At 42.2% G+C, this 72089-nt stretch overlaps 1 long non-coding RNA gene across 1 annotated transcript; it reads left to right on the forward strand.

The window, feature by feature from the left end:
• Positions 1–15739: 15739 nt before the first annotated feature.
• Positions 15740–42969, forward strand: LOC137320477 (uncharacterized). Its single transcript, XR_010962542.1, has 3 exons — positions 15740–15783; positions 40194–40461; positions 41041–42969. It is a non-coding gene; the product is annotated as an uncharacterized lncRNA (long non-coding RNA).
• Positions 42970–72089: the final 29120 nt, after the last annotated feature.

Raw genomic sequence — 72089 nt, forward strand, 5'->3', positions numbered from 1 at the left:
ATGAATGGCTAGTTAATCAGTTCTTGGTTGCGTTGGTTGAAGGACAGGACACCAGGAGAGCTCTCTGCTTTTCTTCAATAGTATTGTGGGATCTTTAACATTTATCTAAAACACTGGAACAAGCAGACAGGGCTTTGGTTTAACATCATATCTGGTTTAACATCTCAGCTGAAGGACAGCACCTGTGACACTGCAGCACTCCCTCAATACTGCACTGAAATGACAGCCTAGATTTTGTGCTTGAGTTGAGCTTGAAGACACAACTCTCTGACTCAAAGGCGAGAGTGCAACTGACAAATCGGGTAGAGAGTCAGGAGAGCAGGGGCCATCTGTAGGAGCAGCACGGGTATGAGAGAGCCACGCCACGACACAGCTGATTTTGAAAGGATAAAGTACAAGCAAATATTGTCCCTCCCCCTCTCCACTCTTTTACCAGCAAGATCGTTTTTTGAAAGAAAATCGACTGTTGTGTCATGAGCTGATTTGCCGTCTTCAATGGAAAAAAACATACACATTTGCGTGCAATGCATGTGACTTTTTTTTATTCGTTCATGGGATGTGGGCGTCACTGGCAAGGCTAGCATTTATTGCCCATCCTTAATTGCCCTCGAGAAGGTGGTGGTGAGGCGCCTTCTTGAACCGTTGCAGTCCATGTGGTGAAGGTTCTCCCACAGTGCTATTCGGAAGGGAGTTCCAGGATTTTGACCCAGCGACGATGAAGGAACGGTGATATATTTCCATGTCAGGATGGTGTGTGACTTGGAGGGGAACGTGCAGGTGGTGTTGTTCCCATGTGCCTGCTGCCCTTGTCTTCTAGGTGGTAGAGGTCGTGGGTTTGGGAGGTGCTGTCGAAGAAGCCTTGGCGAGTTGCTGCAGTGCATCATGTGGATGGTACACACTGCAGCCATGGTGCACCGATGGTGAAGGGAGTGAATGTTTAGGGTGGTGGATGGGTGCCAATCAAGTGGGCTGCTTTGTCCTGGATGGTGTCAAACCGCTTGAGTGTTGTTGGAGCTGCACTCATCCAGGCAAGCGGAGAGTATTTCATCACACTCTTGACTTGTGCCTTGTAGATGGTGGAAAGGCTGTGGGGAGTCAGGAGGTGAGTCACTCACTACAGAATACCCAGCCTCTGACCTGCTTTTGTAGCCACAGTATTTATGTGGTTGGTCCAGTTGAGTTTCTGGTCAATGTGACCCCCAGGATGTTGATGGTGGGGGATTCGGCGATGGTAATGTCGTTGAATGTCAAGGGGAGGTGGTTAGACTCTCTCTTGTTGGGGATGGTCATTGCCTGGCACTTGTCCGGCACAAATGTTACTTGCCATTTATCAGCCCAAGCCTGGATGTTATCCACTCCTTGCTGCATGCGGGCACAGACTGCTTCATTATCTGAGGGGTTGCAAATGGAACTGATGGGGATATCGGGAGGAGGTCGAGATGGATCATCTATTCGGCACTTCTGGCTGAAGATGGTTGCAAACGCTTCAGCCTTGTCTTTTGCACTCACGTGCTGGACTCCGCCATCATTGAGAATGGGGATGTTTACAGAGCCTCCTCCTCCTATTAGTTGTTTAATTGTCCGCCACCATTCACGACTGGATGTGGCAGGACTGCAGAGCTTTGATCTGATCCGTTGGTTGTGGAATCGCTTAGCTCTGTCTATAGCATGTTGCTTCCGCTGTTTAGCATGCATATAGTCCTGTCTTGTAGCTTCACCAGGTTGGCACCTCATTTTTAGGTACGTTTGGTGCTGCTCCTGGCATGCTCTTCTACACTCCTCATTGAATCAGGGTTGATCCCATGGCTTGTTCGTAATGGTAGAGTGAGGAATATGCCGGGCCATGAGGTTACAGATTGTGTTGGAATACAATTCTGCTGCTGCTGATGGCCCACAGCACCTCATGGATGCCCAGTTTTGAGCTGCTAGATCTGTTCTGAATCTATCCCATTTAGCACGGTGGTAGTGCCGCACAACATGTTGGATGGTGTCCTCAGTGCGAAGACGTGACTTCATCCCCACGAGGACTGTACGGTGGTCACTCCTACCAATACTGTCATGGACAAAGATGCATCTGCGACAGGTAGATTGGAGAGGACGAGGTCAAGTCGGTTTTTCCCTCGTGTTGGTTCACTCACCACCTGCCACAGGCCCAGTCTGGCAGTTACGTCCTTCAGCACTCGGCCAGCTGGGTCAGTGGTGGTGCTACCGAGCCACTCTTGGTGATGGACTTTGAAGTCCCCCACCCAGAGTACATTCTGTGCCCTTGTTACCCTCAGTGCTTCCTCCAATTGGTGCTCAATATGGAGAAGGACTGATTCATCAGCTGAGGGAGGACGGTAGGTGGTAATCAGCAGGAGGTTTCCTTGCCCATGTTTGATCTGATGCCATGAGATTTCATGGGGTCCAGAGTCAATGTTGAGGACTCCCTGGGCCCCTCCTCCTGACTCTATATCACTGTATCGCCACCTCTGATGGGTCTGTCCTGCCGGTGGGACAGGACGAACACAGGGATGGTAATGTAAGTGTCTGGGACATTGGCTGAAAGGCATGATTCTGAGTATGGCTAAGTCAGGCTGTTGCTTGACTAGTCTGTGGGACAGCTCTCCCAATTTCGGCACAGGTCCCCAGATGTTAGTGAGGAGGACTTTGCAGGGTCGACTGGGCTTGTTTTGCCTTTGTTGTGATCAGTGCCTAGTGGACCGATGCCGGGTGGTCCGTCTGGTTTGATTCTTATTATGACTTTTTGTAGCGAGATTGTACAACTGAGTGGCTTGCTAGGCCATTTCAGAGGGCGCTTAAGAATCAACCACATTGCTGTGGGTCTGGAGTCACATATAGGCCAGACCGGGTAAGGTCGGCAGGTTTCCTTCCCTAAAGGACATTAGTGAACCAGATGGGTTTTTACGACAATCTGGTAGTTTCATAGCCACCATTACTGATACTAGTTTTTTTTTATTGCAGATTTTTTATTTAATTAATTGAATTGAAATTCCCCAGCTGCCGTGGCGGGATTTGAACTCATGACTCGGGATTATTAGATATCTTCTGTGTAACATCTTCTTTATGCTGTTAAGTCAGTTAGAAATGTTTTTTAACTTCCCCCCCCCAAAAAAAAATTTGGAATCATATTATTGTAAATATCTATCTTGTGATTGTAAAGCCTCCTGGTAACTATACAGTAAAAGTCATATTGCTGTGTGGTTTCACTCTTTGCCATTTAAAGCCCAGGGTCCTTGTAAATGATTACTATATGTGAAAGTTTGAGTCTGTCAAAGTTCTTGCACTCTTAATGGATCAAGAGGTACCTGGCTTGGCCAAAGGCCATTGGAACACTAATGCATTTGTTATAACCGGTTTTCTTGTGCATATTCACAAAAAAAAATCCTATTACAATCTAATCTTTCAGTATAAAACTACCCAGATTATAGGTTTCTATTCAACAAATGTAAACCATTGATGTTTTTCCTTGGAAATGTACAAGAGGTTTCCTTGATGTTTTTGTTGGTAAGTTCGATGGCCATTGTTGTACTAAGCCATACATACCAGGTAGGTCTGAGGTTCCAAGCCTGATTTGTACTGGTATGGCAGTAGCAGCACTATAGTTTGGTCTCACTGTCCCTGGGCTCAGCTAGAATTCCCACTCCTGATTATTACTTAGTGCCCACTGCTGGAAAGTGCATGTGTATGGAGCATTGGCTAAGGACAGAATCAGGTTTGGCTGTAATGTTGTTTTTGGCAAATAACCAGCAGCACTGTTAAGACTCACACATTAAGAATGGCCATGGGTTAGTGTCAACAGAAGAGGATGGGAGAAAATTGGTGGGACAAAATGTACAAGAGGATAATCAAATTTTCTTCAAAATCTCTGGTGTGTATAAAGCTAGGACCACCAGTGCAGAATCATAATATAGCAATATGATGTTCTTAGCTAAAACTTTATCTTATAAATATGTATTGTACAGCAGTGAAAGAGTAATTTTAAAGGTATATTGTTGTAATTCTTTTGGGAATATTATGAAAAGGTTATTGTTTGATAGTACAATGTATTGATTTCCTTTATGCTGTACAATATGAGAATAAAAACGTGGCTTGGCAAGATGCATAGCAGAATGCTGTTCTGAGATTGGGGCACAGTGTTTGTATTACCAGGGCAACAGTGCAGGTACCCAATGATGCTGCACACTCAACCCAAAGGTTACTTGGGGGTATTCTTACCATATGCTCAAGGAAAACAGTTTCATTTTCCAGCATAGGCAATTGAATCATAGAGCTACCAAAAATATTAAATCCCTTCAACTAATTCTGATGCAGTCGTAATCCACAAGATGTGATATCATGTTATAGATGACAACACAATCAAAATTACAAAAGGGAAAAAAACAAAATAAGCATTTTTAAAATTTTAATTGTGGTCAATAAAGGCGGTCAATAATTCATATAATAAAGCAGCATTATCTGTAAACATTGTGGTGCATATAATAGAGCATCAAATACTGAAAACTGGAGCTATTATGAAAGATAATTTATCTTTATTGTTAATTTATTATATGGGTAGCATTTGTGGAGGTCAATTAAGCTTCACCTGTGAAATCGGTCAATAGGCCTTAATGTTTTGAGTGTGTGCTTTCTCTCTTTTTATTTTGATGATGCTCTTAAGTGTTAACAGCTGTCATTCTCTACCATTCCTCTTTTATACACTGAAACATTCACTAAACATGCAACACAATAGTAAGTGAACTGAACACTACATTCAGGCAACCAAATAGAATGTGGACTAATCTGAAAATAATAATTGTCTGTTACACGGATGTGAAACTTCTATGATGCATATATGCTATGTCTCTAGTCCAGCAACACTTCTATGCCACCTGTTAAAAATCTATTCAAAATCCTCTCGAACTAACCAGAAATGGAAGTTCCTGCCTTTTTAAAGTTGCTCCACTGTCTTCACAAGTATTTTTTTGTCCTCAAAAACCCATTTACTTGCTTCCATTGTTTTTTTAAAGTTCCTGGTGAAATCAGTCTTAAACTACAATTGGCTGTCATCTTTGTGCTGTGAGTTATAAATTAATAATAGGTCTGAAAAGAGCTGACAATTATTAAACAATGCAAAATTAATGTTTAAGAGAGGTTACTTATGAGATGTACCAATGTACAGGTGAACAAGGGAATGGTGTCTCTTGGCTATTCTTGAAAGAGAATGGTGGTACATTTGTGTAATTCACAGGATGATATATGTCTGTTTAGACAAGTAAATGCCCCCTATTACACACACACACACACACACACACACACAATACATTCAGCACTTCATTGCCTTCTGTGAATATGGTGTTATATTTAAGTGGGCAGAAATTAAATATTTACAGGTAGTACATGATAATTCTCATACAAATATGTTTTCTTTGTGAGGGACAGCAAATGCATATTACTTTCAATAAGTTCCAGTGCTCACTTGAAGAATTAAATTGACTCATTCCAGTAGCTATGTCCAGTAAAGTGTTAATATATTTTAATCTTGTTCCCTGTTGTAACTTTTTCTCCACCATGTTGTTTCTTTAGTCACTGATTCCCACTTCATTGTGATGTATTCATGAATTCAAAGGTAGAGTTGCTCAAAATTCAGAACAACGTTGCAAATAATTCAATTTAAAGTTAATGTGTCTCTTGCAGCTAAAGACAAAAATGAAAATCAGAAATACATATACAGACAATTCCCTGAACATATTCACCAAATATTGCTGTGTTTGCATAATATTGTGCTGCTTAGGTAATAAATAGATCCATTCTATTTTAAACAACTAATTCATCTCAACTAAATCAAATTTGAAGCATTTTTTTAACCAGACTCCTAGCCATCCTCACTGCTTTTGATAATTAATAATATTCTATTCATAGTCCAGTTTTATAACTTCTTACATCGCAAAATGCTGCTAATGCCTGGCCGTCATGAAATAAATTTGTGCAGCTGCCATTTAAAAAATGCACTGATTGTGCAGACTAAGTGCTTCAAGAAATGTTCAGTAGGCATAAATAGGCTGGATTTAAAGAACTATCAAAAATCAAACCTACACAAGATCCTGTTTTACATATCCCAACCTTCACATAAACATCATGCTGTATAAATTACACTAAATCAAAGAAGATTGCAGCAATGTTGAAAGAGACTGGCTTTTTATAATGTCTCTGGAAACTACACAGAGCATTTAAATGGAAAAAAAACTATGTGGGACATTGTGCAAAGGCTGAAAGATGTTAATACATATATTTTGTCCTCATTCGAAAATATTTTCCTTCTAAAAAGCCATTCACTTCAGTTGAAGATTCTTTTTGTTATTTTGTTTTCGGTCATCAAAACAAGGTGTTGAAATTCAGCCCAACAGCTCATGCACTTAAATGTTTTTGAAATACACCAAAGTAATCTGGAGGCCTAGAGGATATATCAGGGGCAGCAGTTAGATGCAGTAAATATCCCCATGAGTGAGTGTGCCCTGTTTACTCACTATTTCTGACCCTTATAGCATGCATTTTACTGAATTTTATTTTGGTTAGTTTAATGAAACAGAAGTGACTCCTGGAGAGTTAGGATCTTGAGTTTCAACTAAACACGGTAAGCTTGGGGAAATTTTCAAAATTTGCTGCTCCTTTGCAGGTCTATTTTCTTGCTGTCAAAGGTAAAAGGTGGTAGTTGTTGGTTAGACATGTGAGAGACATTAAAAAAAACTGTGCCTTTGAAGATTTATAAGAAACAAGATTTTTATTTGCCTCTTTGAAGGGCATGGTGTAGGTCAAGATATAATGAGGCAGCCATTGCACTGCAAGAGGACTAGAGTATGGTACTGTAGCAGTTTTGGTACTAGACAAACACTCCTAGCAGTAGTGAATTGCAATTACACTATGGCAAGATATCAACTTAATTTCAATAAATCTAATAATTTCTGGGCTGGCACCAGAAAAAAAAAACATGAAAGCTTCTGATTTTGTTGTTAAAAACCCAACTGTTTCACTTATGTCTTTCAGGGAAAGGAACCTGCCATCCTTACCCAGTCTGGTTTACATATCAGAGGATAAGATTACAACATGAAAGAGCAATTTGAGACGAAACTAGACAGCCATAAATATAGCTTTGGAGGGGGACCATGTGTTGGTAACTTGTTTAGAAATGCATTGTGCCAGACACTGCCAAATGCTTTGGAAATGTGCAAGGTAATGGCAGATAAATCACCAAAGATTTTAAGATCAGAGTTCCAAAGATGTGTAACAGAGACAACGAGATCACCAATAGTAGACAAAAGGAAAATGATGAGGAAAGAGGTTAAAAAGACTATTAGGAAGGCAAAGAGGAAATATAAAATGAAAATATCAAAGAATATAAAAATAAATTGTAAAGTAAACTAACACACGTAAGTAACAAAAGGAAAATTAAGATGGGGATAAGGCCACTAAGGGATGAGCAAACTCATAGGCGATGATACTGAAATGACAGGGATACTAAATTGATATTTTGCCTCAGTTTTCACTGATGAGGCTACCAAAGCGGAAATGACAACAGTAGGAGAAATTGAGAGGCATATTATAACAATCATGGCAGAAATAAAGGAGATACTAGACAAACTAGCCAAACTTAAGTAGGACAAGGATCCGGGTCCAGATGGATTGCACCCACGGATGCTCAAAGAAACTAGGTAGGAGATAGCAGAGGCACTGTATCCATATAGAAAAATTCACTAAAACCAAGAATTGTGCCTGAGGACTGGTGAACAACAAATGTAATTCCTACATTCAGAAAGGGCGATAGAACTAATCCAGGAACTAGAGACCAGTTAGCTTAATGTCCGTGGAAGGAAAGATACTAGAATCTTTGCTAAAAGATCATGTAACAAAACATCTAGGGATGGAGAATATAATAAAAAATAGTCAGCATGGATTTCTAAAAGGAAGGCCATGATTAACCAACCTTATTAAAAAATGTTAAGGAGTAATAGGAAAAGTACACAAGAGCAATGCAGTGGATGTGGTATACCTTGACTTTCAGAAAACCTTCGATAAAGTGCTACATAAGAGACTCGTGCCAAAGTTCAGGGCATGTGGAGTCAGGGGCAAGGTAGAAGAATGGATTGAAAGATGACTACAAAACAGAAAATAGAGGGGAGGAGTTACAGGAAGTTTGGTGGTGCGAATGTAGAACTCGCTGCCACATGGAGTGGTTGAAGCAGATAGTATTGATGCATTTAAGGAGAGGTTAATGAATATATGAGGGAGAAGTGAATAGAAAGATATGGCAGCAGGGTGGGAAGAGATAATTTGAGTGGGAGGAGGCTTGTATGGAGTATAAATGTTGGCATAGACCAGTTGGGTGGAATGGCCTGTTCCTTTGCTGTAGATTCTATGTAATAGAGTAAAGCACTGGGGTTCATTTCTAGAGGGATAGAATTGAAAAGCAGAGAAGTTATGTTAAACTTATATAGAACCTTGGTTGGACCACTCTTGGAAGATTGTGAACAGTTCTGGTCTCCATATTATAAAAAGGATATAGAGGCATTGGAGAAGGTGCAAAAAAGATTTACTGGGATGATACCAGAACTGAGGTGATACCATACCTATCAGGATAGGCTCTTTTTTCTAGAAAAGAGAAGACTGATAGAGGGCGTTAAGATTATGAAAGGGTTTGATAGGGTAGGCATAGAGAATGTTACCACTTGTGGAGGAGACCAGAACTAGGGGCCATAAATATAAGATAGTCACCAATAAATCCAATAGGGATTCAGGAGAAACTTCTTTGCCCAGAGATTGGTTAGAATATGGAACTCGTTACCACCAGGAGTAGTTGAGGCGACTAGCATAGATGCATTTAAGAGGAAGCTAGATAAACACATGAGGGAGAAAGGAATAGAAGGATATGCTGATAGGGTTAGATGAAGTCGGGAGGGAGGAGGCTCGTGTGGAGCATCAATACCGGCATGGACCTGTTGGCCCGAATGGACTGTTTCTGTGCTGTACATTCTATGTAAAGTGGTTGATAATTTGGGATTTAGCAGAAGCTTCCAAAAATTTTATAAAGTACCAATGTAAAGGCAATAGTTCAACAGTTAGAAAGGTAAGCAGTATCCCCTGTCTTTGAGACAGAGTGCATGTTAGCAAATTTTCGAAGAGAAGGAAAAGTGGACTGGGAGCAAGAGAGATTGAAGAGCTGGCATATAATAAGAGTAAGTTCACATGAAAACCTCTTAAGGATGCTGGGAGATATACCATCAAGACTGGAACTCAGATTTTCTGCCATGGTCTGCCTGATTTTGGCACAGTAATTGGCCAGCCAGACGTTGCCCCACTGGAACTCTGCCCCTCTTGTGCTCTGATGTAGTTTTCAATGGGCATAACTAGTAGCATTTGAAACACCCACCTCAAATAGGTAGGTGCTTCATTTAAATAATAATGGGGGCATATCCATGCTACATGCCATTTCCCACTTTTCTGATGTGCAGGATGTCAAACTTCAATCACACCCATGTAACATGGATGCCCAGAGTTGTAGGCAAAAGTATGTAAACTGGAGGTCATGGAAAGAGCAGACCGATTTTTTAACAGTCTTCGTTTCTGTTGTTGTTTCCGCCCCCCCCCCCCCCCCCCCAGCTGGCATTTAGATTCAGTTCAGCCTTTATAAAAATTTTACCTCATTTATCTTTTGCTCCCACCACCATTACTAGCACCAATGTGTTTACCAATAGGAATCCACATATTTGTTGTGTTTAGTAAAAGAGGAAATTCTCCAGATTAGGCTGCATGTGAGATTCTCAGTGACCATCCACACCTGTATCTGACAGAGGTAAACATGCCTTGTTTTAGTAAACGATTAGTGCAAGTGAGGTTCCTCTTCCCAAAGGAACCTGGGACAGCAGACACAGTGACATAACTGAAGTATCTAAATGCCTGATTAATTGTAATATTGGATGTTTCTTCAGAAGCATCCCAATCAGTCTTGTAGGTCAGCCATAGCTCCTTATGTACCAGAGACTGTTTTCACTTCCCCAAACATCTGGGGATGAAACAGAAAACCTTCTTCATTGTAATCCAGCTAGTGGTTTTATCATGTGATCTCACACGATCCTCATCTTATAAAGGCAGCAGAATAACACTACACTGGACTTTGACCAAGACTTTAATTGACAAACAAATTTATTAAACAGTAAAAGAACAAGTGAATAATAGCAGTAATGCAACATGTATTTTTGTAGCAGTTACTAAGCTTAGCTCCTTGAATAGTAGAAAACAGAATTAGTTTCCTACTGCTGCACTAAACTATGATATAATCAATATTCTTATATAATGGTTCATTCTATTTCTCACCATCTATCAGCTATCTGGCTTGACTATCTCTCATCGAAGGCTTCAGACAGACTTTCCAATTTGTGCAAGACAGGCTGAGAAATGTATGCCAAAACATAACCGGGACCGTACAAATTTAAATTAGTGTTAAAGTCAAAAAGAAGCTGTCAATCAAACATAATTCAAAACAATCCTGCAGAGTTTTTGTATTTGAATTGAATGGCTTAATCCCTCCATCATGCACCTGGTTAAGATAAAACAACTATTTGCTGCAAAAATAAACTAGCACATGTGTTTTGTGAGAGAAGCTAGTTTTAACTCCCATGTACCTTGACAGAATTAAAGAAGCCTATTCCATGCTAAATCTCAGATTGATCAACAGCTAGTGTAGTCTGATTGCCCACATCTGCCAAGATTCTATCAACCATTTCTACAGTCTCTGGTATATCTACCTGATATGACCATTGGGAACTGTTTTCTGAAGGACTGCAGCAGCAGAGAGACAGATGCAGAGCTGTGCCATTTGCTGCAGGACACTTGCAAGTACCATGCAACAGAAAGCTGACACATACAGTGACAGTAACAATCAGCTATGGCCTGAACTTTAGCCCCATTTCCTTGCAGGCAAGCTGCAATACTTACAGCAGGGATGGTTCCATGGTCATGACATAGAGACCAACCCTCCTCATAACTACCTCACACAGCTCCTCTTCCACTTCAGCAGCCATCAAATCGGGGATTTGAATGCTGGACTGTTGTGTCCTTTGCTTGCAAACTCATGCCTGCACCTTGAGTTTCCTTTCCCATCATCTTTGCCTGTCTTCTTGTAATCCCCATTCCCTTCAGCCTTGGTAAAGACTGATAATGAATTGAGATGCCATTTGAGGCTCTCTAAAAGCTTTCAGGTTTTTTTGTCCTCCTATTGCGACACTCCCCTTTATTTGACCTACGCATCTGAATCTACCCCTGAAGCTGTGCTAATGAGCTGACCTCAGAAATTTGGTTGCAAACAGCAAAGTTCTATTTGTGTCTGTCTAAAACCCATCAATAGCTATTCATATCTAAACTATGCCAAAGGCAGAAATCTAGGATGGGGCAGATTTTCCTGTTCCTGTGCTTGACGCTATTGGATCAGTTGGGCACAGTGAAGAGAGGAGAATCGATGGGGGAAGGAGCGTACACCTATAAGTGAGCCCGCCTGACTTTTCCACCCATTTAAATTAAAGAGCAGAAAGTCAAGAGGGCTTCAATAGAAGAATGTGCTCCTCCCAATCCGATTTTCCTGTATTTGTGATGCCCAAGCAATCCAATAGCCCCATATAGAGGAACATCTGATGCACCCCCTAAACCTCCCCTTGTTTTTTCTTTAAGAGAGGTAGCAACTGTACCACCAGGAAGAGAGGTGGAAAGCAAGATTCGGAGAAATTATGAGATACTGCTTTGGCGACCATCCAGAAGAATGGAAAGATAGCAGTCAATCCTTCGTATCAATAAGATTGTATTTAATAGCTCTAATAGTAGTTATGAGAAGAGATGAAGCTGCCTTGGGATGCTTCATACTGTTCAAGATGTCAAGTACAATTGCAGAATTTTTATGAGAGGCAGCAGAATGACAGATATAATGGAAGGCAGATGTAGTGGGAGATCTGACAGAGGGAAGAGTGAGATATAAAATCTTCCATGCAATCTAGAATAACGTCAGTTACTTCATTGGCACAGACAGAAGGGTCAGTAGGGTGAAAACAACAATTGAATGAGAGAGAGACAGCAAAGATTCTTGAAGACTGCCCAGCTGGCTGACTTCTAAGGATAGATTTTATGAATTTTCACACATGGCCCAGAACTTCACGCACCATGAGTTCATTTCGGGAATTCAGACACAGAGGTTTACAATCCATAAAAATTAGTGGCTGGAAAATCCTGTGGGGCAGCTAATCCTCTGCACTCTAATTCCTGATATGTTCTGGGTGTGAATTCAGAAAATCTAACCTATACTGCCAAACAAAATGGAACTGATTTACAGAGAGTGATTTGATGCCAGGTATTTGTTGATTGATATGAGACAACGGTCAGACATGGCAAGTGGTGAGGAGTCAGAAGTGGTGTAAAAATTAAAATTGGAGGTGAGTAAAAGGCTCTATCATTTGTTAAATTTGAACATTTTGCATGTTCTGGTTAGGCAGGCTTACAGTATCAGAACTGGAAGTAGCACTGGAGGACAGTGTTGGGACAAGAACATGCTGTCATGGGAAGTTCACTTAGTTGGGTCTATTGGGCAAAAGGCCCTATGGTAGTAGATCCTCCTAACATGGCGGGGCTACAAAGGGTATGTACATGTCTATGTGCACTGTGCTGAGCATAATACAATTATAGAAGCATTACTGTGTCCAGGTGGCAATGACATTCATGTAGCATATACTGCCACGAGTGCACAATAATGTTAATCATAGAATCAGAGGAATTTTAGCACCGAAGCAGGCTTTTTGACCCATTGCATCTATGCCTGTGATGGCTCTTCAACTGCAGCTGTTCACTCTAATTACATTTGCCTGTGCTTTCTCTTTCTCCTCTTATACTCGTCCTTTTCAAATATTTATCCTATTCCCTTTTAACTGATGTTTCAGCCTTTGCCTCAATAGCCACTTGTGGTAAAGCATTCCATTTACTAATAGCTCTCTGTGTGGAAAAGAATTGTCCAGTTTCCCCTTTTGCTCTTCTAGTAATAATTCCCCATCCATGCCTCCTTAATGTGCTCTCCATTAATCTATATTATTTTCTCGTAGATGAAGAATCTAGGTGTCCAGTCTCTGGCAAATCTTAGCAGCACAGGGAACAGTAGCAGAAGTAACTCTCTCTCTTCATACATTTTAGCAGCGCTGAATCATCTAGTTCACAGGATAGGGTGGTACAGGAAGGTTCACTCAGAGAAGGCAACAGTGGTATGATGAGGGGGTGTCACCAAAGGAGTGTTCAGGGAATCTTGGACATATGGAACCTTCAAATCCCCTCCAAACATGTCTGAGGAAGTGGACCCTTTTAAGCAGTGGAAGTTGAGCTGTATAGTAGGTGTGCCTGAATTAATTTGTCCATGGGAGCACTGTGCAGCAATGTATGGACTATAGAACCATAGAAATCTGTTTACTCTAATCTCATTTCCCTACCCATTCTCCGAGCAGAAATCTGAAACAACCTGTGTCCTGGATATTGAGCAGCTTGAGGTCTGATGCTCTGCAAATACCTTTAAGTCAGAGGGCATGATTTTAACTTGGAAAAACGGGTGGGTTGGGGGTGGGTGGGAGTTTTTTTGGGTTGTGACCACAACCCAGTTTCACTTCTGGGTTTAATGTAGACGTGTAAAAGTACAGGCTTCCCATTGGGAACGCAAAGTCTGAAAATTTTGTGACCCAAAGAAACAACTATTTTCAACTCCCACCTACTCCCCACCCACACGTTCTTGGGGGTTAAAATCACTCCCAGAAAGTCATGAGTTCAAGCCCTACTCCAGAGATTTGAGCACTTAATCCAGGCTGATACCAGTGCAGTACAGAGGGAATGCTGCACTATTCAAGGTTCCATCTTTCAGATGAGACGTTAAACCGAGGCCCTGTCTGCCCTCTTAGATGGATGTAAAAGATTCCATGGCATTATTCAAAGAAGAGCAGGAGAGTTCTCTTGGTGTCCTGGCCAATATTTATCGCTCAACCAACACCACCAAAAGAGATTATCTGGTCATTTATCTCTTTGCTGTTTGTGGGACCTTTCTGTGCAGATTGGCTGCCATGTCTGTCTCCATAACAACAGTGGCTACACTTCAAAACTACTTCACTCGCTGTGAAGCACTTTGGGATGGCCTGAGAATGTATACAAATACAAATTCCTTCTTTCTAGAACTGGAGCCTACTGACTATCAGTGAATTGTTGCTGATGGCAATGACAGTATTGCTCAGTGCCATACATGAGGCAGCCACCAGGGTGTCCTTGGCACCTGAAACACTGCTTGAGCACCCCAGTCGAGGCATGCACCTCATTATACTACAGCTCAGCTCTGTTACATGGATTCTGCAGAGGCATCATGAACCAAGCTGCAATGTGTCGCCCATATCTCCAGCAGCCAGCTGAGTCTTCCCTCCTCTTAGAAAAGCTTGATAAACAGTGGCTTGGTGCAAGAGGCATGATGGACCTTTGCATGCGTAATCCTAAATCACTGGTCAAATACCATCTGCATATTAAAGAGTAAAATATTTACTTCATGGCATTCCTGCATAGCGTTTGCATAGCCATACGTATAATTGAATATTCCTTGAACCCCAGGGAACTTTGAAAATTGGTAGAAGAAGTCTTTGGGATTACAAGTCCTGCTCTGTGCCAAAGTTGATGTTCTGGTGATCATTGCCAAACACAGTGCATCAGTCACCTGTTTTATGACATTGTGAATAGGTTTGTGATACCCCTCATTTAGGTTTGGAAGTGGCATGGAAACTGAGAGCTGTCATTACCTCGATTGCCTTACGAAAGGGAGAGCAGCTTGCTGTTCAGTAGATGCACAGGATGATGAACATCTTTCTGGACAGCCTCTGCCTTTGTACGTATAGCTGCTCCACTAGGGGCAGAGCGATCAGTGAAGTCTTAGCTCTCACTCTGCCCTCTGTCTCCTGCGGCTATGCAGGATGGCGCACATTGCAGCTGTAACGTTCACCAACATGTTTGTCTATTCTGAAGATACACTAAGTTCAAATCAGGTCAGAAGCAATGGGTGTCAGTGGAGAATTTATTGCACCAAATGGAAAATGGAAACAGTGCTAAGAGCTTTACTGTTAACAATTAGCATTATTTCATTGTGGCCATTAAAATGGCAGACCATTGGTGCTAATAAATTATATTTTCAGAGTAGAAAACTCAGAATAGCACAAAAACTGTCAACTAATGTGGTTACTGCTTCTTTCCATTTTTTTACCCATTTTAATGCCTACCTCCATGAGCATTAGCATTAGTAAACAAAAAGTTGGTTTTACCTTTTAAAGATGCCTAGCATGTTTATAGGGACATAAAACACTCTACTTTTGTAACGCATTTGTTTTCATTTTGCTTTCCCTCTCTAAATTTCCATATGCTACACATCCCTGCACCAAGCCTCCTCTATCAATACTGTTAGAAAGTGCATGAGAGTGGGCTGGGAAGACTTTCCCGCTCTGTCTGGAAGTGCCTGGCCTTATTCCATGATAGTATGGCTGAAATCCAGAACTCATCATGTGGGCAATCAAAAGCTCAAATCTGCATCCTACCACTTCATGGCACAAAGTGTTTGTTACCTCGTGGCTAATGACATCATCCTGAGCTCTTACCATTGCAACACACCCCCAGCCATCTGTAGTTCTTTATACAATCCCAGTTACAAAACGCCTTTTTAATTTTGGTAAGGATCAGTGAAGACAGTTCCTTAATTTACAGATAATTAAGGTAAGAACTACACTACTTCGAACTTTTTTTTTGCCTAATAAAGCCTGTTGATTTGTTTTTCACATGTTCTGGACACAAGGCTTGTGTGTGCCTGGGACATCTGTGGAAAATGAGGGAACCATTACAAAAAGTTCAATAATTTAATTGTTGCAATTCAACAGCAGGAAACTGTTCTCAGTGTAGACATTTAAAAATATAAATATGCATTTTCATGCGTGCACATATTTATATATGTGTGTGTAAATAATATTCTGACACATATAATGTTGGTGATCGTTTTGGAGGTTAATAAAAATGCTCCAGTATAGATTTCAGGATAATATATGGCTCATGTTATAAAGTCACAATAATTACATGAATATTTTAAGGATGGTATACAGATGCAGACAATCTATAAATAATCACATATCGTTACCATGTGCTTTCTCAGCTACATGTCTTTTTTTCTTTGTCCATTGATATATCTCAGGAGTTTACATGGCTTCCAGTTGGGTTGGGGAGTGTATGTACTGTGATGCACAAGGAATCACAAAATTTATGGGACAGGCTGGATGGACCAGCATTTCTCTTCCCGTCCATCATTTTAGAATCATAGAATCATAGAAAGGTTACAGCACGGAAGGAGGCCATTTGGCCCATCGAGTCCGCGCCAGCTCTATGCAAGACCAATCCAGCTAGTCCCACTCCCCTGCCCTTTCCCCATAGCCCTGAAAATGTTTTCCTTTCAAGTACTTATCCAGTTCCCTTTTGAAGGCCATGATTGAATCTGCCCCCACCACCACCTCGGGCTGGGCATTCCAGATCCTAACCACTCGCTGTGTAAGAAAGTTTTTCCTCATGTCACCTTTGTTTCTTTTGCCAATCAGCTTAAATCTATCTCCTCTGGTTCTTGACCCTTCTGCCATTGGGAACAGTTTCTCTCTAACTACTCTGTCTAGACCCTTTATGATTTTGATCTATCAAGCCTCCTTGCAGCCCTCTCTGTTCCAAGGAGAACAACCCCAGCTTCTCCAGTCTATCCACTTAATTAAAGTCCCACATCCCTGGAATCATTCTATAAATCTCCTCTGCACCCTCTCTAAGGCCTTCACATTTTTCCTAAAGTGCGGTGCCCAGAACTGGACACAATACTCCAGTTGTGGCCGAAACAGTGTTTTATAAAGGCTCATCATGACTTCCATACTTTTGAACTCTATACCTCTATTTATAAAGCCCAGGATCCCGTATGCTTTTTTAACCGCTTTCTCAACCTGCCCTGCTACCTTCAACGATTTGTGCACATATACCCCCAGATCTCTGTGTTCCTGTACCCCTTTCAGAGTTGTGCCCTTTAGTTTATATTGCCTCTCCTCGTTTTTCCTACCAAAATGTATCACTTCGCATTTTTCTGTGTTAAATTCCATCTGCCACGTGTCCGCCCATGCCACCAGCCTGTTTATATCCTCTTGAAGTCTATCACTGTTCTCCTCACTGTTTACTACCCTTCCAAGTTTTGTGTCATCTACAAATTTTGAAATTGTGCCCTGTACACCCAAGTCCAAGTCATTAATATATATCAAGAAAAACAGTGGTCCCAGCACTGACCCCAGAGGAATACCACTCTACACCTCCCTCCAGTCCGAAAAACAACCAGTCACCATTACTCTCTGTTTCCTGTCACTTAGCCAATTCTGTATCCATGTTGCTACTTCCCCCTTTATTCCATGGGCTGCAATCTTGATGATAAGCCTACAGTGTGGCACTTTATCAAACATCTTTTGAAAGTCCATATATACCACATCAACTACTTTGCCCTCATCTACCTTCTCTGATACCTCATCAAAAAACTCTATCAAGTTAACAAATCAGTGCTGACTTTATCTAATCAATCCACACTCATCCAAGTGACTATTAATTCTGTCCCGGATTATCGTTTCTAAAGGTTTCCCCACCACTGAGGTTAAACTGACTGGCTGGTAGTTGCTGGGTTTATCCTTACACTGTTTTTTGAACAAGAGTGTAACATTTCAATTCTCTAGTCCTCTGGCACCACCCCTGTATCTAAAGATGTTTGAAAGATTATGGCCAGTACCTCCGCAATTTCCACCCTTACTTCCCTCAGCAACCTAGGATGCATCCCATCCGGACCGGATGACTTATCTACTTTAAGTACAGCTAGCCTTTCAAGTATCTCTTCTTTATCAATTTTTAGCCAATACAGTATCTCAACAGTATCTTCCTTTACTGAGACTCTGGCAGCATCTTCTTCTTTGGTAAAGACAGTTGCAAAGTACTCATTTAGTACCTCGGCCATGCCCTCTGCCTCCATGAGTAGATATCCTTTATGGTCCCTAATCGGCCCCACCCGTCCTCTTACTACCCATTTACTGTTCACATGCCTGTAGAAGACTTTTGGATTCCCTTTTATGTTGGCCGCCAGTCTATTCTCATACTCTCTCTTTGCCCCTCTTATTTCCTTTTTCACTTCTCCTCTGAGCTTTCTTTCTTCTGCCTGGTTCTCACTTGTGTTATCAACCTGACATCTGTCATATGCCCCTTTTTTCCATTTCATCTTACTCACTATCTCTTTTATCATCCAGGGAGCTCTGGCTTTAGTTGCCCTACCTTTCTGCCTTGTGGGAATGTGCCTAGACTGTACCCGAACCATCTCCTCCTTAAAGGCCACCCACTATTCAATTACAGTTTTGCCTGCCAATCTTTGATTCCAATTTACCCAGGCCAGATCTGTTCTTATCCCATTGAAATCGGCCCTCCTCCAAATGAACATTTTTTGTATGTTTGCATCAACGTTTGTTGCAATTGTGGGATTGGAGTATCCATTTTGAAAAATAAATAAGCTAGCAATTGCAATAATGCCTTAAGTAACATAATTCACTTGGAGAAACATTCATAACCAATTGGCTGTAACTTGGTGCCGCCCTAAGATATGCTTAATGTTACCCCTCCCATGACATCACTTAAAGGTACAATGTGCAGGGTTCATTTTAAAAATGATTAGCAAATCGCTCAAAAGTAAGCAGTGTTCGATCGCCATTCTGCACTTAGTTTGCTCATCACACCCTGAACATGGGTAGGGGCACTAAATTCACCTGGGCAAATCTTGGCTAGGAAGGAGGAAAATCAACCAGGCTTGTTGCATCTGATTGTAATGGAAACAACATATGCGGATGTTGGCTGAGAACAGAATCATGTTCAGCCATAATGTCTCCCTTTGTTAAATAACCTTTTGACAATCACTGTCTCAGTTCAAACTTAGTATTATAGGGCTGATGGTGCTCATGGGACCATCCCACTACACAGATCAGCGACTTCATAAGAGGAGGGGAGAGAGTTGAAGCGGGGAGGAAGGTAGTAACAGTGTTACTCCTCAGACCCTCAAAGTAAAGATTTAGTGGTAAATATTCTGCTTCTGTAGTCTCAGCAGAAATGGACATAAAATCACAGGCTAGTGGTGTGCACTTTTGTGATATGTTCTTTAGGCATGTGTTAGGAGTGCAGAAGCAGAATATTTGCCCTTAAAGATACTATGGGAGCTCTCTGTGCTACAGGAATCAGCCAACTTCTCAACCTATGGGCCTGTAAAACATTATCATTTAGCACTCACAGTTTATTTTTTTTTAAACTGTACAGAATGTTTTAATAACGTTGAAATATTTTAAATGTTTCCTGATGCAGCTTTTAATTTTTTTTCAGGCAAATTGTTAAAATATTTGTTGAAGTATATTCTAACTTCAACTGTATTTAAACAGATTCACAATGTAATAACAGAATTTATAAAAAAAACTCATTGTTGAACAGTCAATTTAATTTATCCCTTTTACCATCCTGGAAACAATAGCACAGTTCTAAGATCTGGGTTGTCATTTTTTAAAGTTTACTTCATATATACTAATAGGTCCCCATGACACTCTCTCGCCTCTTTGCACCTCAGTCGTCTCCTTTTGGACTGTTCCCATGGAAATACTACCTGCATAATGTATACAAAATGGACCGGTCCTGAACTGCAGCTCTTGCTTACAGTCAGTTTTCGACATGCAAAATCCCTGAGCTGGGATACAAGCTGAGCCATCGTGAAAACTCATGTTACATACCTGCTCCCACGAAAAGGTTACAGAGTGGGCAATGGTAGGATTCAAAACCACAACCTGAAAGGGAAAAGCTGCAGGTGTATGCAGTAACCCAGCTCTGCTCCCAGCAGCATGAATAATAAAGATGGCAGCTGAGGTCAAATAGTAGTTTTGTTTTTATACACAAGGAAAAAGCTGGGTATTGAATTCTAATGTAGAATGGAAAAGGAAGCAGATCCTGACGGTACACATTCAGACATATTGCTAGTTGCTTTTCTGTTCAATACTTTTTTATGTAAAGTGTACCACATGGATCATGGTATCAAATGATATTTATACAACTGGAACTGCATAACACAGAAGCTATGAAGTCGCATGATTTTTTTAAGTGTTGTACAATACCTTCTATTGTGCTACTTAGGCAATAGCTTGCCGAATAAAATTTCTTTAAAAAAATGTTTAACAAGAGAGAAATATAGGGGGCTAAATTGGGTGTAGGCGCTACACGGACTCCTAAGCCCCAAAAATGGCGTCTGAAATGTGCACGTACAGTTCTGGCATGACATGTGCAGGACGCCATCTTGGTAAAGGTGTCTGCACATGTGCAGTTAATGAACGTTGGCAGCATGTAAAGTAGGGAGATTATGATGTAGATCATTGTGCAACGTTGACTTAAAGGGACCGCTGCTATATTAGAACTTAATGCTCCAGTCAACGCACTGTTTTAACCTCGTACAGCTGAACAGGTCTTAAACGGCATGGAGGACCCGCCACCAGTGCTATTTAAAGGGATCATGCAGGAGTTACACATTAGTTGCTGGGTTATTGCTTCTGGCTGCTGATACATTTGTACCTGTTTATGGAGGTCTCCTATACTTGAATACTAGGACTAGGGGGCAAAGCCTAAAAATTAGAGCTGGGACTTTCAGGAGTGAAGTTAGGAAACACTTCTTCACGCAAAGGGTGGTAGAAATTTGGAACTCTCTTCTGCAAACAGCAGTTGATGCGAGCTCAATTGTTAATTCTAAATCTGAGATTGATAGATTTTTGTTAACCAAAGGTATTAAGGGATATGGGGCTAAGGCAGGTATATGGAGTTAGATCACAGATCAGCCATGATCTCATTGAATGGCGGAAGAGACTAGCGGAGCTGAATGGCCTACTCCTGTACTTATCTTCCTTTGTTCCTATAATAAAGTTTCAATACTCTACAGGGAATGGGCTGGCTAGCTAACAGGCAACAGCAAGGGTACTGGCGAAGTGGCAGGGGTGGGACAGGAATGCTGTCATCCCAAGAGAGGACAGCAGGTTCATGCTCCATGGAGCACTGCCATTTGTGGCCTCCTGTTATACGCCACCTTCTCCTGCAAGAAAGTGGGAAGTGTGTCAGTGAGTATCCTGCAAGATGTTTGGGTGATGTGGCTGTCATGGTTGAATAGCTAGCAGTGTGTGTGACCTGTGAGCTGTGGGTGTGCAGCTTGCAACAGTGGTAATGTGTAAGGATGAGATGAAGCATCTGATAGGAAGTGTTGAGTACTGATTGAAAGAGTTTGTTGGTAAGTGGGTGACGAGGGGTCTAGTCCGTGAAGCATTGGATGTGATACGATATGCCACTTGACAGTTGAACTCACGCACCTTGACCACTCGTGTCAAATCATTGCACTTCTTCCTGCACTGCATCCATGTTCGTGGTGCTGTGCTCCTGGCATTGACCTTATCCGCTACTGCCTCCCACTGCCTCAGAAGCATATGTCTGGAAGGCTTCTTGCCTCCTGCAGATATAGGATATCCTTCCTTCTGTCCACCTCTTACACCAAGGCCTCTAGTGCACCATCAGAGAACCTTGGTGCACAGTCTCTTGCAGGCCCGGTACAAACCCAGATCGGCAGATTGGTGGGGTCTGGCATGCAGGTTGGAGGATGTGGGATGTAGTTGTGAACAACCTTTATTCAATATTTTAAAATAAATCAACAGTTTTTAAACATAAGGATGGGACCTGCATCTGTGATTTACATGTGCGATTTCTGATCTCCGTTTGGACCTGTATCTTATATTTTGAAAATATAAGTGTCCCACAAACTTTGAGCAGCCAAGATGTTGCTCATTAAAAGTTCCAGAGTTCCCATCATCACCATGCCTCACTATATTACAGCACAGATTCACTTCACCATTGACTTCCACCACTTCCTGCAGCCACAGTGCACCTCTCCTTCAAGAGGTCCAGGCTGCCTTTAAGTGGTGCTAGCCATCGCGATATCTGGGCCTCCTGCTGGTGTGTGCAGCCACTCATCAGCGCAGGCACAGGTAGCGCAGGCTGCACGCGATCCCAGCGCCTGTTTTTGGGAGTTAACCAATTTAACCACCATAGATTGAAGGTAAATTATTTTGGGGTATGTTTTCTATTCAAATATTCTACACCCCATAGACTTTCCTTCTCCTTCAAATCTTCTTATGTTATGAGTACTTATTTATAACTAATATTAGAAGAAATAGGCAAACATTATCTGCCCAGTTAGAGACTTAAGGGGGTAATTTTGACTCTGTGTGCTGGTGTGAAAAGGTGATAGTGAATCAGCAAACCTATTTTACAACTCTCCCGATAAACGGGCTGCTGATTCGCTTTAACCTGTTTTACGCTATTTCACAAAGTCAAAATTACTCCGTTATATTTTTAATCTTTTTTTCCTTCCCTGTGAAGATTCTCCAATTTTTGTCTTGTCTCTTTGCATTACTTTATTGACATCAGCACTGAGGGTCGTCAATCATTGGCTTCATTGGAAATCACATAGACTGGGATCCAAGCTTCATACCAGCAGAGTATCAGACCTGTACTGCTGCAAATATCAGTTCAGATGATAATGGATTTGAGTGTGAGGCTGATAATGTGGTGGCGGGTGCCAGTTCTTTGTGAGGTGAGGCTGAGCCAGTGCACGGCTTCTTAATTAAATTAATGTAAGGAATCTCACAACACCAGGTTATAGTCCAACAGTTTTATTTGAAAATCACATGCTTTCGGAGGCTTTCCCCTTCGTCAGGTGAGTGTCGAGATTCATTGAAAATTACCGCATATATAGTCATAGAACAATGCCTGGTGATTACAGATAATCTTTCCAACTGCCCGTTATCAAGGCCATCAAATTAATTGAATAGTGTTCAGACAGAGAAACCTTAGATACCCCAGACAACTGAATATACAAACGGCCAGAACCAAAGAAACCGAACAAACCTCTCTTTCTTTGGTTCTGGCCGTTTGTATATTCAGTTGTCTTGGGTATCTAAGGTTCTCTGTCTGAACACTATTCAATTAATTTGATGGCCTTGATAACGGGCAGTTGGAAAGATTATCTGTAATCACCAGGCATTGTTCTATGACTATATATGCGGTAATTTTCAATGAATCTCGACACTCACCTGACGAAGGAGTAAGCCTCCGAAAGCTTGTGATTTTCAAATGAAACTGTTGGACTATAACCTGGTGTTATAAGATTCCTTACATTTGTACACCCCAGTCCATCACCGGCATCTCCACATCATAATTAAATTAAGAAACCTTTGTATAATGTGACTGACTGGCACTGGGACTCAATAAAAAAAGTTGTGGCTCGATGACCCTTAACCTTCCTTATAGTGCCAGTGCTAGCTCACAACTATACCCTGCTTTTTCTCTGTACTCCTTAATATTTTTCTTAAGGTGTTCGTCTTCTTCCATTTTAAATTTTGGCTTCAGTAGCTACTTGAAATAATGTATTCTGTGTTCTGATGAACCTTAGCATGAACAAATTTGTTCTAACCTCCCCCTTTATTCTACCAGTACTGATCATAGGCTTATGCCTTCGTGTCACTGATTTGCTTATTCCTGGAAATAATTTTTCATTTCCTTTCTTTTTCCCATTCTTTATTTCCTTTCAATCTCAGGCTCTAATTCTCAAAAAGTCAACACATCCCTTCAAATTTAAATGTGGGATGACAAGCTGCGCAGCTTGTAGGAGCACCAATGCACTGCGCTGTGGAGTGGCTGACCTCAGGCTTGAGGCCTTGGTTCTTTACACAGTGATTTCCCAAACTTGTTATGCAGCCAGAGGGGACCAGAACAGAGATAAGGGGTTTCTCTAAAGGGGAGGGAGAAATCAAAGGGCCTCACAATGTGCATCATGGTGTGTTGAGCCCTCAACATGAACCATGGGGCCATGGGCCCAATCCAGCCTGCGAGTTGACATATAGCATCCTTTGCATGTTGTCACATAAAATCTATATATTTAGGAAGTGGAAGCCCTTTCTGTTGAAGTTGAGAGGATTGACTATAGAAGCTCACAAAACATTATGGATGCCATCTATTGCATCCTGGATGTTGGGAGACCCAGCAACCCCGTAGAACTGGATAGATCTATCTTGCTGCTCCCTTGCTGTAATACCAAACTAGGATGAATGCCCCAGCACTCCTAAAAATAGGATCAGTCAACTAATGAATAAATGGCTGTGTTGCACCCTGGCTCATATTACAGAGATCCCCCATGGCTGCCTGGAATGACCCAGTGCCATAAAAGTTGAGTGCAGTCATCACCTTCATAGTCCCAGAGAGAACAGTGCAGGTAAATGACCATGACTGCAGATCCTCATGCAGTATTTGACACAGCTCTTCTATTACATCTTTTATGAACTGCACTCTTCTAATTCACATCTCCTCACTAAAGTCCTTAAAGGAACCATGTTGCCTGTATATTCTTTGGAGGGAGGATAATATCTGGTGGGGTGCATCTCCCTCAATGCTGCTTGACTCTCCTTTTCTCCACGCTCTCTTGCTCTTTCTCCTCCTCCGCCATGATAACGACATACAAAGGTACCCCCACATGGAATCATACCGGCTCCTGAGAAGCCCTCACTATGGTGAGGGGGGTTGAGGGGTGGGAGGGTCAAAACCTCCCTGTGGTCTTACATATCCACAGATAGTCTAGGTTGAATGCAAAAATTAAAAAAAAACGCTCCAAAATGTTGCTCCCAGCTGTAGTAATCATTTCAAATTTTCAGACGTCTGCAGGCTCATAAACTCATCCCTTCCGCTTGTCTGCGTTTTATCCAGGCATGAGTCCTAATATATGTTAATTAGGTGGCTCAGGACTCAGCAAATGGATTCTGGGAAAGGCCATAAAGTGATTGGAAATTCGGGAAGATCAATTTTGAGGTGGATATGGTCCAATTCGCTGTCCTGAAAAAGATGCCCATTCTTACGCTAAAGACATACTGAAAACAGTATAGAATTTAACGGCCTTTTTATTTCAGAGGAAACTTCCTAACAGTTTTGGAAAAATATTGAAAGAAATAATATGGATCTAAATTAAATGACATTGAAATCAAATTTGTATGGTGATAAGAATGTAATCTCACGGCTGAACAGGAATCTCTGGAACACAAATAGTAACCTGTGGATTCTGCCCAATGTGCATGCTTTGAAAAACCTGCAGAACCAATAATGTTGTAGATCCCTACACTTCATGATGTTATTTACTGCAAAGGTCCAGGTTAGATAGTGGTCTGGATCTATCCCTAATGATCCCAGCAGTCATGTGAAAGTCTGAACACAATACTTGACATACTGGTGCCAGAACAGTACCACATCGGGACAAGTCTGAACATAAATAGCTGCATGAAGGGGAGAGGGTTTTTTAAAAAGTTGTTCTGACAATGGGTTCAAATTAGACTGTAATCAGTTTGAATAGAACCATATTGCAATGCCAAGACTACATGTGCATCTAACCAAAATCTTTCCTGCCATTCCAGTACGGTTAATGCAGCAAGTAGCTGGTAATTTGCATGATCCAAGCAGAAAGATTTACTCTTACTGTTGGACTGAGTAATAAGATGCAGTAGTACTTCTGTGCATTGCTTAATGCTGACTGAATTCTGTCTGGCAGAACAACTAAACCAAAGCACAGACCCAGACAGCAGAATTAGCAAGGCTTTAAAGAACATGTATTAAATATTTATCCCCATCAGCATGCAGACAGTTTCTCAAAGTAAAATGAGAACAGTATGGATTACGCTCTGTGTAGCATTTATGTCAGAATGCCTTTGTCACCTGATATGCTCATACAGTCTAACATGTCTGCTATTGGATATCGACAGTATAATATGGCACACTTTCAGTTAGACAAGGTTTGGTGAGTAGGTAATTCAATTTTTCAAGTAAAGTTTTAGTTACAAAACATACTACGGATGGAAATGTTAAACTGGTTATTCTTGAGGTGATTGCACAATGATGATATCATAACAATTAAGTGTTGATTTGACATTGTCTATTGTTGATTGATGATGAAGTGCAGTTAATACAAATGCAACCTTGATACTAAATGCTCCATTTTGTATTCAAGTGCAACATTTTATATTTTGATTCAGGTTTCCCTCTTGGCTGGATGCTAGTAGGTTTTTTTTGGTGGTAAATTAGCTGTCAATCTGTTCAAGCAATCCCAAGCACTAATGCATTCAATACAGCAGTAAATCTATCCATGGCAAATTTAGACAACAGGCTGAATCCATATCACAGTGATACAAATTAATCAGCTGAATAAGCTGGACATTAGTGAAAATAACACAACTATTTCCTATGAAAACTGTTGTAACAGCTTTAAGCCTGATTTGAATTTTTTAACTTCTATTTTGCACTGTTAGAAGCAGCATGTAAGAGATTAACACCCAAGGTCACACAAAGCATCCTGAAAGCAGGAAGCCATCAGCTCCAAACAGAGGAGTTGTCTGGGAATGAACTCCACAAGGTGTGAATTTGTTATGGCCTATACAATGCTTGTTTGAAGTATTAATTAGGTAATCAACATGTTACTTGCAATCACAAACATTTTATGCTACTGTCAAAGATTATCAACTTTGTATCATTCTGTTCAATTCACCAGCATGGTATATAATCGGGCTGAGAGAAGCTAGGAGAAGCCTCATTCTTCACTAAAACATTTGAAGCAATTGATAGGCCCCAGTCTGAAATAACGAGTTTGATTGATAATTGTTTCTGAGACTTTTTGAGAAGGGAACAAGACATATTTTTTTGGCACCATCTATGATGGGCAGCATGGGGTCAGAGGCCACTTCTTCTACGAAATATATTGGCAGTCAACCGTCAGGTTCAATCAGTGAACAGTCAATGTTATAATCTCACAACCACTAGCTGCAACCCTGAGTGTTTTAAGGCTGATTTAAACTCTGAGTGAGTTTTGGGCGGGTGGGGTGGTGGGGTGAATTAGAAATTCACCCACTGCATCAGAAAAGAGGCGCGGGCTATTTTAACTTCTGGGCCTCATTAACATGTTGCCAGTCCACTTCCTGCCCGGAACTGATGGGAAATGGGCGGGAAGCGGCTGCCAGCCTCTGGAAAATCGTCTGGTCCTTGGCCACCCACTAGCTCTCAGGCAAATGCGGGGAAGGGAATTTTGGGGGTCTTGTGGCTGGGAAAGGATGGAGTCCAGAGCAGGAGAGGCCTAAGCTTTCTTGTCAGACCTCACAAAGGAAAGTGTGAAACTTACCTTTTGTTGCCTCTTCTTCTTCCCGCCTGGCTTCACCTAGCAGGTGGCTTCTCCACGCAGGCTGGTGTTAAAATTGCAGTAGGGGCCCAATGACATCTACTGGTCCAGAAGCCTGAGTGAAAATCACGGTCAGTGGGATCTGGGTGGCTTTCTGGCAGATAAATAACCCAAAGTATTTTACCTGCCCACCCACTCGGTTTATACTGTGCCAGCCTAGCCAATGAGTAAGGCAAGATTAAATTTACAGAAAGTGGACATCTATATAAGTTTTATATTTAGAGGGGAAGCAAGTGGTGTCTTTGTTAATTTTGCATATTTGAGGAGCATATAAATAAATATTTCACTGGGTTATACTATTTACTGTTCACTCATCTATTGTATGCACATAAAGCCACTCGTTATCCAAAGCCTGCACCTTGATTTGGTAAGAGCGTTTATCGAGTTCACTGGTTGGAGAGGAAAATCATGTGGTGGCATGTGATTCATTCCAGTAGCTGCTGAAGAGCAATACATTATTATTTACTCAGATATTGGGTACAACTTTTATTTGACTCCACTCACTTCCTCCAAATAAAAGGTGTCGCTATAGGATCCTGTATGGGTCCTAGCTATACCTGCCTTTTTGTAGGATACATGGAACATTCTTTGTTCGAGTCCTACTCAGGTCCTCTCTCCCACTACTTTTTCCGGTACATTGATGACTGCATCAGTGCCGCTTCCTGCTCTTACCCCGAACTGGAAAATTTCATCAACTTTGCTTTCAATTTCCACCCCCCCCCCCCCCCCCCCACCTTGCCTTCACACGGTCCATCTCCGACTCTTCCCTTCCTCGACTTCTCTATCTTCATTTCTGGAGATAGGCTGTCCACCAACTCCCACACCTACATTGATTACACTTCCTCCCACCCCACTTCCTGTAAGATAAGATCATGGTTGATCTTTGGCCTCAACTCCACTTTCCCGCCCGATCCCCATATCCCTTGATTCCCCTTGAGTCCAAAAATCTATCTCAGTCTTGAATATACTCAATCCGGCGGAGGGTTTCTATTCAGGAGAGCCCTTCTCCGCAAAGATGCAGTAAACATCCCCCTTACCAAATGGTCTTAAAATTTTCGGGCACCCAGTTCATGACTGAGGCCTGGACCTCCAGGAGGGTCTAACTGGTGTTGGTCAGCAGGCTAGTATACCTACTTTTATGTGGCAAGCCAATCTGCCAGTAGATTACCAGACTGGGAATAAAGAATATCCCATCCAGTGTGTCGCCCCCTCTGATATGGGAGACCATGTTTTGGCGGCAGTGGCCCAGATTATTTTGTGGGCCCCGGAGGAACACTCAAAATGATTCGACACTTACCTTTGGTGGGCCTCTTCAATTCCATCACCGTAGGAATTGGTCGAATTGTGCACGGCGCAGGCTCTGACTTAAAATGGTAATCAGGGCCTTATTCACATTATAGGATCCTGATTTCCATATTAAAAGGGACCTATCGCTTGAAACAGGCGGGCATTTTGGACACCTGGTGGTAAGATTCTTCCAAAATGGAGCCAGTCGCATCGCCCATTTTGACGCTGTGACTGCCAGGCAAAGGCAGTGAAAATCAACCCCCTTCAGTCTTACTTCAAATGTGTGAGACCTATTGGATCCACCTCATTCTGAAATTAAATACATCTGTTTTTGTAATCGATACATACAAGTAGGGATTTGAATCAAATTGATCTTCTTGAAATAATGCTCTTTTTAACCAATATTGAACTTCCTAAATGAAGCTGATTTTTATCATGCTAGACTCAACCTACCAATAAACAATCAATCAATAAACTGTCAGGCTATAAGGAGATCTACTGGTATCCTAATGATCTGACAGTAGATATTGCTTGTTACTTAGCTAATGATGCCATGAAAGTTCTTGTATTATCGCGAACACAAGAGAGACTGAGGCAGATAAAGAGAAGGCAGAGGCAGGGAAGAAAGAAGGGCGGAACGATGAGTTACGGCCAAAAAAAGCAACAGCTAGGAGAAATAGAAACAAAAAAATTGAGAAGAACAACAAAATTGAAACAGAGAATGGTAAAGAAAATCAATATTTTTGCATTTGCAATAGCACACTGAGAAAAGTAGGGCTACAGTCTAATTTTTCCTAAACTCCATCAGTGTTCGCATTCTTGTGTATTCAGTAAAGTGTACAGGCAGACCAACCCCACAATACAGGGAGAAAAAGGTAAGGGAGTCTGATAATGATATTTTTTAAAAATTCATTCTCGGGATATGGGCGTCGCTAGCGAGGCCAGCAATAGCCAAGTGGGATAAGGGTGAGGCTACAGTTTCTGTGTGAGGGTGAAATGTTGGCCTATTAATCAGTGTCTCATCACTGCCAACTTTGTGGGACAACATGAATGTGCTTTCTGGATTCTGGATCGTCTAAGCGTTTTGGAGTGGGAAGAGGGAGGGGTATGTGTTCAAACCTCTTGCTGTATAGCGGATAAAAGTGAAGAGAATGCATCCATATGTTCCGTGGTGGTCTGGGGAGCTCAGTGCACCTAACTGGATCGTGAGAATTAGTCTTTTGCTTTATGAAGTTTTTGAGGCTGCAACCTTAAGATTCAAATACTAATTCATTCGGATTTCTCTGATAACAATTTTCTGAACTACGTGCAGTCACTTAGCGGTTAAAACCTGGGGAAATGGTAATCTTTGAACCTTTATAAAACACTAGTTCGGCCACCATTGGAGTTTTGTGTCCAGTTCTGGGCATTGCTCTTCAGGAAAGATGTGAAGGCCTTAGTGAGGGTGCAGAAGAGATTTACTAGAATGGTTCCAGGGATGAGGGACTTCAGTTAAGTGGATAGACTGGAGAAGCTGGAGTTGTTGTCCTTGGAACAGAGAAGGTTGCGAGGAGATTTGATAGAGGTATTCAAAATCATGAAGGGTCTAGACAAAGTAGATAGAGAGAAACTGTTTCCATTGGCGGAAGGGTCAAGAACCAGAGGGCATAGATTTAAGGCGATTGGCAAAAGAACCAAAGGTGACATGCGAAAAACTTTTTTACCCAGCAAGTGGTTAGGATCTGGAATGCACTGCCTGAGGGGGTGGTGGAGGCAGATTCAATCCTGGCCTTCAAAAGGGAACTGGATAAGTAGGGAAAAAATTGCAGGGCTACAGGGATAGGGAGGAGGAGTGGGACTAGCTGGATTGCTCTTGCATAGAGCTGGTGTGGACTTGATGGGCCGAATAGCCTCCTTCTGTGCTGTAACCTTTTTATGATTCTATGATCTACAAAAAAACTCCACTGAAATCTGGGGGAATTTTAATCAAATCTACAGAAAGCAGCAGAAAATTCTCAACAACAGAACCCAATAAACACACATTCCGTTTTAAAGAAAGTACAGTAACATAATGCAGATATTCAGTCTTGGCTAATTTTTAAAAAATTAAATGTTACAATTAGATGAATTCTCTGAAAGTAAAAATATCGATTTCTATGAGCCACAAAAAAATCCTGCCTGCAATTCCTTTTGACCCTGGTTATAACCTTTCTGTATATAGTTCCATAATAAATTATACCATGGGCTCAATTTTAGGGGCAAATTGCAGGTGCATTGGGGCCGGGAGGCTCTGAAAATTGCGGAAATCCCGTTCGGGTTCGGAGCCCGGCTCCAACCCGCCGACTTCCGAGTTTCCCAAGGATGCACCTGTGTGCGCTCAGGCAACCCGAAACCGGAAGTCCCGCTGGCTTATGACAGTTAAAGAGCCAAATGTACCTCATTGAGGTTCTTAAGGCACTTGTGACAGATTAAGTGATTGTAACTATTTTTAACTTACCTGGGCAGCTTGCTCACCGCTTCTGAATCACGTCTGGTGAAACCAAACGTGAAGGGCCGGATCAAGGTAAAAGAAACAAAATAAATTACATCAAAAACCATAGAAGGAAGTTAAAACACCAAATCAACCTACCTTTCCACCCTGCTCCGATGTCCGATGTCTCCCTCTCTGATGTCCCCCTCGTCACTCCCCGATGTCCTTTAGATCTTCCCCTCTTCACCCCCCGATGTGCCCCTCTTCACCCCCCGATGTGCCCTTCTTCACCCCCCGATGTCCTCCCAATCTTCCACTCTCCCACCCCGATCTTCCACTCTCCCCCCCCCGATCTTCCACTCTCCCCCCCCCGATCTTCCACTCTCCCCCCCCCGATCTTCCACTCTCCCCCACCCCGATCTTCCACTCCCTCCCCCCCCATCTTCCACTCTCTCCCCCCCCCGATCTTCCACTCTCCCCCCCCCGATCTTCCACTCCCTCCCCCCCCCCGATCTTCCACTCTCTCTCCCCCCCTGATCTTCCACTCTCCCCCACCCTGATCTTCCACTCTCTCTCCCCCACCCTGATCTTCCACTCTCTCTCCCCCACCCTGATCTTCCACTCTCTCTCCCCCACCCTGATCTTCCACTCTCTCTCCCCCACCCTGATCTTCCACTCTCTCCCCCCACCGATCTTCCACTCTCTCCCCCCCGATCTTCCACTCTCTCCCCCGATCTTCCACTCTCCCCCCCCGATCTTCCAATCCCTCCCCCCCCGATCTTCCACTCTCTCCCCCCCCCGATCTTCCACTCTCTCTCCCCCCCGATCTTCCACTCTCTCTTCCCCCCGATCTTCCACTCTCTCCCCCCCGATCTTCCACTCTCCCCCCCGATCTTCCACTCCCCCCCCCCCGATCTTCCACTCTCTCCCCCCCGATCTTCCACTCTCTCTCCCCCCCCGATCTTCCACTCTCCCCCCCACCGATCTTCCACTCCCTCCCCCCCCGATCTTCCACTCTCTCTCCCCCCCCCCGATCTTCCACTCCCTCCCCCGCCGATCTTCCACTCTCTCCCCCCCGATCTTCCACTCTCTCCCCCCCCCCCCCCCGATCTTCCATTCCAGCGCTGGATGACGTCTCGCCTCCCCCCTTGCGTTGCCTGTCAATCAGGCTGGCTGCCGGGCGTGAAATCCGGAGAACACGTTAATTATCAGCAATCACCATGCAATCGCGTTGGAAACGGTAAGTTTTGTTTATGCGGGTATGCCATGCGCACCTTCACCACCCCTCCCCCCCCCGCCCTTGCTGCCAACCCGCCACCATTGCAAAATCAAGCCCAATGTCAAAGTACCATGGGGCTGGCTATCAATAGTACTCATCCTACTGACCATCTCCCCACTTACACACACCGTGCCATGCAGTAGCAGGACTCTCTCATCACCCTCCCAATGATTTCCTCATCTCCGCCATGCTATCACGGTAAAGCACCGAGCAAAGGTGAGGTGCTTTCCCTCAAGAAAGGGCACAAATTAGGAATGATGCCAAACGAATCTACACTTGTGCAGCTCCTAACAACCAGTTGCACAGAATAATTGGCAGAGATCTAGAGGCAGGTTTCTTTTCTCTGTGGCAATGAGGAAGGAACTTAAAAAAGGGGAGTAAATGATTGAAGATTGAAGAGGGGAAAACCCTAACTGGTTCCAGAAAATCCACAGCATCTAGAGGATAATATACATTCCACTTACACAACATGTCACATGTGGAACAGATATGAAGACGGAAACCCTGTCTTCCACAAACCTCTCTAACTGTAGCTTGCAATGGAGAAACGCCTTTAGAAAATTCTCTCATAATTATAAGATGAAATTTTGAAGTCACTTTATTCCTGATGTAAGATGTATGTGAATTAAAATAAGGCGGGTTTTTGGGATCAGCTCCACATTCAGTTACGAAACCAGCTGAGATAAGGCAGCTTCAGGCTTCAATGGGGCACAGGTGAAATGGCTGTGACTGAACCTGGACTATCAAAAACTGCCACTGTAAGTGGTTTGCCTTGGTGGTTCAAATCACCCCCCCCCCACACACACACCCCCCGACACAGTTCGAGACGATGGGAATTACAGTGAACAGAATTGACTCATGGACAAGTTTTATCGGTCTCAATCGTACAGTGTTTATTAATTGTAAACAATTTTACAACACCAAGTTATAGTCCAGCAATTTTATTTTAAATTCACAAGCTTTCGGAGGCTACCTCCTTCCTCAGGTGAACGATGTGGATATTAAGGTTAACACACACGATGTGGATATTAAGGTTAACACACACCGCCATCTTCAATATGTCAAAAAAAAACGGTCGCGTAAGACAATACAGTCACTACCCAGAGTAGGGTATACGCTTTACCCCACCCGCAGAACCTTCCACTAAACCCCTATGGCATGGTTGGGAACACACGACACCACTTCACACAATACCGGTGGTCTTAAGGATGTGGACTTGGACAATGCTCATCCCAATTATCCCTTGACTTTCTCGCTGCTTCCACTTGTAGAAAACGTATCTCCTGGTTCCGTACCACCGACGCGGTATTCAAGTCTCAGTTTGAGGTTCGTCCATACAGTTGAAGAGTGAGGCTCTGCCTCTCGTGGTGGTTTCCTCTCTTCGCCCCAGGCGGAGTGCTTGGTTCTTGTTGTGAAGATGAGGACGAGCGAAGACGAGAGCAGGCGAGGATGCAAGAGAGAGAAAAGTCCCAAAACTGCCTCCTCTTATACCCCCCAAAGTTCCAAACTTCTTTGCGCCAAAAAAATGAAATGTTCCTTTTCCTGCGGTGCTGTTTTCACAGCCTCTGTTTTTGTGTAGTCAGTAATCTTACAGTGATGTCCTTTTGCTTCCAACCAGTCGGGGATTTTGATGGCCCCCCTTTGTTTGGTTTCCCGCCCTTCGGGGTTACCTCATCTAGGCAATGGTGGTAATGGCTAATAGTGAGTTTCACTTCGCACCTGGTCCTGGGTTAAGTGGTTTAATATTGATTAACAATGGTGTCTCCATCTCCTGCCAATTACCGTATGCATTGCCCTTCCTGGCTCATTGTGTTCCCAGAGAAACTCTGTCCGCTCAGACATTTCCCTTAATTGGCTTAGGGGTCTGGTCGGAATCCCTTGTCCATTACACACACCTGGGCCACACCCACTTTTCAACGGGCTGCTGTTTTTTTCAGCAGAAAAATCTTAAAACACAAAAGTCCACAAAATGTCTGTTTGTAAATCCCTGGGGCCTGCGCAAAAAAACAATATCTTTGTTGATTTCAAAATTTCTGGGTTGAAATTGCAACAACAACTTGCATTAATTCAGCACATTTAAAATTCAAAATGTCCCACAAAACTATATAGAGTCCACTGTGTGATATTGGCAATAAAAGCCTTGATATGCTTGTATGAAATTCCAGTCTGGTATTTTAACAAAGCCATTGACCTGTTTATTTTTAAAACGTTTAAGCCTTCATTAAAATAGCAGACATAGAATTTCATCTGAACACATCAGGGCTGATTCTTCAATCAGGCACTACCATGCAGAGTAACATGACATGGAGTGTAAAGTTGGGAAATTGCAGGCCCCCAGTCTCTGACTTTCCATTCACTTGAATGGGGAATCATGGGCTGGAGTCCACAATTTCCTGACCTGCGTTTTTGCAAGCACCACTCCCCAATGGGAGTGCCCGGTCATGGAATTAGCCCTATTATTTGTTACTAATGTTGCACAGCACAATTTCAACTTTCTTTTCTTTCCTCTCCTGAAGATAATGATTTGTCTGGGGTAGAGTTCCATGGATGCCAACAGCCCTCTAATACCTTGCCCACATGCCCATTTTTCATGTGTGAATGTCAGCAGGCTATTCAATCTTAGGGGGCAGCACAGACATCCATACATGTCGAATTTCCTTTTGTGGTTAGTGATCAGTGCAGGAGCCCTGGCTCCCTTGTCCAGCTGTGCTGAGGACAATTGTAACACCCGCATTACTGCCCCAACTGAAATCAGAGGGTCGATTTTAACCGTTCCCACTGGCAGAGAAACGGGTCGGCCACCCGTTTTACACCTCACCTGGTGGGAACAGTTAAATTTGATCCCTAGCTAACCTGGAACTGAACCTAAGGCCATTCTAGACTGCTTGATTCAAAAATATTTATGAGTGGATTTACTTAGCCAAAAGTCCATTCATTTCTTTGCTGATACAAGATTGGATTCTGCCTCTGCCCTTGTTCTGTGCCTGGCATTCAGTTATGTCTGAGCTCCTATTCAGTTATGCTGTGGAGGAGGCTTATTATAGCAAGACCCAAAACACTGCAGGGGGTCAGGAGGAAGATTTTAGAAAACACCAGAGACAGAGATGTCAAAGAGGTCAGGACCAGAAGCTGGAGCAAGTAAAGAGAAAGATGCTTCAAAGAAAGTATTTAATAGGTGGTGGTAAGTTTGATTATCTGATGACGGGACAGTCTGGTGAGCGGCGACAGAGAGATTGTGTGTTGTGGTCTGTAATTGTTAGCACGTGGGCAGTCATGCTGTGGCTTAAACTGTGAGGATGAGCAATGCCGGCTGGAAAATAAATCACCAGTCATAAATGTGCTGTAGGAGAAGATACATTGTAGGGCTCTTGAAAGGATTTTCATAAGAATAGCAGTTTACTAAACCTTTGCTTCCATGTCTCCTTCTTCTGCTGCTTCTCCCTTCCTTGCCGAGCAGCACATCAGGCAACCCAGCTTTTACATCTAGCAGATTGTGCTCCCGATTGTTTCCATAACAAAATCCATTTTTAGGTGGACAGATTGTGAGCAGAACTTGCAACCCCCTACCAGGAGGACTGGCTAGCCGTGATCGGCGGTGGGGCAGGGTGGAGGAATCTCCACTGCCCTTCCATTGGACATCAGTACCCCGCTGGATGTCAACCCAGAAGAGGTCAGAGCTCTGATCTCCTGCTCGCTGGGGCTCTTGCTTCCATGAAGTGCTTAATGCTGACATGGATGCAGATTTAAGCTTTCTCTGCTCTGCTCTGTCCCAATGTTGTGCCTTAATCTCAATCACCCTTGAAGAACACCCTTGCTGCGTCAGTGTAAAATGCCGCCCCTCTAAGTGAGACTGTCAATTTGTGCTGAATTTTGCGTAACTGTGCTGTGGACTCATTGCAGGTCATTTTAACTTTGGCGATGGCATAAAATGGACGATATTGCATGGGCCACCCAATATACACCCCCGCCCAATCTTCCTTACAAATTGATGTCAATGGAAAGAAAAATCGGGCAGGATGTATAATGGGTGGACGATCTGATATCGCCCGTTTTACGCTATCACTGAAAGTTAAAGTACCCCCATTCTTTCAAGAATTTGGGTTGAACCTGTAGGACCCTATAAGATTGCAGAGAGAGAAAACTTTTATCTCATCTATTTGGGCTGCATCTGAATCTAATCTCAGAAGTGAAACAACAAAATACTAAGCCCCTACCAGGTAAATTAATTAAGTATTAAAAACTGACATAAAAATACTCTAAGCATTCCATAAGAGATGGGCAAAATAATTTTCTATCCCCTATTAGCTAAAGAAAATACAATGCAAATACACAGATTCCATATTAATGAACCATTTTGCAGACTAGGAAAGATTTTATCAAGTTAAACAGCAATAGAAATTTAAATGATAACAGAAATATGTTGTCAGGAATTTCTGGCTTACAAAATCAGAAATTCCTGTTTACAAACAACTGCTATCTTGAAATATAAAAGATGGTGCCAAAAGTTTTACTATGTTCCAGTTCTACAATAGTATTGGCTTCAGCCAGGTTCAAAAGTGTTCACTTCATTTAGACATTTAGACTTACCGTGTTTATTCTCATCTGCAAAATTGCCATGTTTATTTGGGTGAATGAAAGCGTATACAAGGTCAGACAGTTACATAGTCCTGATAATGTGCATAAACACTTTTAACTTTTAAATAGTTTTTTATAAAAAGCACCCTTATTACAAACGGCAGATTTGAATGTGTTACCCTGTTTGACCGAAAGAACAGTTGTTCAATTTTTAAATGTAACTTTAAAAATTGATTTCAGCTATGGAGCTCCATTAGTGTAAAGAATACATGAGCTGATTACGTTTTAAAATCTAAATGCACTTGAGTTACGGTTCTGCAGCTCACATCTGCTGACTCAAGAGACTGAATGCGGGGAGCTGTTTTTCTAGAATTGTGTGTGGTCAGCGGGGTGTGGCCCTTAGTTAGCCTGGTTGCTGCCACTTGTTGCTTCCTACTTCAATAAATCTGTCACTTTCTGTTCTACTTCAAGTCTCCTGTATATAGAGGTTTGCAACAATGAGCAGAATGAGCAGTATCCTGTATTCCATTGAGATTCAATTGTATGTTTTGTAGTAAAATGCCAATAGCTTTGAATGACTTGGTACAGATGCATTTTTGAGGTATGTACATTTTCACGCTTACTTGGACTCCCCTCCCACAATTTGCCATGCTACATTAAATTTGTGGTGCACCAGTCAGGAAGGGGCTTGTGCAGTATTAATGCATTGGCAACAGAAATCTGACACAATCTTAGTTAACCTCACCCTTCTTGACCTTATTGAAGTATGAAACCTTCCTTTGAATGTAACACAAGTGAGGCACAGCCAATGCATTTCATTTTAAAGTGGTGTTGTTTCTTTATATTTTAAAATTATCCAACTCAGAGAGGAAATGGCTTCCATATTTCTAATCTGCCAATGGGTTCATTCTTTCTTTGACAATCCTGCTAAAATTCTGCTGTGCTGGGGGTGAAAGTGCACCAGAGACTCATTTATCACTAGCTCTTTCATATTTCAGCATGAATAAAATTGCTCTTTCACAACACTTTAAAAAATACGCCCGACTGTTAAAAAAAGATTCTCTCCAAATTTAGGCCGGGAAATTGTTCCAGAACTTTCTAGACTCATCATGAGAGGGAATATGATCCTGTCTTCCTGCCATAATTACCCACTATCACTTTGGCTCCAATTTTTTGCCAAGTTCAAAACCATGCAGAGAATAGAATAGGGACAGAGAATGAGATCATGCCTGTGTTTGATGTTTCTTTTCTTAATGATGAAAATGCATTGGAAATTTAATGATGCCTTCAACTAACAACAACAACAACTTGCATTTCTTTGGCACCTTTAATGTAGTAAAACGTCCCAAGGCGCTTCATAGGACCATTGTCAAACAAAATTTGACACCAAGTCCTATAGAGAGATATTAGGACAGGTGAGCTAAAGCTCGGTCAAAAAGGTAGGTTTTGAGGAGGAGTGAGAGGTAGAGAGGTAGAGAGGTAGAGAGGTTTAGGGAGGGAATTCCGGAGCTTAGGGCCTAGGCAGCTGAAGGCACGACCGCCAATGATGGAGCAATTAAAATCAGGGATGCGCAAGAGGCAAGATTTGGAGGAGCGCAGGGATCTCGGAGGGTTGTAGGGCTGGAGGAGGTTACAGAGATAGGGAGGGGTGAGGCCATGGAGGGATTTGAAAACAAGGATGAGAATTTTAAAATTGAGGCATTGCTGGACCAGGAGCCAATGTAGGTCAGCGAGCACAGGGATATGGGTGAAGTGGACTTGGTGAGAATTAGGATATGGGCAGCAGTGGAATAAAACTTAATGCCTCCGTATAAGCGGAAAAAGTGGAAAAAATGGACCTACATTTTAAAAATCAGAGTTTTTGGTCTAACATTGCCTCAAAATGAGTTACACTTCTGTTGTCCCTTTAATACAATTGAGCATGCTGGTGGCCTGCGTTTGCTATGTTTGTTCATTTGCATTCCCATTGGTGCAGACATTGGTGTAAAACCCATGCAATATGGCTGTAAGCAGCTGGACTACCTGGAAAGTTCTGTGCAACATTTAAAGAAACAGTTTGACCTGCACTCTTCAGCAGCAGACTGATGGACAAACAGGTACATCAAGTTACATCGAAACTACAGCACAGAAACAGGCCATTCGGCCCAACTGGTCAATGCGGGCATCTATGCTCCGCACAAGCCTCCTCCCTCCCTACTTCGTCTATTCCTTTCTCCCTCATGTGCTTATCTAGCTTCCCCTTAACTGCACCTATGCTATTTGCCTCAGCTACTCGTTGTGGTAGTGCATTACACATTCTTACCACTCTTTGGGTAAAGAAGTTTCTCCTGAACTTCCTGTTTGATTTATTAGCGACTATTTTATATTTATGACCTCTGTTTTGGACTCGCCACATAGGACATTGGAACATAGGAACAGGAGTAGGCCATTCAGCCCCTCGTGCCTGCTCCGCCATTTGATAAGATCATGGCTGATCTGTGATCTAACTCCATATACCTGCCTTTGGCCCATATCCCTTAATACCTTTGGTTGCCAAAAAGCTATCTATCTCAGATTTAAATTTAGCAATTGAGCTAGTATCAATTGCCACAAGTGGAAACATTTTCTCTACATCTACCCTGTAAAACCCTATCATTATCTTAAAGACCTCTATCAGGTCACCCCTCAGCCTTCTCTTTTCTGGAGAAAAGAGCCCCAGCCTGTTCAGCCTTTCCTGATAAGGATATCCTCTCAGTTCTGGTATCATCCTTATGAATCTTTTTTACACCCTTTCCAATGCCTCTATATCCTATCTATAATATGAAGACTGGAACTGTGCACAAGTATGGTCTAACTAAGGTTCTATACAAACTTAACATAACTTCTTTGCTTTTCAATTCTATCCCTCTAGAAATGAACCTCAGTGCTTGATTTGCCTTTTTTATGGCCTTATTAACCTGCGTCACGACTTTCAGTGATTTGTGTATCTGTACCCCGAGATCACTTTGCTTTTCTATCCCGTTTAGACTCTTATTATCCAAGCAGTATGTGGCCTCCTTATTCTTCCTACCACCTCACACTTATCTGTATTGAAATTCATTTTTCAATTATATGTCCATTCTGCAAGTTTATTAATGTCCTCTCAAATAACTTCAATGAATGTCAGCAATATTTTTAATATGATTGTACAGAAATATGAACACTCAAGGACCAAGTGGACCCAAAGGCAAAGGGCATGGCATCAAGTCAGAGAAGGAGAATGCACAACTTCCCTCATTCAGACCTCGAAACCTTCCTGGAGGGCATTGAAGGCAGGACGGCCAGACTCTGGGTTATGGGTCCCACACAGAAATATTACTCATGCTACCCGGAGAGCTGGTACTGAGTGCCAACTCCCTCATCCCCAGGATTTCAGAACACTGTCGCAAGCAATTCTAAATCCTCAGCAGGGCCGGCAAGGTAACACACTGCATATCTACCCTGTAAAACCCTTCTCTTTTTTCTTGGCCCATCATGGATACCAACACACTCTTCACCCTCTTAAAGCAACACTTGCACAACTAACCCTTCATAATATTATCTGCTTAAGGGGGGTTGTAACTCAGTATCCTGTCCTATTGCTACCCAACTCCCCTCATAGTAACTACTTGCATACACAACCATTAAACCCCTTTGTCCACTTTAATATCTTCACATCTTTTACTTCAGCTCTCCCATGCCAATTGGCACACAATCCTCAGCTGTTAGTCATACCCTCATTTACTGTATCGTCTTGCAGGGGGGGCTTCCTCGACCTTAAGTACTTCACCCCCTTCAAGAAGAAGACCATGGAGCTTGTGGTGAGGCACAGCTCTTGCTATGGGAGATGGCGAGGTAGGTGGCATATTGCCAGCACCAGGTTACTGACTTGAGTACCTACACTGGCTCTGGCTTCCCATGAAGCACCACACATCCACACTTTCCGCTCCCTTCTCTGTCTCCTTAATCCCAAGGGGGTGATACTCACCCATTCTTGGTGTCTATTCTTCTTTCCTGCAGATCCACCACAGCAATGAGCGACACAGGGGGAGGAAGATGATGATGATAAAGAAGAGGATGATAAAAACCAAGCCACCCAGGAGTCACAGCTGTATGACACTGTCGTCTCTCAGGATAGCAGCACATATGCCAAGCCTTAAGATGTCTCCCTCATGGCATTACACCAGTGGAACTTGGAAGGTGACACCAAGCTGCCAAGAAGCAAGCTGACAGGACACCTCAGTCCCATAAGCCTCTGTGCAGCATGGGCAGCCAATCACCTCCTCCAATCCTGGCCTTCAGGTGGCACCTAGATGAAGCACGACAACAGGTTAAAAAAAGGCACATGTAGGCTCAGGGAACGCATGATGTGAAGAATGTGTAGGTTGATTGTGTACACTTTGGAATTCACTGTAATAAAATGTGCATTGACATGGTGCTTTGTTATTGATGGAGGTTAGAGTCATAAAGGAAAGGGTGTAATTCTTTAGTGTTCATATCTTAACTGAGGTGTTGATCATTGGTATAGTCTTAGAGGGACAAAAAGTGCTGATGTGTTGCCATGTGAGAGAATGGTACTCGTTTGAGGGAAAGTCCTTTTATTTGAAAGTGGGGGAGAAAGAGGTAACAATGTGATGTTAAAGATAGACTTTGTTTTACACAAGAGAAAACTTCAGTAATGACATGTGCTGCGAATCCTCTTGCAGTAAATGCTGCCCGAGTCTCTTTTGCTTGATCCCGTGGTGCTGCTCCCCTTCCATAATAATGCCATACAAGGGAATGCCCATAGGAAATGCCATACCTGCTCCTGAGAAGCCCCTGACTATGGGTAAGGGGTAGGGGGTCTGAAAATCTGCTGGTGGTCTGACCCTGTGTGAAGCGTTAGAAGCAAGTGCAGGTGCCTGTAGGCAGAATGGCAAATAGAAACCATTTAAAAAGTGTTTTTCCAGCTGGAGAAATCTGTATTTGAAAATATTCAGATTCTTCTGTGTCAGGAACTCCTGGCAGCTGCTGTGCCTCATATAACTCAGTATAACTTACCCCGAGTACATTAGCAGTACAAACCCAGGAAACTCAAAGCTGCCATGCCATTGACTCTCACTTTGACATATGCAAATGAGGCCATTGATAATGGTGGGCAGATCACAGGAAGGCTCAAAAAGCACACGGTTAACTCAGGGGTTGGGGGAGGGGAGTGTTTTAAAGGCAGAAATTGAGTGGAAATGGCTTCCATCCAAATTTCCTTGTTAAGAAAATCTCCTGCGCCATTCCTGCGGGGTAACTACACTAAAAAGGTCAAGAAAATTCACCCCCACGTTGTCTGGTTTACATTTTAGAAACTTCTGGACAGCTTATTCAAAAGCTAGACTGGTTAGCGAGCGACAAGTGTCATGCTGCCTCTCTCCTCTATGTTGGGCAACATAACACTTAATAAAATTGCAGTATTCCACTCCCTTGGGTCTTTTATCTTATATCAATGGGGGTGAATTTCCTCGGGGCTTCTCCCTTACTGCCATTGTAACTTTGGCAGAAACCCTGTTTATACATGTAGACAGGGTTTCTGTCGAACCTCCGCCAAAGTTATGGCGGCAGAGCAGGAGAAACCAATGTCTTTCACAGAATCACCCCTAATGTCTTTCACAGAATCACCCCTAATGTCTTTCACAGAATCACCCCTAATGTCTTTCACAGAATCACCCCTAATGTCTTTCACAGAATCACCCCTAATGTCTTTCACAGAATCTTAGAATTTCGGTACATAATTAAATAGATGTCCCTTTTGTTCTCTACCCCCCTTCCTTCAAGAAATGTATGGTTTTACAGATTATTTAGTAGTAGTACCTGATGATGGGTCAGAGAAATGAACTTAATAATTCTACAGTTATTGTCTCATTTCTGTAATATTGGAACATTTCGTAAACATGGCCATAAAAGGTGTATGGAAAAGAGACAAGTGGCTTTTGTGTTGTTTTGTATTCTGATACCAACATACATTAAGTTTATCCTTCCCAGGTCTTTTCCAGCTCATATCGCAGCAACATCTTTTTTTAATAAAACATTACAGTTAATACAAATTTACTAGTACGTTTGGGGTTCCTAACCTCCATTGATGAAGAGTAGTTTCAAAGAATTCCTTGCAATATATGCCTCCAAGGCATCAGCCATATGGATCCATGCAGATGGGAAGGGAGTGGGGGTGAGGAGGGGAGGGGAACGGGGGAAGAATCTGAGAAAGAGCTCAAAAATAGATGCAGTCCTTCAACACATCAATCTGCATTTTGAACATATCAATCTGCATTCTGTGAGCCAAGAAGGCAGATCTTTTTGCATTCTTGTTTACAATTTGGAAACTATTTCAATTAATTCAAAATTGTTTTCCCCTGTGAGCAATTTGCTACTGGTACAGTCCAATATAATGTATAAGGGCTGTCACTGTATTCAAAAACTGAATGCGAGCAGCACGGCAAAAAGAGGCTCCAAATAAATTGTGGGTGAAGTAATGATTCGTAAGAACTTTCAAAACTCTCCTTAGCTTCCAATAATATTTCTGTATATTTAGAAATCAGACTTGGTTCCAAAGGGAGGATCATACCGAGCTTATCATTTGATACTAAATAAAGAATGTTGCAGCTTTATTGAACCCAGTGAGGAGGAGTTTAAACACCATTTCAGACCCCCTGTACACATAGCAAGAACATTGCGCAAGCACCATTTGAAGAGTCTTATATAATGAATAGAATATTTTGTAAATACTGCACTTCAGACTTTCAATTTTGTAGAACTATTTTCTAGAGGGGGGGGCGTGGCTTTTAGTAGTTATTTTCCTGGTTAACGATTTGCAGAAAAATGAGCTATTTTCTGATGAAAGCACAGCCATCACATGGATGACAAACCTTTTCAGTGCCTCTCATTTCAATTAGTCTTATGAATTAATGCATAAAGTTTTTCCCAGTGGTGCTGTCACCATAATCATAGAGAGATGAGCTGGGGGTGTAAAGAGTGGGCCTGACATTTTCTGCATTTGTGATTTAAAAATCTTGTTTTGATGAATGTTTTCACAGGATCATTCTGTGGAAATTTATTTGTTAGAACTGGTTAAAACTTAAAAGGCAAAAGCTGGTGCTAACTGGTGTTGAAGTAGTTAAATGCAAAGCATCTAAAGCACAGAATGAGGCAGAGCACAGCACACCAGAGAGAATTCCACCTCCAGTTACTGTTGGCATGCTTCAGAGGTGTGAAGTGAGACAGCTGTGCTGGTAATAGCATGAGACTGAATTCCAGCTACTGTCCAGTGTTTCAAATTGTTCCACACTTAGTGACAGGTGAGGAACACAGCACTGAAAATAATGTTTGAGCTTTATTATCACTTCAGTGCTTTCAAAAAACTGTAACTAAAGTGAGCCAATTTACAGCACGAGAAGAAAATAGTCCTTTCTCCCTTGTACAGTACTGCTGCCAGTCTCACTCTGCTGTTGGAGTCTCTGTCAAGATTCCCCTCCCTCCGGCACAGTCATTCTCGAACATTCAGTTTGTGTCACTCTGCCAAGAACATAACGAAATGGAATTTAAACAATATGTACCCGCATCAATTTATGTTTAAAACTCAGTCTTTTAAATGTCGATTTATATGGTTATAACAAACCCTGCACTTCTCATTTCCAATGCAATCGGATTAGCAAATGTTAATATAAACACCTCTGACCCTTTGCAAAGTAAAGAAAAGTGGATCCTAGCAGATTTGTGATCACAGTGCTCTGCCAGAATCCACTTGAACCCAGAATCAGCCCAGATCACTTGTACAATGGGATATAATTGTAGTTTCATCCTGACACTTCCCTAGGGGATATAGTGGTTGTTCTTCTAACTCGAAGTCACAAAGCGTGACAGGTGACCACTTTCTTTTATAGAATTCCATAGTTTAGAACACTCCTTCTGTTATGATGACCACCTATTGGAACTCAACAGTTACCGATCCCACACCTATGACATCAGTCTTAATACAAAGGATTGTAACATACACGTTTACATTTCAGGCAATCCCAGAAATTCTGAGATGGATAGCCAACCTAATTTCTGAACCTTTGCTTACTTAATTTATTTTTAAGATTATAATAAAATATGAAACCTCATGTGGCTTCATGCATTATATAACCTGTGAATGACAGGATTGATTCAGCCTATTTTGTCAGTTTAGTTTCTAACATAATGTTATGCCTAGGAATAAACTTTTAATTGTCAACCTCCTTTCCCCATCTCCACAAAACATCTTCAGAAATGAAAGGACAGGCTGATACCAGAGGGAAGATGAGAGTGCAACAGCACACAGGCTAGCCCTACAAGAATAATGGCCAAACCCAACAACACCCCCAGACAATGTCAGATAGCTGCAGTGTATACCTGCTTGGCTACCTTGTGACCACCGCCAACAAATGATCCTGATTCAGAACATTTAATTGTTCTTTACTAATATGTACAACTCTGCTAACACATACATTGCATTAATTCATGCAAGCATAATGTAAAACAATTGTTCCAGTATGATAATGATTGTAAAGCTTCGGGAAAAGAAAGAAAAAAAGTGAAGTTGCAAGTGATACAAAAGCATTCTTTTGGATAAATAGAAGACGTCAACAAGGGCTGCTATTAATAATTTGTTTACATTATCTGTCTAATATACAGGTTTTGTTTTTTCTGGTACAAAATCATTTGCTGAAGTAGAATTACTTTTATTAAATATAATACAATCCAAAATGCAATCTTGGCTTCAAATAACTTTTTTTCAGATAAAAATAAACAATTCTAGTGCTCTTAAGGTATGAAAGTCAAGTGCAAATTCGAGCCCTATGCACTATATTGCTAAAACTAAAGCATTGGCTTCAGATTTCCATACAAGCCAAAACTTTGTAAGACAAATGTTTGCCAGAGCCCGCTCAGTGTGCTCACAGCAGAGACACAGTCAATACAAAGCTTAAAGCTTTGCTGCAAAAAGCTCTTCTAAATATCACTTGTGACCATGCTAGCAGATTTAACTTTTAAATTCCTAATTACATACTTTTTGTTTGCTTTGATCATTGATACTCTCCCACTTGTTTGTGAATTGAAAACTCCTTAATAACAAGTCTGTCCAGAAAAAATGAAATATGGCCTCTGAACATTTTTGATAATGCAGATCTTTTGGAGCATCTCCTGTGCTTGTGTCTCTTTCCACAATGTTGTATAAAAGTTTTCTGTAAATGTAGCTAACATCGACATTAACCAATTTTATTTATGTAAAATAAACACATTTTTATTGAAGACTTACAAAATAACTCATGTTTCATCAAATCTGCATCCATACCCTTTTATCTCAAAGCAAGAAAACAGATTATCATTTCAAAGTATTTTTTTCCTCTCCTGAAGACATGGACATTATGCTGGAGTGTAGGTTTCTGGCTGCTGGTGACTGCTGTACTTTGGCTAAGTGGCTATTCTTCAATTATGATCCTATACCTTGAGTATTGGTGAATTATTGCAGCATTGGACCATCATAGATAAGATCAATTACAGTTTTCACACATACACTTTCAGCAGTGATCCCTGATTAGCAGTCAGGAACAGGAATCCAGGACAGTATTCCTCTCTGAGTGGCTCCAGTGGTCAGACTTTGGACCTTATTGGTCTGTATGGTTAAGTACCACATTACAAAGTGATTATTCCCCCTCTGAGCCATTGAGACTCTTTAGGGTTTGAATTTTTATTTTTGGTACCATGCTGAATTAAACTTCATTGAAAGTGGAAAATATTATCACAAAAACAAGCTTAAAAGAACTTCATAAAAAATGAGCAAATTTGAATGATTCAAAAAGTATTTAAATATTTTACAAACAAGAAGTGAGAGTGTAACATAATATCTGGTTGTTTATAAACTGTGGAAATATGACTTTGTAATTGCTGATTATAATGATGTTTACCAGCCCATCACTCAAACACAGCTGGCCAATTATTGAAAAGCCTTGGACTATGTTGCTGACTCTATATTTGTGCTGTGTGAGTAGTCAGTGGAGATCAGCATATCATTTTTTTTTGAGACTTTGGCTTTGACTTCTGTCTTGGAATCCATAAATGTAGAACTTTTAGGAACAGGAATAGGCTCAGCAAGTCTGTCCCTTTTTAATAGATCCAACCACATAACTGTCTTCTCACCATATTCCTCAATTCCTTTTGTCTCCAGAAACACATCTAATTACCTCCTGAAGCTATTAATTCCAGCTGCTTTAATGGTGTAACCTTCCTTTGGTTGGCAAAGTCAAAGGTGAAAGGTCAGTGAATGAATCTTCCTACATTACCAAGGAACATGGGCACATCCTTCCCAATATACCTTATATTTTCCACACCCATGGACCGGAGATACCCCAATTTAGCGATTTTGAATTAGTTCCTAGCAGTCAATATAATGCATGGTGGAAACCATAGTGGCACAATAGGCTCACTCCTTCACTTTCCTGCACTCAAGTCAACAAGTAGATGTGATTGCTTTCTCCACTCTGCGTGACAGTCTTAATAAGTTGTGATAGTACAACATTACAATAGATGTGACTTTCTTTCTCAAAAAACAAAAAAATGTCTCATAGTTTTCAGATGTACACCGATAGAACTATCATCTAGTCCTGGTAATTCAAAGCCATTTTTGCACACAAAATGTAATTATCCAATAATTTGAATTAAGCAATGCAAATATCACAGCAAAGTGGGAATTTAGTGTATTTTTTAACTGATCAGATAATTTAAATGACGTAACTTTGAATTAAGAGTAGACTTGGATGAAAGTTGCCACTGCAACATCTAAAATTGCACTGGGCAAATATTTGTACAAGCTTTAGTTTTTCTGCTCTAACATGAAGAGCTAGATTGCAATGCCTCTGCTGCTAGTTGTAAACAATTTTACAACACCAAGTTATAGTCCAACGATTTTATTTTTAATCCCACAAGCTTTCGGGGGTTTTCCCCTTCCTCAGGCGCCTGAGGAAGGGGAAAGCCCCCGAAAGCTTGTGGGATTAAAAATAAAATCGTTGGACTATAACTTGGTGTTGTAAAATTGTTTACAATTGTTAACCCCAGTCCATCACCGGCATCTCCACATCATCTGCTGCTAGTAGTAAGTCTTCTAATGCCTTACAGGGCAGAATTTTCTCTCCATGTCTCACAAGATCCATTGTGCATTTTACTTCTGTGAGGTAATGGGTTAGAGTTTCATATCTACCATCTGGACGGCAAGCATTGGTGGGCGGAGCTCAGAGTGGAAAGTCCGGTGGGGAGGATTGCTCACCGCTTATATAACTGGCCAGATTTTCCTTCCATTCATTTCAATGAAAGGAAATTCAGGCAGGTTCTAATACTAGCATGTGATCCTACCAGATTTTCCTCTCTGTGCTCCACCTAGACGATGTCTAACGCCCAAGCGGCAAAGATGAAAATCCATCCCATTTTTTTATATATAGGAAAAGGAATACTCTTTGCATGTTGCAATAGATCAGACCTTAGCCTAGAAATTGCTGTCGGCAATAGTGGCAAACATGTGCTGCTCGCCTGTATTGATAAGTTTCCTGCCAGGTTTCTACCTGTTCTAAAATTGCCATACAGATGTCGAGATGGTGAGCATAACTGCTGTTAAGCATTGTCTTGGCCTAGTTGTGGCTCAATTTTTCATTAAGGGAGAGCACATCAAATTAAATATTAGAAGCATTACCCATCACACTTGTGATGCCTATATGAATTGCAAGTTGCAGCTGAGCCAGATCTTTGTTAAAATGCTCAATGTGTTTCACTGAACTTCTGCTGATAGAAAATTCACTACACTCAGAATTGCTTTCAATGCACCCCTCATACTACATTTAGAAGAGGAGGACATATAAGAGCAAAGAAGGTCTTCCAGAGATGTCAGGTGGCACCAAAGGTATACTGCCCAGATTTCCTGCTACACCACCTATCGGATCTACAGGTCCAGGCAAAGTTACCTCCAGCACCGAAGTAGTAGAGTGACAGTTACCATGAGGATATAGCTCTTGGAGTACCAGTAAGAATAATGTACCAGATGCTCTCACAAGATCTAAATGAAATGCTTAAATTGCCCCTTTAAGATATCATCCTGTCTACATGTACAAAATAAAGTAAAATCAGCAACACTGTCCTCTGCACTTCCTCAATTGTTATCAGTTCCCACCTTTTGCTGTGCTGCTACATTATTCTGCACAATCACAAAGACATTCTCAGCACAAAGTGCAAACCAAGTGCTACCAATTATTTTCCTACTTTGTGTGATGCCTTCGTGATGGCAGTGCATTTTACCACAGTACTTCCACTGTGCTGGGGGATTGCATGCATTGTCTAACCCCTAACCTAATACTTCTTCTAAGTGCTTCCCCTGTGAAAGGAGTAAGTGTGATGCCTGACTTGGTTTTTAAGGAACAGCCAGTTAGGATTCTGGTGCCCCTATGCCTCCTTGTAATCTTTCACGCAATAGCCCTGTAACAAATTCAGTCACATTCACTTCTGCTCTAACTTTCCAGCATATCCAAGGAGATGGTGGATGAGCCAGATATGCTGATGCTCTGTGAGACAGCAGCCTCATAGGCCTACTCTATGAATGCTATTGCTGTTGAGTGCTTCCTCAGCATGTCCACGGATCTGGATGGAAACAATGAAATCTGTGAGTCCTTGCCTCAAGGTTCTCTCAATCCAATAATCCAACATGTTGAAGCCAGACAAGAGAACAAAATTTGAATGCAAGGCCTCTGCTCAGACTGCTGCTATAGTCAGGAGTTACACTGCCATGGTGCTTAGTACCTGTGCCACTGAAAGCTCTGCTAAGGAACAGCCAGTTAGGATTCTGGTGCCCCTATGCCTCCTTGTAATCTTTGATGCAATAGCCCTGTAACAAATTCAGCCACATTTACTTCTGCTCTAACTTTCCAGCACATCAGATCAGCCATGATCTTATTAAATGGCGGAGCAGGCTCGAAGGGCCAATTGGCCTACTCCTGCTCCTGTTTCTTATGTTCTTATGTTGTTATCTGTCACCTCCAAGGAGATACTGGATGAGCCAGATGTGCTGATGGCCTGTGGAATTGACACGTACCCCATGGTAGACTGCAGTGCTGACATCTGCTCACCCATGATTGCACAAATCCATTTAGTGGACTCCTCCACACTTCTCAAAAGACCTTGCAGGTTACTTTGCATGGACATAAGTGACTCCTGTAAATGATCCTGCTCAGATAGCAATCTCCGTTTACAAACAGGCCCTGTGAAATGAGAATCCTTAGGCATAGCCGATAAAGCAAAAAACTGTTGGCCCTCCAATAAGCAGGTGCCTGTTTTTCAGCTGTCACACCACTTGCTCCTCTTCACTCAACCAGTGCTCTCTCTTCAAGATCACTATATTTCTTCAAGCTATGCTGGTGCTTGGCAAAGGTGGAGAGATTGACTCAGGGTGCTACCTTGCTCAGGAACACTGGATGTGCTTCATAGGAAGAAGAGTTAAAGGCACTATATAAATGCAAGTTTTTGTTGTTGTTGTCATCACCCTTACCTAATAAAAATCTGATGATCTCAGTCTTGAGGCTTAGGGGGGGAATTCCAGACAGGCAGCTGAAGGCACAATGGTGGAGCAACTAAAATCGGAGATGTGCAGAGATCTCAGAGGGTTGTAGGGCTGGAGGAGGTTGCAGAGGTAGGGAGGGGCGAGGCCATGTTGGGATGTGAAAGCAAGAATGAGAATTTTAAAATTGAGGAGTTGCCAGACCGGGAGCCAATGTAGATCAGCGATCACAGGGGTGATGGGTGAACGAGACTTGGTGTGAGTTGGGATACGGGAAGCAGAGTTTTGGATGAACTCAAGTTTACAGAAGGTGCAAGGTAGGAATAGTAGAGTCTAGAGGTAACAAACGCATGGATGAGAGTTTCAGCAACAGATGAGCTGAGGCAGGAGCGGAGACTAGCGATGTTACGGAGGTGGAAGTGTCTTGGTGAGGTAGAAATATGGGGTTGGAAGCTCAGCTCAGGGTCAGATAGGACGCCAAGGTTGTGAACAATCTGGTTCAGCCTCAGACAGTTGCCAGGAAGAAGAATGGAATCAGTGGCTAGGGAACAGAGTTTGTGGTGGGGACCAAAGACAATGGCTTCGTTCTTCCCACTAGTTAATTGGAGGAAATTTCTGCTCATCCAATACTAGATGTCAGACAAGCAGCATGACAAATCATCTTATCCTGCAAGAATCTATGAAACAGCCCAGATGATTCAGAGCCAGATGATTGATCAGCGTTAATTCCTGCAGCTATGGAGTATGAATATAGTAAAACTTCTGCAGAGGGCAACAACAGATATAACGAGGCCCAAGGCAGTATAACAAGTCTCAGGGCAGCCTATAGGCATTCTGAAGTCTTATTTTAAGTGTCTGGATAAATATGGTGGAGGCCTGCAATACAGCCCAGCCAGAGTCTCACAATCATTGTAGCATACTGCATAACATTGCAATGAAGAAAGGTTTGCTGCTTTCAGAAGCTGAAAATGGGGAGGACAATGACCTCCATCCTCATAGAGTCATACAGCGCAGAAGGAGGCCATTCAGCCCATCATGCCTGTGCTAGCTCTTTGAAAGAACTATCTGATTAGTCCCATTCCCCTGCTCTTTCCCGCAAATTTTTCCGTTTCAAGTATTTATCCAATTCCCTTTTGAAAGATACTATTGAATCTGCTTCCACCTCCATTTCAGGCAGTGCATTCCAGATCATAACAACTCGCTGCATAACAAAAAAATTGTCCTCATCTCCCCTTTGGTTCTTTTGCCAATTATTTTAAATACACTGTGTTCATTTTCACACTTTCCCTCTTATATTTTTCAGCCATCAAGATCCGGGTGTTAACTCTTTCATGAAATTTGTCTTCACAACAGCAACAACAACAACTACTTGCATTTATATAGCACCTTTAACATAGTAAAAACGTCCCAAGGCACTTCACAGGAGCGTTATCAGTCAAAATTTGACATTAAGCCACATAAAAAGATATTAGGACAGGTGACCTAAAGCTTGGTCAAAGAGGTAGGTTTTAAGGAGTGACTGAAAGGAGAAAGGAGAGGCAGAGAGGCGGAAAGGTTTAGGGAAGGAATTCTAGAGCTTAGGGTCTAGACATCTGAAGGCACAGCCACCAATGGGAGAGTGATTCTCACAGAAACTTTTATTAGCCTACACTTAACCTCTGTGAATAGTGTATCACCAGCAATATTGAGTACATAGCTTTCCAATCTGCAAGGCTATGCAAGTATATTTTTCTCTAAATATGTGAGAAAAGCACAACTATGTCTTATTGAACAATACCTAGAAAGAAATTGCATTTATATAGCAACCTAATCCATCCTCAGAATGTGTCAAAACACTTCACAACCAATTGCTTTTTAAGTGCAGTCACTATTGTTTTGTAAGCAAATGCAGCAGCCAAATGCACACAGCAAGGATCTACAAACAGCAATGAGATGAATGACCAGTTAAATTGTTTTAAATGCTCAAGGGAGGGATTTAGGCCATGAAATCAGGAAAACTCCCTGCTCCTTCACACAGTGCCATGGAATATTTTATATCCACCTGGATAAACAGATGGAGCCTGATTTTAACACCACATCTGAAAGATGCAAGCTTAAACAATGTAGTATAACACAATACACCTAGTGTCAGCCTAGATTATATGTGCAAGACCTGCAAGTGAGGCTTTAACCCACAATCGTCTGACTCACAAACAAGAGTGCTACCAATTAAGCTGACACTAAACACCAAACACAGCTACCCCGACAGTGCAGCAGATCGATAGAGAGGAGACATGTACCCAGTTCTTAAAATGCTGAGAGGAATAGATAATATAGATAAAGGGATATTATTTACTTTAAGCTGTAAGCACAGAACTAGAGGACAAGTTTAAAATGAACCCATCTCAAGAAGAGTTGTGATCAGAATCTTCTTTTCGTGACAGAGAAATGGATATTGTGAAATAGGCTTTGATCTTGGGCAGTTAATGCTGCATCAACCAACACCTTAAAAACAAAAGAGTTGAATATACTTTTGTGTAGGGAAGTATTGAGGGTTAAAAGGATAAATACAGATATATATGATTAAATACTATGCAGAATTTATTTTTGATTAACCAGGTATCTGATATGCACAAAAACCTATTACATTGCTTAATAGCCTTAAAACTATCTGGATATGGCAGTGTAGTGGGTATGTTACTAGACTAATAATTCTAGATTAGACTAGAGGCCTGGACTAATAATCAGGAGAATGTGAGTTCAAAGCCTATCACTGTAGTTGAGAATTTGAATTCAGTTTTAAAAAATCTGGAAATGTGAAGCTGATATCAGTAAAAGTGATTGTGAAACTGTCAGGTTGTTGTAAAAACCTGGTCCTTTAGGGAAGGAAACCTGCCTATATGTGACTCCAGTCCCACATCAATGTGGTTGACTTTTAACTGCCCTCTGAAGTAGCCTAGCAAACCACTCAATTGTAACAAACTGCTACATTGTGGGAGCACCTTCACCACATGGACTGCAGAGGTTCAAAAAGAAGGCCCACCACCACCTTCACAGGGCAACTAGGGATGGGAATGCTGGCCTTGCCAGTGACATCCATATCCTGAGAATGAAAAAAAAACAAGTCACAGTTGGACTTTTTATTTGCTTGATATAGGGTGAAAATCCCACTTATTTAAGCCCAGAAAACCTATGTATAGGTTAGCATGAGATAAGGGTTAGGGCCATTCCAGTGTATGTTGAGATGCTGTTGGATTTTAACCAGCTTACAATCACAAACCTCCTGCTGCTTGTGCAGTGAAGCCCATCCTACTCATTAGTGCATTAGTTTGCAGTAACAGCTGTACTACTCTACATCCTCTCAATAAGCCAAAGTGGTTGGTAATTAATCAACAGTGTCCTGGATTACTATGTACCTGTAGCAGCCTGCCACAATGGAACCAATTCGACTCCAAAGGGATCCCATTTACATTCCTACCTCTAAGGCAGAAAGTCATTAGTTGGTGGAAAATGCTATGCCTAAACTACTAGAATTGTCATGAAGGAAAGGCCAAGAACGAACAGTGTAAGATGTGAGGTTCAATACATAGTTTCGAGTTTTGCTTGATTTACCTTTAAGAGGCAGGGAGAAACTTTGCAAAACCTTTCTTCAGGAGATGAAACATTCTGGGTGGAATATATGATAAGGCAGATTGTGCATGTACTGTGGAAGAAGCAGGTTTGATGGTCAGAATGACCTTTTCCCTTTCGATGATTTCGGTGACATCATCCGAAAACATGTCAGGTTCCACATGTACGCTGATGACACCCAGCTCTGCCTCACCACCACCTCCCTCGACCCCTCCACTGTCTCTGATTTGTTACATTGCTTGTCCAACATCCAGTACTGGATGAGCAAAAATTTCCTCCACCTAAATATTGGGAAGAATGAAGCCGTTGTCTTTGGTCCCCGTCACAAACTCCGTTCCCTACCCACCAACTCCATCCCTCTCCCTGGTCACTGTCTGAGGCTGAACCAGACCATTCGCAACCTTGGCGTCCTATTTGACCCTGAGATGAACTTCTGACTACATATCCGTTCCATCACCAGGACCCCTACTTCCACCTCCGTAACACCGCCCGTCTCCGCCCCTGCCTCAGTTCATCTGCTGCTGAAACCCTCATCCGTTTGTTACCTCTAGACTTGACTATTCCAATGCTCTCATGGTTGGCCTCCCATCTTCCACCCTCCAGAAACTTGAGCTCATCCAAAACTCTGCTGCCTCTTTCCTAACTCGCACCATGTCCCGTTCACCCATCACCCCTGTGCTCACTGACCTACATTGGCTCCCAGTCCGAGAACGCCTTGATTTTAAAATTATCATCCTTATTCTCAAATCCCTCTATGACCTCACCCTCCCTATCTCTGTAACCTCCTCCAGCTCTACAATTGTCTGAGATCTCTGCAGTTCTCCAATTATGGCCCCTTGCACATCCTCGATTTTAATCTCTCCACCTTTGACGGCCATGCCTTCAGCTGCCTAGGCCCTAAGCTCTGGAATTCCCTCCCTAAACCTCTTCACTCTTTCCTTCTTAAAACCTACCTCATTGACCAACCTTTTGGTCATCAGTTCTAATATCTCCTTATGTGGCTCAGTGTCAAATTTTGTCTGATAATGCTCCTGTGAAGCCCTTGGGACGTTTTACCATGTTAAAGGCGCTATATAAACACAAGTTGTTGTTGTGATTTCTTACATTCTTGCATATTTCTATACTGATGTGCATCATGGAGTGACAACAAGTTGATTCTTTCCTGTGATTCCTATATGATGATTTCCCAATTTTCACCTAGAAAGGTGAGAACGGAGCAGAGCTGCTTTCCCTGAGGGATGAGGGGAAGAAGAATTAGAATGTCCTCTAGTGGCTGATTCAGAGCAGCATGGACATAGGCCTGAAAACAAGTCACCTGCTTGTCCATCTGTCAGAAAATAAAATTTATGACAAGAGATAATAATCATGCAAAAATGGGATGAAAAATTACCTAAAATATACCTTAGTTTTGTAAGCCTGATTTTTTTCAGTGTCTAAAAGACCTCTCTTGGTTTGACGAGATTAGCAATTGCACTAAATTCTGCAGGAAAATTCAAGTCCCTCAAACCCTTGACCTAACTTCCTGACTGTACCACACCAGAGCACATTATAATATTTTCCAGCTGATTTAGAGAAATCTATTTATGTATTCTTTCAAAGGGTGTAACTAAACTTCTTATTCACCATAACATGCATATAAACGTCCCCTTATAAACTGGTTTCATAAACTATATGCAGTAGCTACTTAACGAGTAGTTTGTTGACACACTAATAAACATTCATCATATTCCACTATATTTTTCTTTTCAGTCCCAGTAGAATTAAGGAAAACTACGGTAAACATATTACAAGTGTACTATTTTTTAGACAGCTGCATTGGCAAAATAGTTTGTGTTAAGCTGAATATTCGAAACCTTTTCATAGCCACATCTATCTGGTACGCGGCGAATGTTAACGAACCTGAATTTTCCTCCGTGCATGTGGTTACAGGTTGCACCAAAAGAATGTTACAAGGACTCCCTGGTGGTACTTGGAAGTAAGAATGCAGCCATCAGTGGTAGCACAGAGAAGGCAGATAGTGTGGCTGAGAGCCTTAGTGGAAGTACGGTTATCAGAATAGAAACTTCTACTGTGCGGCCCTGGGCCCCGACAATGCTGCCATTCCCCTCAAATGCTATTTAAACATATTGTTGGAGTCCTACCTTGTGGTTAGGAATCAGACTTAGGGTTGTAAGGATAAGTTGCAAGAAGGTCCACAAATGCTATGTGGATCACAGTAATTCCTGGGCTCCGGGACTGCGAAGATGTCGTGTCAAGGAGGGGGCTAGTCAGTGGAGCAAGAGTGTGTGATTTAAATAGTTTTTCTTGATTTACTTTTGGATGGCAGAGAAGAACCTTTCCTCAGTAACTTGAAAGGTTGGGTAGAAGCGATGATAGAATAGATTGTACATAGACTATAGAAGGAACAGGCTTGAGAGCTGAATTGACGTTTCTTATTCTCATGTTATGTCAAGATCCCAATCATGTCTATGAGCAATTAACCATTAAAAAAATGCAAAATGGGCTTGGTGGAATTAAGGCCAGCCTCCAGTCATCTTTAACTCCACTAGCATTTAAAATTTAAATAAAGTAATGAGTCAATAATGATGTTATCCTGTTGTGATTAACAGTATTGCAAGTATTACTTGCAGGATGCTTCAAAATCTCACCAGAGTCAGTCTGAAATGGTAAGGATAATCAGGACATTGAATTATTTGAGCCTTTAGTGACGTCTTAATTTGCTTTATAATTCAATAAACTGTGTAGAGTTAAAAGGCAATTGGGAGGACTTTTAACCCCCAAGAATGGGTGGTTTGGCGGCAGGTGGGAGGTGAAAATCAAAGTTTATTTGATCGTGACCACAACCTGGCTCCAATGCACCTACTTCCGGGTTTAACGTGGGTGTGATTGGATGTGTGCATGGAATGTACTTGCTGAGGTCGCCTCCCCAATTAGTGCCAGCGGGTGGGTCGTTAGCAGGGCAATTAACGTCGGTATGAGACGTCAAGGACTTTTTTAAAATTGAATTTAACATAGTTTAAATTGAACATCACCAGCGTGAGTTACCTGGGCTTTCTGATTCTCGCCAGTGAAAAGGAGGTGAGAAGGGCTGGATCATCAGGTGAGTGCCTTTACTGCACTGCTTGTGGGCCAGGAGGAGCAGGAGTGTTTCCTCCAGGCTCAACAAGCTTACTTGCCACGATCGGATCCCCACGATCGGCACCCCCCACCACCCCCAAGATGTTCGACCCCCCCCCTCCAATGGCACGTGGGAACAACACCATCTGCACGTTCCCCTGGAAGTCACACGACCATCCCGACTTGGAAATATATCGCCGTTCCTTCATCGTCGCTGGGTCAAAATCCTGGAACTCCCTTCCTAACAGCACTGTGGGAGAACCATCACCACACAGGCCGCAGCGGTTCAAGAAGGCGGCTCACCACCACCTTCTCAAGGGCAATTAGGGATGGGCAATAAATGCCGGCCTCACCAGCGACGCCACATACCATGAACGAATTTTAAAAAATGTCTGACCCCCCACATGTCCGACCACCCCATGTCCGACCTTTCCCATGTCCGACCTCCCCATGTCCAACCCCACCCACCAATGTCTGACACCCCGCCCCCCAATGTCCGAGTCCGCTCCCTACCTCCAATCACCAACTCTTTTCCTGAAGTCCTCCAAGGCCACTTCTCAAGGTCTTCTCAACGGCCCTCCCACCCCAATCTTCTCAACCCCCCACCCCCGGTCTTCTCAACGGTACCCCCCCAATCTTCTCAACGGCCCTCCGTCAATCTCCTCAAACCCCCCTTGAATCTTCTCAACCCCCCCCCCCCCCCGATCTGCTCAACCCCCCCGAGCTTCTCAAACCCCCCCAGTCTTCTCAACGGCCCCTTCCCCCTGATCTCAACGGCCCCCACTCTTCTCGACAGTCCCCCCGATCTTGTCAACGGCCCCCCATCGATTTTCTCAACCCCCCCTCCCGACCTTCTCAACCCCGCCCCCCATCTTCTCAATGGCCCCTTCCCACCGATCATCACAACGGCCCCCCCCCAATCTTCTCAATGGTTCCCCCTCCAACCGACCTTCTTAACGGTGGTACCACCCACCTCCCGATCTTCTCCACGGCCCATGATCTCCTTCCCCAACTCCCTCCTCCTCCGTCCACGGCTGTCAATCTGGCTGGCTCCCAAACACGAAACCCGGAAGTAAAATTTTTATTATTCAATTAGGCCGCGATCGCACATTCTGACCCACCAGCTTTGCTTCTGGGTTTCACGCTGGAAAACATCTCTTCCCGGCTCCAAGTCAAAATCATGCAATGTTACAGCAATGCAAAGATAGTTTAATGTTCTGAAATCAATCAGCTGTGAAGACAAATAATGTGTATTTAAATAGGTAGGTAATATTTGCTTACTTTCACGAGGCTATGTTATTTCCAAGACAGATTTATTTTTATTTGGAAAAAAAAGTTCTTGAAAAATTGTTCATTCCAAAAACTGCAATGAATTTTTAAAAAACTGTTTAATTATATTGTTTTATCAGCACTATGATCTAATAAATGGGTGACACTATTAGCTATAGTATGCACCTGCTTATGAATGGCCTGTTTAAAGGGTCATTTCCTGGTTTTCTATATATTCTAACATGTGAAGTAGTGACATGTAGAAACAGTTCACTCTGGAGTTGTTTCTTTATAGGCAGGGTCATTATTCTGTGCTGCAATTACATGAGTGGATTTTATATAACCTCCTTCTTTAGCCATGAAAGGGACCCAGGCCTGAGGAACTGAATGGAAAACTCCTGTTAGATATAGGGTAATGATTTTAGTCCTGGGGTACTGCTCAGAACACATACTTTTAATGCTGTTTGCTTAATGAGAATGATTGTTGAAAGGGAACAATTTATTCAATAATTTAATATGCCCATCGAAAGGCTTCTTCTGCATTATCATAATTTCTTTATTAGAAGCCTGTTAATAGGTTCTGCATTATCCAAGTGCATCTATTCGGTAATAAATGTTGTCCAAAGGATTGGGAATTAATTGCTAAGAAAATTTTCTTTTTAAACAAATGACTTCTACAGCATTACTGGAAGGTCATCAATTCAAACAGGTGCAACCCTATATTTCCTTCCTCGAGTATGAAACGGACATGGGTTGGTTAGAAAGGTTAATTAAAAACACAATTTTTTTCTTGCACTCTGCCAGCAGGTGGTTAGAGGTGATTGCCATTAGCTGGATAAACAACACAGAAGGGGCATCATGCTCAGCTGTTCAGACTTGTACCAGCGATCCTCTGATGTGGTTGTGATTTATGATGTGCATCTAGTCCCTGCTAAAAGCTTTGTACTGGTGGACTCCAGCCACACAGCCAGGATTGTGTTACCTTCAAAGCCATGAGTATGGTGTAAAGTAATCCAGCAACAATGAAACCCTTCTGATGTTTTCTTTGTGAACAAGCATTGTGGGTATATTGTGCCGACTAGGTTGAAGATGGGCCTCTCACTGGGATTTTAGTCTTAACAGGTGGGAAGTACAAGAAGTGGCAATGCAGCCATCTTGGTGCAGACTAAGTGAAATACTTAAAATAAACTTCTCATTACTCACACAAGGACAGAGCAACCTTGCAGACTTGGTTATCTGATTTTCTACCATTTCGCAATGGAACTTAGTCCACAGCAGTGCCTTCCTCATGACTTTCTCTGCAGCTTTAACCTGAGGGACAAATCAAACACTGGTGCAGCACAGAGGAAAAGGATCTACAATTTTATTTCATTTAAACAGATAGTAGGTATTTTTCTTACCCTATGCAAGCTTATTTCACAAATATTGAAACTAAACGTTCTCTTTGTACTTTATCACAATGTCCAGCCTTTAAACAATGTAAAATATGGAATTTATACAAATGTAATTTAAAGGCTACAACATAAACTGGTTTAGCCACTGAAGGTTAAGAGAATGTACAAACTACCCTATCATAAAATCTACACACCTATTTCATCTCCCCTGGACAAAGTTGTGCATGATTTTTTCCTGATGCTCGAGCATAATGAAACAAAACCCCAAAATATCTATCGATACCATGCGTTAACACCTGCCCTCCACAGATGACAGACTCCCTTCTCCTACTGACCTAGTCACATAACACAAAGACCAAAGTTAGTTCCTTTCTTCTACCATGGTACTGCTGTTTTCTTTGACTGAATTCCTTCAAAAGATTGTATCATTACCTAATTGAGATATATTGGGAACATGCGATTTTCAGCGGAATTCTTTTTGCGAGATGGACTGCAGTATAGAGTGACTGAGTTACTTGTTAGTGAATTAACAAGGCTCTTAACCACTTTAAGGCACACATTTTCATATACCGGCTGTGATCTAGGGAAATTGCATAAAATGAAGCAAAGAGGGCAAGATTCAGTGATAACTAGGGATGGGCAATAAATGCTGGCCTTACCAGAGACCCCCATATCCCAAGAATGAATATTAAAAAAAAAGATAATGCCCTCCAGGCTCATGTAGATGAAGTGAGAGAGCAATGAATTAGATTCTACAGGGGCAAAGGACATACAACCAACAAACAGAAGGTACATTAGGCATGGAGATAGCAGAGAGTCAACACCATATCATGCATTTGGGATAAAGTCAAGAAGAAGTTATCTGATTCAAAGTGAATAGCTAAAGTAAGCAAGGAATCTTAATGTGCATTCACTACTTCCTTCTACGTTAAGCCCTTACCAATAATGAAGATGTAATGCTGAATATAATCAGACAGGAAGCTACAAAAGGGGAATTTGGGGAAGGTGATACTGTAGGATGCTGAGCTACTGGTTTGTACCATTATGTTAGTATTGTGTGTCACTGTCAGCAACGTTTGCATTCATCTGCAATACAGCAGATACAACCAATTTTGGCAATGTTACTGCTTTTTACATAACCTAATCACAATACTAATAATGTGCCATCTGTTCTTTTGACAGAAGGAAGTCAAGGCACAGAAGAAGAGGCTGTACACATTTGAAAAGGCTGCTCTCTCACAGACCACAGACCACACCTTCACACGAAGTGACTGCTCTCTCACAGCCACACATCACTCCTTCACACAAAGGGTTTGCTCTCTCACAGCCACAGATCACACCTTTACACAAAGAGGCTATCTCCCACAGTCACATACCAAACCTTCACATTAAAAAAGCTGCTTTCCCAGCCACTGGCTGCACCCTTACAAGGTAATGCTGGGCCCTCACATGCAGAAGTGGCACAAAAGCACTTTGTGCCTAGTTATACCTGAAGCAACATCAGCTTAGAAACACACAGCCTAGAGGCTGATGACTTTAAAGATGAATCACAGGATGAGATAGAGTACAGGTGAGCAACAGAGTTGGTAGGCAGAGAAGGACAAGCTGGTACTAGGCAGAGGCCTAGCATGGTCATTGATCTTGCTGCTAAGCTCCTTTAATTACACCTCACAGAGCTACTTTTCAAATGACAGGGAGATTGTTCTTTGTACAAAGAATGTACAACATGTGGAATAAACATCCAGATAGAAGAGGGGAGGCAAAAACTCTGGTATTATTTAAGAAGCAATTGGATGCTGCAATGGAGGAACATTCAGATCTCTCAGAATGGATGAATCAAATGGCCTTCCTCATCTATAATTATCTTGTGATCTTGTGACAGGCGTCTGAGGTGAGGGGGAGTTATGTATTTTTTTAAAAGTACAGTAGAATGTATTTATATGCAATATTATTATAATTCCAGATATTGTCTTGATTCATGTATATTATTTTTTAGTTCAAATCTTGATCCTTGCACAAAGATGGTATGGTGATAGTTCTGTTATATGCAAATTTGTTTATCTATAACATTTTTGTGAGTCTTCCAGTTAAAGATGATACAGTTTTCATCTGGAAATCCTGGACTAATTACTCAGTAGTTTTATTGAGATTGATTCTCAAAATATGACATGGATCATTACAGCCTAGCAAAAGGCTCTAGTTTAAAGAATATGCAGTGATTGGGTTACTCTCTTAACCTGCAGTGGATTAAATGAATGATTGAGTTGTGCTGCTGGTGAGATAGTCCTGATACCTGCTGTCCACCTAGCCAGAGCTCAAACTCAGCTAAACTCCTTGGGGCTTGGGGTTGAGGTGACTCCAAGAGGACATACCCAGTGATGGAAGTTCAGATTACCAAATCAACTGTCATGTGGCAGAATTAGGAACATTAGAACATAGGAACATAGGAACAGGAGTAGGCCATTCAGCCCCCCTTGCCTACTCCGCCATTTGATAAGATCATGGCTGATCTGTGATCTAACTCCATTTACCTGCCTTTGGCCCATATCCCTTAATACCTTTGGTTGCCAAAAAGCTATCTATCTCAGATTTAAATTTAGCAATTGAGCTAGTATCAATTGCCGTTTGTGGAAGAGAGTTCCAAACTTCTACCACCCTTTGTGTGTAGAAATGTTTTCTAATCTCACTCCTGAAAGGTCTGGCTCTAATTTTTAGACTGTGCCCCCTGCTCCTAGAATCCCCAACCAGCGGAAATAGTTTCTCTCTATCCACCCTATCTGTTCCCCTTAATATCTTATAAACTTCGATCAGATCACCCCTTAACCTTTGAAACTCTAGAGAATACAACCCCAATTTGTGTAATCTCTCCTCATAACTTAACCCTTGAAGTCCGGGTATCATTCTAGTAAACCTACGCTGCACTCCCTCCAAGGCCAATATGTCCTTCCGAAGGTGCGGTGCCCAGAACTGCTCACAGTACTCCAGGTGCGGTCTAACCAGGGTTTTGTATAGCTGCAACATAACTTCTGCCTCCTTGTACTCTAGTCCTCTAGATATAAAGGCCAGCATTCCATTTGCCTTCTTGATTATTTTCTGCACCTGTTTATGACACTTCAATGATCTATGTACCTGAGCCCCTAAGTCCCTTTGGACATCCACTGTTTTTAACTTTTTACCATTTAGAAAGTACCCTGTTCTATCCTTTTTTGATCCAAAGTGGATGACCTCACATTTGTCTACATTGAATTAGTAATCTCATACCTGAGCCAGGGCACTGTTGATGATTGACCAGCCAACTGGCTCACTAGGAACATAGGAACAGGAATAGGCCATTCAGCCCCTCGAGCCTGTTCTGCCATTCAATGAGATCATGGCTGATCTGTATCCTAACTTCATTTATCCGCCTTGGCTCCATATCCCTTAATACTCTTGGCTATCAAAAATCTATCGACCTCAGATTTAAAATTATTAATTGAGCTAGCATCTACTGCTTTTTGTTGGAGAGAGTTCCACACTTCTATCACCCTTTGTGTGAAGAAGTGTTACCTAACTTCTCTCCTGAATGGCCTGGCTCTGATTTTAAGGTTATGGCCCCTTGTCCTAGATTCCCCCCTCCAGCAGAAAAAATTACTCTCTATCTACCCTATCAATTCCTTTCAAATTCCTAAAAACCTCATTCAAATCACTCTTTAACCTTCTATATTCCAGGGAATACAAGTCTAGTTTATGTAATCTCTCCTCATAATTTAACCCTTGGAGCCCTGGTAACATTCTGGTGAATCTGCGCTGCACTCCTTCCATGGCCAATATATCCTTTCTAAGGTGCGGTGCCCAGAACTGTACACAATACTCCAGGTGTGGTCTAACCAGGGCTTTGTATAGCTGTAGCATAACTTCTTCCCCTTTATAGTCTAGCCCTCTAGTTATAATGGCTAACATTCTATTAGCATTTTTGATTATTTTTTGTGATCTGTGTACATGAACACTAAATCTCTTTGGACCTCCACTGTTCCTAGCTATTCACCATTTTAAAAATACTCGGATGTATCCTTTATTGGTCCAAAATGAATGACCTCACATTTACCTGCATTGAAATCCATCTGCCACAACTTTGCCCACTCACTTAATCTGTCAATGTCTCTTTGTAATTTTATGCTCCCCTCTACGCTACTTACAATGCCACCAATCTCTGTGTCATCGGCAAACTTGGATATATGGTTCTCTATTGTGTTATCTATGTCATTAATAAATGTAATGAATAAGATAGAGGCCCCAGCACAGATCCTTGTGGGACACCGCTAGTCACTTCCTTCCAATTCGAGTACAGGAAGCAGTGCTGGATCTAGTTCTGGGGAATCAAGTGCAGCAAATGGAGCATGTTTCAGTGGGAGAGCATTTGGGAAACAGTGATCACAATATCATTAGGTTTAGAGTAGTTATGGAAAAGAATAAGAAAAAATCAAATGGGAAAATACTCAACTGGATGAGGACTAATTTCAGTGAGTTGAAAAGGGATCTGGCTCAGGTAGACTGAAATCAAAGATTGGCAGGTAAAACAGTAAATGAGCAATGGAAGACCTTCAAAGTGGCGATAGTTAGGGTACAAATTAGACGCGTTCCCACAAGGGAGAAAGGAAGTGCATCCAAAGATAGAGTTCCCTGGATGAATAAAGATATGGAAATTAAAATTAAACAGAAAAAGGAGGCTTATGATAAATGTCGGGTTCATAATTCAGTGGAGAACTAAGCTGAATACAAAAAGTACAGCGGAGAACTAGAAAAGGAAATAAGAATCGCAAAGAGAGTGAGTGAGAATAGATTAACAGGTAACATGCATGGGAACCCAAAAGTCTTTTATAAACATATAAATAGTAAAAGGGTAGTGAAAGGAACGGTAGGACCGATTAGGACCAAAAAGGAGATCTACGCATGGAGGCAGAGGGCATGGCTGAAGTACTAAATGAACACTTTGCCTCTGTCTATATCATGGAAGAAGATACTGCCATAGTCACAGTAAAAGAGGAGGTAGCTAAGATACTGGATGGGCTAAAATTAGATAAAGAGGAGGTATTAAAAAGATTGGCAGCGCTCAAAGTAGAAAAGTCACCCGGTCCGGATGGGATGCATTTTAGGTTGCTGAGAGAAGTAAGGGTGGAAATTGTGGAGGCTCTGGCCACAATCTTCCAATCCTCCTTAGATATGGGGATGGTGCCAGAGGACTGAAGGGTTGCAAATGTTATATCCCTGTTCAAAAAAGGGGAGAGGGATAAACCCAACAACTACAGGCCAGACGCCTAACGTTGGTGATGGGGAAACTTTTACGGACATTAATCCTGGACAAAATTAATTGGCGCTTGGAAAAATATGGGTTAATAAATGAAAGCCAGCTTGGATTTGTTAAAGGCAAATTGTGTTTGACTAACTTGATTGAGTTCTTTAATGAATTAACAAAGAAGGTTGATGAGGGTAATGTGGTTGATGTTGTGCATATGGATTTTCTAAAAGCATTTCATAAAGTACCATGTAATAGACCTGTTAGCAAAATTGAAGCCTATGGGATTAAAGGGACAGTGGCTGCATGTTAACAAAATTGGCTAAGGGACAGAAAGCAGAGTGTAGTGGAGAACGGTTATTTTTCAGACTGGAGGGAAGAGTGCAGTGGTGTCCCCCAGGGGTCGGTGTTGGGACCACTGCTCTTTTTGATATATATTAGTGACCTGGACTTGGGTATAATTTCAAAGTTTGCAGATGACATGAAACTCGGAAATGTAGTAAACAGTGAGGAGGACAGTAACAGACTTCAGGAAGACATGTGAAATGGGCAGACATGTGGCAAATGAAATTTAATGCAGAAAATTGTGCAGTGATTCATTTTGGTAGGAAGAATGAGGAGAGGCAATATAAACAGAATGGTACAATTTTAAAGAGAGTGCAGGAACAGAGAAACCTAAAGTGTAAGTACCTAAATCTTTGAAGGTGGCAGGACAAGTTGAGAAGGCTGTTAAAAAGGCATACAGGATCCTTGGCTTTATAAATAGAGGCATAGAGTACAAATGCAAGGAAGTTATGCGAAACCTTTATAGAGAACTGGTTAGGCTTGAGCTGGAGTATTGTGCCCAATTCTGGGCACCACACTTTGGGAAGAATGTTAAGGCCTTGGAGAGAGTGCAGAGGAGATTTAGTAGAATGGTGCCAGGGATGCAAGGCTACAGTTGCATGGAGAGACTCGAGAAACTGGGGTTGTACTCCTAAGAGCAGAGAAGTTTAAGGGGAGATTTGATAGAGTAAATAATGAGAAACTGTTTCCTGTGGCAGAAGAGACGGTAACCAAAGGACACAGATTTAAAGGTAATTGACAAAAGAACCAGAGGCGACATGAGGAAAAGAAAATTTAAGCAGCGAATTGTTGTGAATGCACTGCCTGAAAAGGGTGGTGGAAGCAAATGCAATAGTAACTTTCAGCAGGGAATTGAATAAATACTTGAAGAGGAAAAATTTGCAGGGCTGTGGGGAAAGAGCAGGGGAGTGGGACTAATTGGATAGCTCTTTTAAAGAGCCAGCACATGCATGATTGCCTGAATGGCCTCCTTCTGTGCTGTATCCATTCTATGATTCTGTGCCCATTACCCCTACTCTCTGTCTTCCAATCTCCTAACCAGGTCAATAATTTGCCTTCAATTCCATGAGTTTTAATTTTAATACAACCTGAAGAGGTAGAACTGTCATTGGGGCTGAAATTCTTCCTACTCAGCTATAGATAAGCCTACAATCCAATGCCATAGCAGGCCTTGCTAGACAGGCAGGCGGAAGCTTACCAGAGCTCAGTGATGCTCACCTGCACTGTTTTGGTTGGTTTAGGTACAGCAGTCTACCTGTGCAGACCTCAGGGACCTTAAGCCTTGGCTCTGCCAATATGCCTAAGTTCTTTGGACCTAGGTAAGTAGAGTTTGTTCCTATTGGGAGATAGTTTGATTCCATAACAAACAGAAACTCTACCTTATGGATTTCGCAATAACTTGACTTAGAGCTTTTCAAACATGGTGATGGTTTTCCATGTGTGTTAGACACCCAGCTGATCTATTTATATACTGTATTTATATACAGAAACTAGCAATAAGTCTTATAATCATGTGCTGGAAGTCATATGCCAGCACTGACTCCTCTAGTCCTGGCCCAAAACACAAATGTTTTACACAATGGAAATTAAGGTGACCACAAAGATAATAGAACTGTCAGCATTGATTAACCCACAACACAATATCTTATACCTCATGTTTTTCGTTCCATTAAATTAAAATTGTACTGAATTAATCAATCATCTGTCAGCAACTATATGTGGACATATTAGATGAGAGCTGAGGAGAAATGTTTTCAACCAGAGGGTGATGGGGGTCTGGAACTCACTGCCTGATAGGGTGGTAGAGGCAGAAACCCTCAACTCATTTAAAAAGTACTTGGATGTGCACTTGAAGTGCTGTAACCTACAGGGCTACAGACCAAGTGCTGGAAAGTGGGATTAAGCTGGATCGCTCTTTCTCGGCCGGCACGGACATGATGGGCCGAATGGCTTCCTTCTCTGCCGTAACTTTCTATGATTCTATGATTTCTATGACATATTCCAATTTGTGCCACATTACCTATTTCAATCTATGTGCATTTGAGCTCAATTGAATGCAGCCAAATCTGAAAAGACTTTATACTGATAAGGGCACAAGACCCTACAGGCACATTGCAGTGGATTTTGTTGCCCTTTCTGAAATACTGTGAATGCACCAGGCGAACAGGAGTCAGATGTTCTTCTGCTATAGTAGTGACAACATAAGTTAAATGATCTGTGTTGTATAAGCAGATATTGTTATATGCCCCTTAACTTAAATTTCACAGGGTAGGTAATCAAAGCTCTATATTATCACGATTCCTACTTGAAATTGCTACAAAATGACATAAGCCACGTCTGTTGCAAAATTTAATACAAACAGTTAAAAATGCTATTGCACGCATCTGTGGTAGTAATATCATATGTATTATTTTTGCACACACCTTGTTGTTCCATTGGAGCAATATGTTAGCCATGTGTTTCATAGTGCTTACAGTTCTAACTGCCTCAGGTTGGTGTTCTCACATCACAGTCAGCAGAAAGAAGAAAAACTGCCACGTACTATAATGTTTCCTTTCTGCTACTGGCTATTGATTGTATGACTACAAAACATATTCACAGTCAAATACTCAAATTACCATGGTGTGTCTAATGACTTTGACCCTGGAGAAACTGTACTGGCTGCCAGTGACACATCACAGATTTCCTATTGTTCCATGGCAGGAGCTTAGTTCAGCAAGTGATGGTTAACTCTTTATATGAACTTCTGCAAGTGACAGACGTCCAGGCACCAATCCTGTGCACCATCTGATCGTAACCAGCATTTATTTTGCCCAGACCTCTGGGAAGATTACCATTTGGCTAACGATACTGCATACTGTGAAAAGATTTCCAGGAAGGAAAGAAAAGAGAAAAACAATTAAGGAGTTGAAAAGCATCCTGTACTGTATAAGTGTAACATTTTTGTTTTCTATGTGTGACCTCTCTGAGAATACCTGTTAAACTCAAATTAAGTTTTATTCCCCCAGTAACCTAAATTGGATTGGATTGAGATTACAAAACTCCTTTCAATTAGGGCTCTTATAACTAGTACATAGAGGAGATTTTATCTATTTATTCTGGGTTCAATTTAACCCAAGTACTAGAAGAGAAAGGACAGTGTTCCAATCCACTGGAGTCAACCCATGATGTCTGTCCTTTCACTTCTGAGGCCTGATTTGAATCTAGTCCAGATTGATTGGATGAAAATCTCTGTTGGAAATTTTGCCTTTGCAAAATAGGTTTGAGCGGTCTCAATTCATGGATGGGAATTAACAGAACAAAACTGCCCATCATACCGCACAATTTAAACAATAATTTGTATCTCTTGGAAGCTGTGCATTAGGCTTCAGCGTTTCTGGAAAACCTATATAAATTATAGGACAAAATCTTGAGTGCAACTATATTCTTACAACAAAACACTCCATTATTACAACAAATGCATGTAACTCTCCTAACTAATGTAATTTAATTATGCATATAGGAACATGTGTGATTTGATACCTGACAGTATCATCTGTAGATATGATATAGATATGCAGATCGGCTCCATTCAAACTGGCTCAAGCTCTCAAACTTCGATCCAAAGCTAAACCACTAATATCACATTTTCCTTCTGCCTTTGTCTTCGGTCCCCACCACAAACTCCATTCCCTACCCACCGACTCCACCCGTCTCCCTGGCCACTGTCTGAGACTGAACGAGACCGTTCGTAGCCTTGGCGTTCCATTTGACCCCCGAGATGAGCTTCCGACTACATATCCATACCATCACCAAGATCTCTACTTCCATCTCCGTAACATCGCCCGTCTCCACATCTGCCTCAGCTCATCTACTGCTGAAACCCTCATCCATGCCTTTGTTACCTCTAGACTTGACTATTCCAAAGCCCTTGTGGCTGGCCTCCCATCTTTCACCCTCCATAAACTTGAGCTCATACAAAGCTTTGCTGCCTGTATCCTAATTCACATCAAGTCCCATTCTCCTATCACCCCTGAACTTGCATGTTAAAATTGGATAGCCATGTGGTGAAGGATAGAACACTAGCACCTGGTCTTTCATAGCTTCCAAGCCTTTATTCACAGAAATTCCCCTTATACACAACTCACCCAAGATAAGCTCTCAAAAAAAAGGATACCAGAGAGTCCCCAATTGACACACACCACCTGAAGACAATTAACACTAAATGAAATAAATCACATGATACAATTAACAGATTCCCTTCTCTCTCTTTAAATTAAAAAGAAATTAAACTTTAAATTGCAAATATCAAAAACTTCCATACTCGGTTCAACTTATAAAATTCAAAGCATTACATTTTGAGGCGACCCTTCTCCGGGACCCCTAATAATTTCTTTGTACATGTACTTCTTTGAGGAAAACCATCTGACAGTTGATGGCTTGGATCCACCCATTTAATTTTAGCGATTTCCTTTCTCTCCAGCGTTTGTTTTAAGTCAACAAGGTCAATCTGTAATCTTTTCTCACCCACATTTTTCGTAGAGTGTACATTATCCCACAGTGAACGATTATCGACATAACATTCAATGGGTATTCTATCTTCAGTACTTCCATTGTACAGGATGTCACTCAAAATATTTGCCAAATAGAATCCCATTTTTTTTTATTTGTTCATGGGGTGTGGGCGTCGCTGGTGAGGCCAGCATTTATTGCCCATCCCTAATTGCCCTTGAGAAGGTGGTGGTGAGCCGCCTTCTTGAACCGCTGCCGTCCGTGTGGTGAAGGTTCTCCCACAGTGCTGTTAGGAAGGGAGTTCCAGGATTTTGACCCAGCGACAATGAAGGAACGGCGATATATTTCCAAGTCAGGACGGTGTATGACTTGGAGGAGAACGCGCAGGTGGTGTTGTTCCCATGTGCCTGCTGCCCTTGTCCTTCTAGGTGGTAGAGGTCGCAGGTTTGGGAGATGCTGTCGAAGAAGTCTTGGCGAGTTGCTGCAGTGCATCCTGTGGATGGTACACACTGCAGCCACTGTGCGTCGGTGGTGAAGGGAGTGAATGTTTAGGGTGGTGGATGGGGTGCTAATCAAGCGGGCTGCTTTGTCCTGGATGGTGTCGAGCTTCTTGAGTGTTGTTGGAGCTGCACTCATCCAGGCAAGTGGAGAGTATTCCATTACACTCCTAACTTGTGCATTGTAGATGTTGGAAAGGCTTTGGGGAGTCAGGAGGTGAGTCACTCACTGCAGAATACCCAGCCTCTGACCTGCTCTTGTAGCCACAGTATTTATGTGGCTGGTCCAGTTAAGTTTCTGGTCAATGGTGACCCCCGGGATGTTGATGGTGGGGGATTCAGCGATGGTAATGCCGTTGAATGTCAAGGGGAAGTGATTAGACTCTCTCTTGTTGGAGATGGTCATTGCCTGGCACTTGTCTGGCGCGAATGTTACTTGCCACTTATCAACCCAAGCCTGGATGTTGTCCAGGTCTTGCTGCATGCGGGCTCGGACTGCTTCATTATCTGAGGGGTTGCGAATGGAACTGAACACTGTGCAATCATCAGCGAACATCCCCATTTCTGACGTTATGAAGGAGGGAAGGTCATTGATGAAGCAGCTGAAGATGGCTGGGCCTAGGACACTGTCCTGATGAACTCCTGCAGCAATGTCCTGGGGCTGAGATGATTGGCCTCCAACAACCACTACCATCTTCCTTTGTGCTGAGTATGACTCCAGCCACTGGAGAGTTTTCCCCTTGATTCCCATTGACTACAATTTTACTAGGGCTCATTGGTGCCACACTCGGTCAAATGCTGCTTTGATGTTAAGGGCAGTCACTCTCACCTCACCTCTGGAATTTAGCTCTTTTGCCCATGTTTGGACCAAGGCTGTAATGAGGTCTGGAGCCGAGTGGTCCTGGCGGAACCCAAACTGAGCATCGGTGAGCAGTTTATTGGTATGTAAGAGCCCCTTGATAGCACTGTCGACGACACCTTCCATCACTTTGCTGATGATTGAGAGTAGGCTGATGGGGTGTTAATTGGCCGGATTGGATTTGTCCTGCTTTTTGTGGACAGGACATACCTGGGCAATTTTCCACATTGTCGGGTAGATGCCAGTGTTGTAGCTGTACTGGAACAGTTTGGCTGGAGGCGCAGCTAGTTCTGGAGCACAATTCTTCAGCACTGCAGCTGGGATGTTGTCGGGGCCCATAGCCTTTGCTGTATCCAGTGCACTCAGCCGTTTCTTGATATCACGTGGAGTGAATCGAATTGGCTGAAGACTGGCTTCTGTGATGGTGGGGATATCGGGAGGAGGCCGAGATAGATCATCCACTCGGCACTTCTGGCTGAAGATGGTGCACTTCTGGCTGAAGATGGTATACACTGCGTCAACAAGAGCCAGAATTTCAGTAGCCAGAGTACTTTTAACAACCCTATTTATTTTCTTAGCTTCCCAAGCTAAAGGGCAACATTTCCCATTCTCTCCCATAAGAAACACTATGAAACCAGTT

The sequence above is a fragment of the Heptranchias perlo genome, chromosome 4 (assembly GCF_035084215.1).
Source record: "Heptranchias perlo isolate sHepPer1 chromosome 4, sHepPer1.hap1, whole genome shotgun sequence".
NCBI lineage: Eukaryota > Metazoa > Chordata > Chondrichthyes > Hexanchiformes > Hexanchidae > Heptranchias > Heptranchias perlo.